Below are 72089 nucleotides of genomic sequence, written 5' to 3'. Positions count from 1 at the left end.
GTTAGCAATAATGCATCATAAATTTGAAAGCTGTTAAGAGAGTACACCTTAAATTTTTTCTCCTCCAAAAAGTAATGGTAGTTATGTCACATAATGGAGGTGGTAGCTAATGCTATGGTGGTAATCATTTTGAAACATAGAAGTGTATTCAATATGCTATATACCTTACACTTACACGGTGTAATATGTCAATTACATATCAATAAAAGTGGAAAATAATAAAATATAAAAGGAGTAAAAAAAACCCATTTCTCTCAGTAGTCAAGTCCACCTGAACTTTGTTCTTGTTTTTTAAGTGGCTAACAATCCTATCCCCCTTTCAAAATTAATAACATATTTCATTTTCAATGTTTTAATCCATTTCATTTAAAGGGCTAACTAAAGGAAGAGCTACAAATACATTCTCCCACCATTTTTATGATTACTTACGGTTGGTGTTTAAAGGCAAGCAGTGTATCTTCAGGCAAGGAAGTTGGGGGACCAGATCTAGATTTTTCTTAGAGACTTTTACCAGTCTTCCCCTTCAGTCTGTTTGAGCACCTTGACCCCTCATGGAGGTCCAATCATTGATCCCACCACAGAGGCATGTGGCCACATTCTTGGCAATGCTGTAGCCTGTATGTTGCTACAGATTTTTTACCCAATAATTCATTTACTGGTATCACCCTATCAGGGCCCTGACCAAAGAGTTTACTTTTGATAGCATTGACCACACCTAGGTACAGAGTCAGGGTTGGGTTTCTGTTCAAAGTGCAACATAAGGTGAATTCATTCCCAACTATGGGAGGAAATGACTGAATGAACACCATTCTATGAAAATCAGGCCACAGTGGGAGGACAGAGCACTCTCTCAAACTTAAATTACCATATGATCCAGCAATGCTACTAGTGGGTATTTATCCAAAGGAAACAAAACACTAACTCAAACAGCACGTTCATGTTCGTTGCAGCATTATTTAAAATAGCCAAGATACGGAAACAACCTAAGTGTTCATTGGTGGATGAATGGATAGAGAAAATGTGATACACACATACACACTGGACTATTATTCAGCCATAGAAAAGGGAAATACAGCCATTTGTGACAACATGGATGGACCTTGAGGTTATTATGCTAAGTGAAATAAAACAGAGAAAAACAAATACTATATCTCCCTTCTATGTAGAATCTTACAAAAAAAAAAAAAAAGGCAACCCAACAAACTGAACTCACAGATACAGAGAACAAACTAGTGGTTGCCAGGAGTGGCGCATGTGGATTGGGCAAAATGGGTGAAGGTGAAAGTGGTCAAAAGGCACAAACTTCTAGTTATAAAATACTTAAGTCCTGGAATGTCATGTACATCATGGTGACTATAGCTAATAATACTGTCCTGCATATAATTATGTGTGGTGATGGATGGTAACTAGATTTATTGTGATTATTTTCACAATATATATGTATATGGAATCATTATGTTGTACACCTGATACTAATACAATGTTGTATGTATATGTCTCAATTAAAGCAATTAAAGCAACTAACCAACCAAACTAAAGGGCCTGTGTCCTTAGTCTCAGAACAGGTGGAAGAGGTGTTGGGCCATACTTTCCATTGTATAGCCCCTAGCAGAGATGAGCAGAGGTTCAAGCAGAGGGTGACCGCTGGTGGGAGAGGTGGTTCACAGAATCCTGGGGGTCTGTGTCCAGGACAAACACACTCTGCTTGTTTCTCCCCTATCAAATTTACTATCTGGGCAGCAAGCAGAGTTATCTTCTCAAAAATCTTCATTGGCTTCACCCTATATAATACATATAGGGGTTACCAAACCTTTTCTGTAAAGGAGGAGGAAGTAATGCATATTTTAGGATTTGCTGATCATATGGTGGCAATTGCAACCACTCAGCTCTGCCATTGCAGTGTGAAAGCAATTATAGACAACATTCAACAGGCCATGGTTGTTCCAATAAAATTTTATTTAAAAAAACAGATGGTAAGCCATAGTTTGCTCAGTCTGGTATATAGAATAAAGAAAATTCTTGAATTTAGAATTAAAGCCACTTTTCATAACCTTCTACTACCTGTAGCTCTGGGTTCTTTGTTGCCATTCATCCTCACTACACAGTCGGCCAGCCATCACCTTCAAGGTGATATCACTGTTCTTTTTGGTTCCTTTATGTAACAGTTTTATTTGGATGTAACTCACATACCCCAAATACACCTATTTAATTTTTTAATGATTTTTTATTATATTATGTTAGTCACCATACAGTACATCCCCGGTTTCCGATGTAAGGCTCAATGATTCATTAGTTGTGTATAACACCCAGTGCACCATGCAGTACGTGCCCTCCTTACTACCCATCACCAGCCTATCCCATTCCCCCACACCCCTCCCCTCTGAGGTCCTCAGTTTGTTTCTCATAGTCCATAGTCTCTCATGTTTCATTCCCCCTTCTGATTACCCCCCCTTTCTTTATCCCTTTCTTCCCCTACCGATCATCCTAGTTCTTATGTTCCATAGATGAGAGAAATCATATGATAGTTGTCTTTCTCTGCTTGACTTATTTCACTTAGCATTATCTCTTCCAGTGCCGTCCATGTTGTAGCAAATGTTGAGAACTCGTTCTTTCTGATTGCTGAGTAATATTCCATTGTATATATGGACCACAACTTCTTAATCCAGTCATCTGTTGAAGGGCATCTCGGCTCCTTCCACGATTTAGCTATTGTGGACATTGCTGCTATGAACATTGGGGTGCATATGGCCCTTCTCTTCACTACGTCTGTACTTTGGGGTAAACACCCAGTAGTGCAATGGCTGGATCATAGGGTAGCTCAATTTTTAACTTTTTAAGGGACCTCCACACTGTTTTCCAGTAGCTTGTACCAACTTGCATTCCCACCAACAATGTAGGAGGGATCCCCTTTCTCCACATCCTCTCCCAACAATTGTTGTCTCTTGCCTTGTCTATTTTGCCATTCTAACTGGCGAAGGTGGTATCTCAGTGTGGTTTTGATTTGAATTTCCTTGATGGCTAATGATTTTGAACATTTTTTCATGTGTCTGTTAGCCATTTGTATGTCTTCATTGGAAAAGTGCCTGTTTATATCTTCTGCCCATTTTTTGATTTGTTTATTTGTTTCTCATGTATTGAGTTTGTGAAGTTCTTTGTAGATCTTGGATACCAGTCCTTTATCTGTAGTGTCATTTGCAAATATCTTCTCCCATTCGTGGGCTGCCTCTTAGTTTTTCTGACTGTTTCTTTGGCTGTGCCAGAAACTTTTTAATCTTGATGAAGTCCCATAAATTCATTTTATCTTTTGTTTCTCTTGCCTTTGGGGATGTGTCATGAAAAAGGTTGCTTTTGGTCGATGTCGTAGAGGTTGCTGCCTATGTTCTTTCTCTAGAATTTTGATGGATTCCTGTCTCACATTGAGGTCTTTCATCCATTTGGAGTTTATTTTTGTGTGGGTGTGAGATAGTGGTCAAGTTTCATTCTTTTTGCATGTAGCTGTCCAATTTTCCCAGCACCATTTATTGAAGAGACTGTCTTTTCCCACGGATGTTTTTCCTGCTTTATCAAATATTAGTTGCCCAAAGAGCTGAGGGTCCATTTCTGGGCTCTCTATTCTGTTCCATTGGTCTATGTGTCTGTTTTTGTGCCAGTACCATGCTGTCTTTGTGATCACAGCTTGTAGTACAGCTTGAAACTCGCATTGTGATGCCCCCAGCTTTGTTTTTCCTTTTCAACAGTTCCTTGAGATTCGGGGCCTTTTCTTTCCATACAATTTAAGGACTATTTGTTCCAGTTCTTTGGAAAATGTCCTCGGTATTTTGATCGGATAGCATTGAAAGTGTAGATTGCCTGGGTAGCATGGACATTTAACTATCATTCTTCCAATCTATGAGCATGGAATATCTTTCCATCTTTTTATGTCTTCCTCAATGTCTTCAAGAGTGATTTATAGTTTCTAGAATATAGGTCCTTTACGTCTCTGGTTAAGGAATTCCAAGGTAACGTATGGTTTTTGGTGCTATTGTAAATGGGATGGATTCCACTATTTCTCTTTCTTCGTTCTCGCTATACGTGTACAGAAATGCAACTGATTTCTGAGCATTGATTTTGTATCCCGCCACGTTACTGAATTGCTCTATAATTCTAATAGTTTGGGAGTGGCTTCTTTTGGGTTTTCCATATAGAGTATCATGTCATCTGCAAGAGAGACATTTTGACTCTTCTTTGCCGATTTGAATACCTTTTATCCCTTTGTCGTCTGATTGCTGTTGCAAGGACTTCTAGTACTATGTTGAATAATAGTGGCGGAGTGGGCACCTCCTTGTGTGTTTGATCTTAAGGGAAAGGCTTCCAGCTTTTCCCTCATTGAGAAATATTGCAGTAGGTTTTCATAGATGGCTTTTATGAGATTGAGAAATGTACCTTCTATTCCTACACTCTGAAGGGTTTTAATCAGGAAAGGATGCTGTATTTTGTCAAATGCTTTTTCGGCATCGATTGAGAGGATCATATGGTTCCTGAGTCTTTTCTGTTGGATATGATGTATCACACTGATTGATTTGCGAATATTGAACCACGCTGCATCCCAGAGAATCCCATTGATCGTGATGGATAATCCTTTTAATGTACTGTTGGATTCTATTAGCAAGTATCTTGTTGAGGATTTTGCGTCCATATTCATTGGGAAATCGGTCTGTAATTCTCCTTTTTGAGGGGTCTTTGCCTGGTTTGGGGATCAAGGTAATATTGGCATCATAGAATGAGTTTGGTAGCTTTCCTTCTGTTTCTATTTTTTGAAATAGCTTTAGGAGAATAGGTATTATTTCTTCTTTGAATGTTTGGTAGAATTCCCCAGGAAAACCGTCCGGCCTGGAGTTTTGTTATTTGGAAGGTTGTTTATCACTGACTCAATTTCTTCACCAATTTAATTGGCCTGTTTAAGGAATCATTTCTTCCAGTTTCAATCTTGGTAGTTTATAGGTTTCCAGGAAGGATTCCATCTCTTCCAGATTGCTTAGTTTATTGGCAATAGCTGTTGATAAAAATTTCTAATAATCCTTCCAATTTCAATGGTGTTTGTCGTGACTCCTCCTTTTTCATTCATAATTTTAATAATCTGGTCCTTTCTCTTTCTTTTTGGATAAGTCTTGCCAGTGGTCTGTCAATTTTATTGATTCTCTCAAAGAACAAGCTTCTAGTCCTGTTGATCTGCTCTACTGTACTTCTGGTTTCTGCTTGATTGATTTCAGCTCTAATTTTGGTCAACTGCTTCCTCGTGCGTGGATTAGGCCTGTCCCTCTGTTGCTGTTCCAGCTTCATGAGGTGAGAATATAAAAAATGCATTTTAGATTTTTCTATTCTTTTGAGTGAGGCTTGGATGGTATGTATTTCCCTCCTTAGGACTGCCTTTGCAGTATCCCAGTAGGTTTTGGACTGTTGTGTTTTCATTCTCATTGGTCTCCATAAATTGTTTAATTTGATTTTTGATTTCCTGGTTTATTGAGTCATTCCTGAGCAGGATGGTTCTTAGTCTCCAAGTGTTTGAGTTTCTTCCAAGTTTTTCCTTGTGGTTGAGTTCCAATTTCAGAGCATTGTGGTCTGAGAATATGCAGGGATACATAATTTTTGGTATCGGTTGAGGCCTGTTTGTGTCCCAGAACATGGTCTATTCTTGAGAATGTTCCATGGGCATTAGAATAGAATGAATATTCTTTGGTTCTGGGGTGTAGTGTTCTATATATATCTATGAGGTCCAACTCGTCAAGTATGGCATTCAAAGCCTTTGATTCTTTGCTTAGTTTTTGCCAGGGTGTTCTGTCTATTTCTGATAGTGGAGTGTTGATGTCCCCTACTATTAATGTATTTTTATTTATATGTCTCTTTATTCTGGTTAAGAGTTGGCTTGTGTATCTTGCTGCTCCCCTGTTGAGGGCATATATATTTATGTCATATCCACTTGTTGAATACTTCCCTTAAGAATAATGTAGTGCCCTTCTGCGTCTCTAACTATAGTCTGTAGTTTAAAATCCAGTTTATCTGATATGAGAATTGCTACCCCAGCTTTCTTTTGAGGTCCATTTGCGTGAAAGATGGTACTCCATCCCCTTACTTTCAGTTTGAATGCATCTTTGGGTTCGAAATGAGTCTCTTGTAGACAGCAAATGGATGGGTCATTTCTTTTTATCCAATCTGCAACCCTGTGGCATTTATGGGAGCATTTAAGCCATTAACATTAAGACTGAGTACTGAGAGATATGATTTTAATGATGCTATGTTGCCAGTAAAGTCTTTGTTTGTATTGGCTGTGACTTTCTGTTCTGTATCATTCTTGGGGCCTTTTTAATTTTATAGAACCCCCCATAATATCTCCTGTAGGGCTGGTTTCATGGTTATGAAATTGGTTAGTGACTGGTGATTCTGAAATGTCTTTATTTCTCCATCAATTCTGAATGACAGCCTTGCTGGATAAAGGATCCTTGGCTGCATGTTTTTCTCTGAAAGAGTTTAAGTATGCTCCCCCAACCCTTTCTCTCATCCCAGGTCTGTGTAGACAGGTCTGACGTAATTCTGGTGACTTTGCCTTTGTACATGAGAAATTTCTTTGCCCTGGCCGCTTACTGTATCCTTAGATCTAATATTTGCGACGTAATTCATGTACTCGGTGACGTGGCGTAGGTTTGTCGTGGGTTGAGCTTGGGAGGGGTCTCTCTGCCTCTTGGACATGAATGTTTGCTTCCCTATGCTAGATTAGGGAAATTTTCAGCCACAATTTGTTCGCTAAATATCTCTTCTAGACTCCTCTGTTTTTCTCCACCTCCTCAGGGATGCCGAAGGATTCTAACATTGGATCGTTTCATTGAGTCAGTAATCTCCCCGCAACCTGGACATTCGTAGGCGTGATTTTTTAAAGACCATCTTCTATTTTCTTATTTTTTCCTATTAACCCATCCTCCAATTCACTAACCCTTTCCTCTGCTTCGGTGACCCTGGCTGTCAGAGCTCTAGCTCTTGCCTGCATTTGGCTCATAGAATTTTTAATTTCGTCAGATTCGCTCTCATTTCTGTCCTTAGGGATTCTATATTCTCAGTAACCTTTCGTTAATAAGCTTTTTTTCAATTCTACTCATCATTTTGACTCATCGCTTACTCTGAATTCTTTCTGATACTTTCGGTTACATCCATAGTCCATTATTTCTGTGGTGAGGCGCCGTAGACTCACTGTCTTTTCTTGTTGGGGGGCTTCTCCTTCTTGTCATTCTGATGAGAGAGGTATGCGGGTTGTGCAGAGCCCAAATTATTGATACTGGGTCCCAGGCCGTGCCCTTGTTTTTATAGGATCTTAGGGAGTGGGCCTTCTTTAAAGATTTTATTTATTTATTTATGTGGCAGCCAACCAGTGAGAGATGGAACAGAAGCAGGGGAGGGGAGAGGAAGAAGCAGCCCCAGCGGAGGGAGCCCGCTGAGGGACTCCTTTCCGGAACGCTCGGCGATCATGCCTCAAGCCGAAGACAGGCACTCAATGACTGCGCCACCCAGGTGCCCCAGGTTGTGGGCTTCTTGATTTTTCAGCCTGCCTTCTGTGTTCTGGGGGAGGGGCCTGCCGCGCCGATACTCAGGCAACCCTGTTTGGGTAGAGTCTCCGTGTCCCCTGCGAGGGGGGATGGGGATGGGCACTCCCTGAGCCGGTATTTCCAGGCTTTTGTTCTCTGGCGGCTTTCCCTGGCGGTTTGCTGTGCCTCTTCTGAGAGTCAGAGCAGCAGCGGCCGAATTTCAGCCTCTGTCACAGAACAGAGGGATTGCGGCCCGTTCTCTACTAATGTTCTGGCCACTTTAACTCTGTTACTGTTGGTGCTGCTCAACCCTGCAGCGTCCCGGGATGTGCGCCCCACACCCGGCGTCCCAGCCCTCACTTCCAGGGCCAGTGCGTCTCTGTCCTTTGTGTTTCTAACGCTGCCAGCTGCCCCGCGCGCGCTCCAGAAGCTCCCGGTCTCAGTCTGGATCCAGTGAGTGCACCGGGATTCCAGTGTTCTGCGAGATGCCTGGTGGCGCGCGCTCCTGGCTCACCGTCTCAGTCTGTTGTTTTGCGGGTGCCGTCCTCGAGCCCCGCCTGCTCTCCCGTGCAAGTGGCTACCGCTTCCTGGCGCCCGAACACGGCGGCTCCCTCCCCCTTCCGTTTATCTTCCGATATCTGTGCACGGTTTCATGGCTCCCCGCTTCGTACCTCAATACTCAGTGGTGGAGATGTTCATTTGTAGAGATCCAGATGCATCTTCTTGCGTCTCAGGCTGGTTCCGTGGTTGTTTAGGCTGGTCTGGTACCTATCCAGCTCAACTCGGGGGACCGGCTGAAAAAGGTGTCTCCTACTCCTCCACCATCTTAACTCCTCTGTCCAGATTTTCCCCTTGTCTCTGTGACGTGCTACGAAACATCCACAGCAGGACAGGTCAAATTCACCTATTTAAAATGTAGAATTTAGGGGCTCTAGTGTCCACACATCTGTGCCACAATCAATTTTAGAGCATTTTCATCACCCCAAAGAGATCCTGTACCATTTAGATACCTCCTCCTCTTCTCCCAGCCACCCCAGTCATAGGAGACCACTGATATCCTTCTGTCTCTGAAAATATGTCTATTCTGGGCATTTAATACAAATGAAATCATACAATATGTGGGCTTTTATGACTGACTTCTTTCATAATATTTTTAATCTTATGATTTCAACTTCGTTATCTTTTCAAGGCTCGTCCAGGCTATAGCATGTGTAGGAACTTTATTCCTTTTATGGCTGAACGTTATTTCATGTATATACCACATTTTTTTTTTTACCTATTCAGCAGTTGATGGACTCGGGTTGTTTCCAATTTTTGACTCTTGTAAATAATGCTCCTATGAACATTCATGTACCAGGTCTTGTGTGAACAGATCCTTTTTGTTTCTTTTGGGTGTTTACATAAAAGTATATAAGTGGGGAGAAGATAATGTTAAATATTCAAATAAGGTATTTAAAAACAATAAAATAATAATTTTAAAATTTAAATTTCTAATATGGAAAATATTGCTAGATATAACTCCCAAAACGAAATCTATTTGGGGTTCTCAGTAACTTTTTTTACATTTAAATTCAATTTAGTTAAAACACAGTGTATTATTAGTTTCAGGAGTATAGTGATTCATCAGTTACATATAACATCCAGTGCTCATTACATCAAGCACCCTCTTTAATGCTCATCACCCATCCTCTAGCAACCCTAAGTTTGTTTCCTATATTTAAGATTCTCCTATGGTTTGCTTTCTTCTCTGTTTTTATCTTATTTTATTTTCCCTTCCCTTCCCCTATGTTCATCTGTTTTATTACTTAAATTCCACATATGAGTGAAGTCATATGGTATTTGTCTTTCTCTGACTGACCTATTTCGCTTAGCATAATACACTCTAGTTCCACCCATGTCATTGCAAATGGCAAGATTTCATTCTTTCTGATGACTGAGTAATATTCCATTATAGATATATCACGTCTTCTTTATCTATTCATCTGTCAATGGACATCTGGGCTTTTTCCATAGTTTGGCTACTGTGGACATTGCTGCTATAAACATTGGGGTGGGTGTGCCCCTTTGAATCCCTACATTTGTATCCTTTGGATAAATACTTAGTAGTGCAATTGCTGGGTCCTAGGGTAGGTCTATTTTTAACTTTTTGAGGAACTTCCATATCATTCTCCAGAGTGGCTCTACCAGTTTGCATTCCCACCAAGAGTGTAAGAGTGTTCCCTTTCCTCCACATCCTCACCAACATCTGTTGTTTCCTCAGTTGTTAATTTTAGCCTTTCTGACTGGTGTGAGATGGTATCTCACTGTGGTTTTGACTTGTATTTCCCTGATGCTCAGTGATGTTGGTATTTTTTCATGTGTCTGTTAGCCATTTGTATGTCTTCTTTGGAGAAATGTCTTTTCATGTCTTCTGCCCACTTCTTGAGTGGATTTTTTTGTTTTTTGGGTGTTGATAAGTTCTGATAAGTTTTGATAAGTTCTTTATAGATTTTGGATACTAGCTAGCCCTTTACCTGATGTCATTTGCAAATATCTTCTCCCATTCTGTAGGTTGACCTTTGGTTTGTTGATTGTTTCCTTTGTTATGCAAAAGCTTTTTATCCTGATGAAGTCCCAATAGTTCATTTTTGCTTTTATTTCCTTTGCCTCTGGAGACATGTCTAGCAAGAGGTTGCTACGGCAACTTAGAGGTTGCTGCCTGTATTCTCCTCTAGGATTTTGATGGATTTCTGTCTCACATTTAGATCACTCATCATTTTGAATTTATTTTTGTGTATGGTGTAAAAAAGTGGTCCAGTTTCATTGTCCTGCATGTGGCTGTCCAGTTTCCCCAGCACCATTTATTGAAGAGACTGTCCTTTTTCCATTGGATATTCTTTCCTGTTTTGTCAAAGATTAGTTGACTATAGAGTTGAGGGTCCATTTCTGGGTTCTTTATTGTGTTCCATTGATCTATGTTATCTGTTTTTGTGCCAGTGCCATACTGTCTTGAGGATTACAGCTTTGTAATAGAGCTTGAAGTCTGGTATTGTGATGCCAGCAGTTTTGGTTTTCTTTTTCAACATTTCTTTGGCTATTTGGGGTCTTTTCTGGTTCCATACACATTTTAGGATTATTTGTTACAGCTCTGTGAAAAATGCTGGTGTTATTTTGATAGGGATTGCACTGAATGTGTAGTATACTCTGGGAAGCATAGACATTTTAACAATATTTTTTCTTCCAATCCATGAGCATGGAATGTTTTTCCATTTCCTTGTGTCTTCCTCAATTTCTTTCTTTTTATTTTATATTAAATTAATTAATTAATTAATTTGAGAGAGAAAAAGAGAGAGGGAGAGCACAAGTAGGGAGAGGGGCAGAGAGAGAGGGAGAAGCAGGTTCCCTGCTGAGCCAGGAGCCCAATGTGGGGCTCAGTCCCAGGACCCTGGGATCATGACCTGAGCCAAAGGCAGACACTTAACCGATTGAGCCACCCAGGCACCCCACCTCAATTTCTTTCATAAGTGTTCTACAGTTTTCAGTGTGGCTTTGATTTGAATTTCCCTGATGGCTAATGATTTTGAACATTTTTTCATGTGTCTATTAGCCATTTGTATGTCTTCATTGGAAAAGTGTCTGTTTATATCTTCTGCCAATTTTATGATTTGTTTATTTGTTTCTTGTGTATTGAGTTTGAGAAGTTCTTTATAGATCTTGGATACCAGTCTTTTATCTGTAGTGTCATTTGCAAATATCTTCTCCTGTTCCGTGGGCCGCCTCTTAGTTTTTTTGACTGTTTCCTTGGCTGTGCAGAAGCTTTTTATCTTGATGAAGTCCCACAAGTTCATTTTATCTTTTGTTTCTCTTGCCTTTGGAGATGTGTCATGAAAAAGTTTGCTGTGGCCGATGTCGTAGAGGTTGCTGCCTGTGCTCTCCTCTAGGATTTTGATGGATTCCAAAACCACACTAAGATACCACCTTACACCAGTTAGAATGGCAAAAATTAACAAGGCAAGAAACAACAATTGTTGGAGAGGATGTGGAGAAAGGGGATCCCTCCTACATTGTTGGTGGGAATGCAAGTTGGTACAGCCACTCTGGAAAACAGTGTGGAGGTCCCTTAAAAAGTTAGAAATTGAGCTACCCTATGATCCAGCCATTGCACTACTGGGTATTTACCCCAAAGATACAGACGTACTGAAGAGAAGGGCCATATGCACCCCAATGTTCATTGCAGCATTGTCCACAATGGCTAAATCATGGAAGGAGCCGAGATGCCCTTCAACAGAAGACTGGATTAAGAAGTTGTGGTCCATATATACAATGCAATATTACTCAGCTATCAGAAAGAACGAGTTCTCAACATTTGCTGCAACATGGATGGCACTGGAGGAGATAATGCTAAGTGAAATAAGTCAAGTAGAGAAAGACAATTATCATATGGTTACTCTCATCTATGGAACATAAGAAGTAGGAAGATCAGTAGGAGAAGAAAGGGAAGAAGAAAGGTGGGGTAATCAGAAGGGGGAATGAAGCATGAGAGACTATGGACTCTGAGAAACAAACTGAGGGCTTCAGAGGGGAGGAGGGTGGGGGAACGGGATAGCCTGGTGATGGGTAGTAAGGAGCGCACGTATTGCATGGTGCACTGGGTGTTATACACAACTAATGAATCATCGAACTTTACTCAAAAACCAGGGATGTACTGTATGGTGACTAACATAATATAATAAAAAATTATAATTATAAAAAAAAGCAATCAAAAAAATAAATAAATATCATGCTTTTGTTGTCAACTATTTTTATATTGTGTCAAAATAAGAAATTCATATAAATAAAACATTTAACATCAAAAAAAAGTGTTCTATAGTTTTCAGAGTACAGATTCTTTACCTTTTTGGTTAGGTTTATTCCTACGTATCTTATGGAATTTGGTGCAATTGTAAATGGGATTAATTCCTTGATTTCTCTTTCTTCTGCCTCATTGTTAGTGTATAGAAATGCAACTGGCTTTTGTGCATTGATTTTATATTCTGTGACATTACTGAATTTCTGTATCATTTCTAGCAATGATACTCCAATTTTGGGTGGAGTGTTTTGGGTTTTCTACATACAGTATCATGTCATCTGTGAAGAGAAAGAGTTTGACTTCTTCTTTGCCCGTTTGGGAGCCTTTATTTCTTTTTGTTATCTGATTGCTGAGGCTAGGACTTCCCATACTATGTTGAACAACAGTGGTGATGTTGGACATCCCTGTCGTGTTCCTGACCTTAGGGGAATAGCTCTCAGTTTTTCCCCATTGAGAATGATATCAGCTCTATGTCTTTCATGTATGTCCTTTATGATGTTGAGGTATGTTCCCTCTATCCCTGCGTTGTGAAGGGTTTTTAACCAGAAAGGATGCTGTATTTTGTCAAATGCTTTTTCTGTATCTATTGAGAGAATCATATGGTTCTTATCCTTTTTTATTAATGTGGTATGTCATGTTGATTGATTTGTGGATGTTGAACTACCCCTGCAACCCAGGAATAAATCCCATTTGGTCATGGTGAATAATCCTTTTAAAGTACTATTGGATCCAATTAGGTAGTATCTTGTTGAGAATTTTTGTATCCATATTCGTCAGGAATATTGGTCTGTAATTCTTCTTAAAAAATTTTTTTTATTATGATATGTTAGTCACCATACAGTACATCATTAATTTTTGATGTAGTGTTCCATGATTCATTGTTTGCGTATAACACCCAGTGCTCCACGCAATATGTGCCCTCCTTCTATGAGAAACAAACTGAGGGCCTCAAATTAAAGCAAAAAAAAATAAAATAAAATAAAATAATGTGCCCTCCTTAATACCCTTCACTGGGCTAGCCCATCCCTATACCCCCTCCCCTCTGAAACCCTCAGTTTGTTTCCCAGAATCCATAGTCTCTCATGTTTCATCTCCCCCTCTGTTCCCCCCCTACATTTTTTTCCTTTTTAGTTGAGTCTTTGGTTTTGTGATCAAGGTAATGCCCAGCTCCTTTTGGTATAAGGTTAGGTGTAATGTGGGAACCACTGGTGTAGACCAAATGGGTAGAGAAATGGAAATATGCTGTGGTGGCTTTTTCAGGAAGGCGAAACTTAGAAAAGCTTCTTGAGGAAGGCCTGCATTGCTATATACTTCTCTCTTAGGGCCACCTTTGCTGCATCCCGAAGGTTTTGAACTGTAGTGTTTTCATTTTCATTTGCTTCCATGTATTTTTTAAATCTTCTTTAATTTCATGGTTGACCCATTCATTCTTTAGTAGGATATTCTTTAACCTCCATATATTTGTGGTCCTTCCAAGTTTTTTTCTTGTAGTTGACTTCAAGTTTCATAGCATTGTGGTCTGAAAGTGTGCATACTATGATCTCAATCCTTTTGTACCAGTTTTGTGATGATTTGTGACCCAGTATGTGATCTATTCAGAGAATGTTCCAAGTGCACTTGAAAAGAAGGTGTATTCTGCTGCTCTAGGATGAAATGCTCTGAATATATCTGTTAAGTTCACTTGATGGACCAGTGTGTTATTCAAAGCCTTGGTGATCTTCTGCTTAGATGATCTGTCCATTGCTGTGAGTGGGGTGTTAAAGTCCCCTACTATTATTGTATTATTATCAATAAGTTTAAGTTTGTTATTAATTGATTTTTATATTTGGCTGCTGTCAAATAAGGGGCATAAATATTTACAATTGTTAGATCTTCTTGTTGGATAGACCCCTTTATTATGATATAATGTCCTTCTTCATCTCTTATTATACAGTCTTTGGTTTAAAATCTAGTTTGTCTGATATAAGGATGGCTACTCCAGCTTTCTTTTGATTTCCATTGGCATGATAAATGGTTCTCCACCCCCTCACTTTCAATCTAGAGGTGTCTTTGAGTCTAAAATGAGTTTCTTGTAAGCAGCATATTGGGGTCTTGTTTCTTCTTCTTCTTCTTTTTTAATCCATTCTGATACCTTATGTCTTTTGATTGGAGAATTTAGTCCATTTACATTCAGAGTAATTGTTGAAAGATATGAATTTAGTGCCCTTGTATTACCTGTAAAGTCACTGTTCTTATAGTTTGTCTTTGTTCCTTTCTAGTCTTTGTTAGTTTTGGTCTCTCTTTTCACTCAAAGAGTCCCTTTCAATATTTGTGGCAGGGCTGGTTTAGTGTTCATGAATTCCTTTAGATTTTTTCTTGGAAACTTGTTATTTCTCCTTCTATTCTGAATGACAGGCTTGTTGGATAAAATATTCTTGGCTGCATATTTTTTCCCATTTAACATGTTGAATATATCATGCCTGTCCTTTCTGGCTTGCCCGATCTCTGTGGGCAGGTCTTCTGCCAGCCTTACATGTCTACGCCTGTAGGTTAAGGACCTCTTCTGCAGAGCTGCTTCACAATTTTGTTTATCTCTGTAATTTGCCATTTCACCTTAATATTTCATGGTGTTGACCTATTTTTGTTGATTGTTTTAAAAGATTTTATTTATTTATTTTGACAAAGAGAGAGCACACATGCGTGCAAGAGAGAACAAGTGGGGGGAACGGCAAAGGAAGAAGCAGACTCCCCATTGAGCAGGGAGCCCAATGTGGGGCTCGATCCCAGCAACCTGGGATCATGACCTGAGCCAAAGGCAGACACTTAATTCACTGAGCCACCAGGTGCCTCTATTTTTGTTGACTTTGATGGGAGTTCTCTGTGCCTCTTGGACTTGAATGTCCATTTCCTTCCCCAGATTAGGGAAGTTCTCAGGTAAATTTGTTCAAGTAAACCTTCAGCTCCCTTTTCCCACTCTTCTGCTTCCAGGACTCCTATAACACAGATATTATTTTGCTTTATAGAATTGCTGAGTTCCCTAAGTTTACTTTGTGATCTAATAGTTTTCTTTCCCTCGTCTTTTCAGCTTCATTATTTTTTTTATAATTTTATCTTCTATATCACTGATTCACTCTTCTGCTTAATTCATCCTCATATTATGGCCTGCCCTTGAGACTACATCTTGGTTATAGCATTTTAAATTTTGGCCTGACTAGATTTTGGTTGTTTTATCTCTACAGTAAGGGATTCTCTATTGTCTTCTATGCTTTTTTCAAGCCCAGGTAGTATCCTTATAATCGTTGTTTTAAATTCTATTTCAGACGTCTTACTTATATTCATATTGATCAAATCTCTGGCTGCGAGTACTACCTCCTGTTCTTTCTTTTGGGGTGAATCTCCCCATCTCATCATTTTGTCCAGAAAAGAAAAGAAGAAAGAAAAAGAACAACAACAACAAAAACTAGATCCTGGGTGTGTTTTGGTCGGCTTGTTAAAAGAAATTAGATCTAGAAAGAAAGAAAGAAAGAAAGAAAGAAAGAAGTATGTAAATAAAATAAGATACAATGAAAGGAAACAAAAAATAAAAAATATCTAAAGTATATATAAAAATAAAAATTAAAAAAGAATTGAAAAATAACTGAAAAATAATTAAAAATGAAGAATAAAAGTAGAGATAATGCTACATACTATTTGCCCCCAGAGCTGAAGCTTTACAACCTCTATGATCAGTAAACTTGGTGGGAGCGAGTTGTTTGTGCTGGTCTTCTGGGGGAGGGGCCTGTTAGATTGATTCTCAGGTGGACTTGCCCTAGTGGAAATGGGCCTCCAGGGCACAGAGGCAGGATTTAGTGTATGTGGCTCCAGATTCCACTAGGTGGCACTGTTTTGCTCCCTGAATGCTTTCAGCATTGACTGGGGGGATGAATTCAGCAGTGCCCCGCTTTCTAGCCCCAGAGCTGAAAATGTGTGCCCCGCCCCCCACTCCTCAGTGAGGCCTCACAGAAGAGCAATCAACCACTCTTGTCACCCCAGTTTCTGTCAGAATTCTGTGTTCAGCTTGGCTGTCTTTTTTTTTTTTTTTTATCTCAGGCGTGAGACTGAGTTTCAAAACTCCAGATTTTAAGGACTCACACGGTGCAGACCCATGCTGCTTCTCCTGGGGTGGGGGAAGGAGGAGGCATCTGGCCATGCTTCTGCCTTTTGCTGGACCCTTCCCAGGAAAACAGTGGCAGGACCATTCAGCAGTTCACAGTTCATGGCAACACAGAGCAGAAAGCCAGCACCTAGACTTCCTGTTTTCCGCGGGCTTCCCTGTTCCTATGCCTGGGAACAATGCCTCACTTAGGCATCACCCATTCTTCTTAAGACCCCAGGGATCCTCTGACTATGCTGTCACACCTGGAATTCCAACCCATTTAACACCTGAGCACCTTTAAGCAAGGCCCTTTCCACACTGTAGCAGACTTCTAAAAGTTCCAATTTTGCACTCAGCTCCTTATAGTTCTTTGCAGTAGCCTTCTTAAGCAGTCTCCCTCTCCTCCGCAGTATCCTCAGATATATCACTCTGGATTCAAGTCTCCATACCTCCTACCTTCCAAAAGGTGGTTGCTCTTCTATTTGTAGACTTGCAATATTTGTTTTCTCAGATCTCCAATTGATTTCTCAGGTTTTCAGAATGATTTGATAACTATCTAGTTGTATTCGAGGGATGAGACACACTTAGGGTCCTCCTCCTCCTCCTCCACCACTGTAACTCCTGCCCACCTGGAATCGGGTTCTCAATAATGTTTAAGAGCGTGTAGTGATCCTGAAATCAGAAAATGTGTGAACCACTGGTGTAGACCAAATGGGTAGAGAAATGGAACTATGCTATTGTATGTTTTTCAGTTTCTCATGACAGAGTGTGTGATTAGTTTGGTAGTCAGTGGATTACTGGGTTTAAGTAGGAAAATGACATAGGTGGAGCTGTTTTTTAAGAATAATATGAAATAGACCATAAAATAAGTTGGAGAAACCAGACTAAAGGCTGGAATTACAAGGCTGCTCTAAGGCAGGCAAGAGGTATGTGCTCCTGAAGCAGGAGTGAGAGTGGGAAAGAGAAGACCAGCAGAGGTGGACATTTCTGGAACCAGCATGTGACTACATGGGGATTGCTAGAGAGTCAGATATTAAGAATGCATGACTTCAGATGCTTATGATGGTTAATTTTATGTGTCAACTTGACTGAACCATAAAGTGCCCAGACATTTGGTCAAATATCATTCTGGGTGATTTTGTAGGGTGCTTTTTGGATGAGATTAACATTTAAGTTGACAGACTGAGTAAAGTAGATTGCCTTCCATCATGTGAGTGGGCCTTATCCAATTAGTCCAGGGCGGGAAGAAAGCAAAAGGCTGACTTCCCCTGATTAAGAAAGAATTCTTCTGCATGAGGGGGTTTGAATTGGGACACTGGCTCTGCAAGCCTCTGTAATTGCATGAGCCAATTCCATAATACATGTACCAGTTCTGTTTCTCTGGAGGATTCTGATTAATAAGATTTTGGTACAAAGAATAGTTCTGAAGGAATGGAATCTTTTTTTTTTTTTAAGAATTTATTTATTTAATTGAGAGGGACAGTGAGTGAGTATGAGAGAGCGCATGAGCAGGGGGAGGGGCAGAGAGAGAGGGGGAAGCACACTCCCTGCTGAGCAGGAAGCCTGACATGGGGCTCTATCCCAGGACTCTGGGATCATGACCTGAGCCAAAGGCAGACACTTAACTGACTGAGCCACCCAGGTGCCCCTGGAGAAATAGGTTCTTAACAATGAATTTTCCAAATTGGTTCTGGGAGTTTCTGGAATTGGCTTTCCAATCTGATAAGATTTTTTTAAAGATTTTATTTATTTATTTGACAGAGAGAGACACAGTGAGAGAGGGAACACAAGCAGGGGAGTGGGAGAGGAAGAAGCAGGCTTCCCGCTGAGCAGGGAGCCCGACTTGGGGCTCAATCCCAGGACCCTGGGATCATGATCTGAGCTGAAGGCAGATGCTTAATGACTGAGCCACCCAGGCACCCCCCCCAATCTGATAAGATTGAAAGACTAATGATCTCCAGTAGCGAAGAGAAGATTGACAGCCCATGGCAATATTTAGGGGTAGAGATATACAAAATATCACCACTGAATACTCCTAATCAAACACTTGGAAGAAACAAAGATCTGAGTGATCATGCATGTGGAAGTTCAAACAGTTGTCATTATAAACTGGTGAGTATAATGAGATTGGCTGGTTGCTTGCAATGTCACCAGACAAAGACATTGCTGGACGAAACAGGGAATGAAAATGAGAAGCTCAGGGGCCTGAATCCCAGCTCAAGTGCCACATACTTGACCTGAAAGCTTCTATGTCTTCCTTGAAAGAGACTTTCATCTCCTATAGCTGCAGGGCTAAAATGCTGAAAACCGAACCCAGAATCTCATCCTGCAAATTACTGGATTACAATGCAACCCAATGTAATTATTATGATGTAAATTGAATACCTAGCTTCATAGGGTTAAACACCCTACTGTTAAAGTGAGGGTATGGATGGGAAGGAATGGGACTCTGAAAGTTGGGAAGGGGATATGTGGGGAGACCTTGGTGGAGCTGGATACTTTGAGCCCTTAAATTCTGATGAATCTTCTTTCCCAGTTGAATGGTCTCTCTACTTCCATTTGAGGGGATTGACCCTGCATTGCTTAAGGAAACTGCACTGGCTTTTCCCGAGGCAGTTGTCTTGCAAGACACTGCCACTTCTCCTCAAGACCTACTCCAGCTCCCTCTGTGTTTCTAGATCTATGATTAGACTCAAGTCCCAGCACAGCCCTTAAGGTGAGGTACAGTGTGACCCATGAGGAGGTACGTTACACTCTCAAAGAAATACTTGAATTTTTTAATTTATAAAAACAGAAATGTGGGCAATATGTGTAGGAATGGATATAAGAGGGAGGGATAATGGTGGAAGGAACATAAAGTTTAATTAACCAAATTAATGCATGAGGGTCCTGATGAGGGAACACAAGGCCAGCTGAGGACAAACTGACACCCCGCAAACACCCCCCCCCCATGGGATGTACCTGACATTCCTCAGGCACTCCTGACTGCCCTAAAGGTCAAAGAAATAGTTAACCTATAGATACCACAATCCTGCAAGACTTAAGTCTCCCTCAGTTTACAAATGTCTTTAGCAGTTTACAGGAACAAAGCATTTCTATCAGTAACCTAGCTTCCGAAGGGAATGTAGATACAATTAAATGTCCTTATAATCTGCAGCCTCCAGGAAGTTCCTAAGTATCTTCATGTTAATGCCTTGCTAGAGCGAAAACAATGGCAAGGCCTCTGGTATCTTGTGAGTCTTCTTTTACATATGAAAGTATTTCCTCAACCTCCCTTTTTCCTTACCTCCCCCAACCCCACAGTATGTAACAGCCACCTCTCACAACCCGCTGCCCACGGGTCCTGTCCCCGTGCTTTAATAAACCACCATTTTGCACCAAAGACCCCTCAAGAATTCTTTCTTGGTCGTCGGCTCCGGACTCCACCCCACTGAACCTCACGTATATTCCACGACCTCATCAGTCCCACTAAGTAGAGATTCTGCATTTACTGCTGCAACTCTGGGGATTAGGGAGGGCTGCAACTGTCTGGGTGGTTGCCTGAAGCATGGCCAAGAGGTCATGAGGCCCACTCTGCGAGAATGAAAAATGCTGGGCCTGCATTGGTGTAATGTGTTAGAGCAGATTTATCATTTAGGACCTATTCAGTCACACTGGGAAGGTCCAGAAGGCATCCCTTCCACCACAACTGTGAGGAATAAATTCATGAAGAGAGACCTGGCATTAGAACTCTGTGACTGTAGGCCCCACATCGCTGTGGGAACTGTAGTCAGTGAACTGGGGAGCCTAATGCAAGGGAAATAGTTGGATTCTGGGGTGGTGGGGCCAAGTTGTGTCACTCAACCACCGGAGACAAGGTGGGTGTGGTGTTTACCAATCAATCTATCATAGCCACTAACTCAGGAAACAAATGGGTGAGCCCTAGTATACTGCTGCGGCCAACTGCTCTGACCTGGGGTATCCCGAGGGAGCTGGAGAAATGGAAAGCATAGCTCCTGGCTGGGTTTGCCAACAGTGTTACCGAACAAACTCAGATAAGCTTGTACCAAGAGAAGCCAATAACTCAGGAGATGAGCATTTGGAAAAGAGAAATGGAGAAATTTATTTTGGGTGCTAGCAGTTGGGGGAGGTGGCAGGCTGAAGTCTGAACAACCAACATCTCTAGCACTAAGATGGACTCCTAGAGATTGCACAGAGAATGCATGATCACCAGTGAGGGTTGGTATGTGTTCAGTACATGATCATGGGAAGGGAGGGGGACATGTCTGATGTAGTCTTCTTGGCATTCTGTTCCTATCAAGGCTTTTCTGGTCCAGTCATTGCAAAATGTCTTTGTCAATATCTGAAGAAAGAGTGATAAGAAATAAGCACAATGGGTTTCAGTTAGAGATGAAGTAAGTGGTCTTCTCTATTTCCTCTTTTAACTGTTGGGGGCTATAGTTGAGCAAGAGGTCTCACTGACACAGTTACTATAAAGGACAGCCGAGTCAAAGCAGTGCTCAGAATACTCTGATGTGTACAGACTTATGGCATTGGCTAGTTGATTGTGGTGTCCCTAGAAGTGAAACAGACGGGAAGCCTGCGAAATTCTCACTTGATCTGTATAAGCAGAAAAGTTCTAGGTGAAATGAACAAAGTCTAACCTCACTTGTCGGAACGGAAAGTCAAGACTCCTCAGTCCATTCTGAGACATGCATCAGTTTGCAGACCTAGAATCCCGTGGAATGAAGGAAGGCCAGGCCCCCTTGAGGAGAGACTCTGGTAACCTATCAAACATATACCATTCATCTTTCTCCTAGCCTTCCCCAAAGGGACCTACAGTTATGTATTTATCAGGGTAACCATGCACTGGGGAAAAGGAAATAATCAGACCTGTTAGGGACTATTGGACACTGTCCCTGAACTGACACTGGTTCCAGGAGACCCTAAATTTCACCACAGTCCTCCAGTCAGAGTAGGGGCTTATGGAAGTCAGGTGTGTGATGGAGTCTGCCTCGTATTTGTTCCACAGGTCCTCAAACCCATCCTATGGTTATTTTCCTAAACTCTGGAATGCACAATAGGCATACTCAGCAGCTGGCAGAATTCATCCTCATGTTCGTTCCCTGACCTATAGAATGAGGGCTATTGTGGTGGGAAAGGCCAAGTGGAAGTCACTAGAACTTCCTCCACCCAGGAAAATAGTAAACCTAAAGCAATACCACATTCCTAGAGACATTGCAGAGATTAATGCTATCATCAAGGACTAGAAGGATGCAAGGATGGAGATTCCCACCACATCCCCATTCAACTCTCCTATCTGGCCTGTGCTGAAGACAACTGAGCTTGGAGCATGCCAGTGGATTTCTGTAAGTTTAGCCAGGTATTAATTCTAATTGCAGCTGCTGTACCAGATGTGGTTTACTTGCTTGTGCAAATTAACACATTGCCTGGTATCTGATATGTGGCTATTGACCATGCAAATGCTTTTATCTCCATCCTTTATCTTCATAAAAACCACCAGAACATTTGCTTTCAGCTGGCCAGGCTGTCAATACACCTTCACTGTCTTACTTCTGGGGTGTATCAGCTCTCCAGACCTATGTCATTATTTGGTCCACAAGGACCTTGATCACCTTTCCCTTCCACGAGATATCACATTGATAAATTACACAGGTGATATTGTGCTGATTGGAACTATTGAGCAAGAACAGTTCCAAGAATAGAGCAAGAACTCCTCTAGACATATTGGTAGGACAGTTGCTTGTCAGAGCGTGGGAAATAAATCCAACAAAATTCAGTGGCTTTCTACGGCAGTGAAATTTCTAGGAGCCCAGTGGTGCAGGGCATGTTGAGAATTCCTTCTAAGGTGAAGTATAAGTTGTTGCCTCTGGCCCTTTCCACAACCAAAAAAGATGCCTAGTGTGCCTCTTTAGATTTGTAGGCAACATATTCCACATCTGGGTGTGTTACTCCAGCCCATTTACTGAGTGACCCAACAAAGCTGCGAGTTTGGAGTGGGGCCCAGAACAAAAGAAGGCTCTGCTATAGGTTCCAGGCTGCTGCACAAGCTGCTCTGCCACTGGGGCCATGTGATCTGACAGATCCAATGGTGCTTGGAGTGGCAGTGGCAGAGAAGGATGCTGTTTGGAGCATTTGATGGGTGAACTGCAGCCATTAGGATTTTGGAGCAAAGCCTTGCCAGTCAATCTCTCCAAATAATTACTCACTCATCTTTACTTTATTTTTAGAGGGGTTTGGGAGGGGCAGAGGGAGAGGGAGAGAGAGAATCTGAAGCAGGCTCCATGCCCAGCATGGAACCTGACTTCGGACAGTACTTGAAAGACAGGTAATGGTGCGAAAGCAAAAATTGATTTATTTGGGAAACTGGCAGCCTGGGAAGATGGTAGATTAACATCCCAAAGACTGTCTTCCCTGTGCAGGGGAACCAATGGAAAGCGTGAGAAATTGGGGAGAGGGCTACATGCAGGAGAAGTTGATGCTCAACAGTTAATCATTTGTGTTTGCAAGGCTTCCAGATTCCTCTGCTCTGCCAATAATCAAGGCTGGCAGGTGTCTCTCAGTAAAGGATACCCCAGCAGCTCAATGAGCTGTGTCCTAGCAAGGCACTCCAGACTCTTCCCTTGTACCAGGAATGCAGACTCTCCCAGATGTCTGTTACTGAAGACCCCCTGGTCATGGTGGCTGTTTTCAAGCGCAGTAAGGCCTTATCTTCTGGAAAGTCTGGTCCTTTGTTCCTCAAGGCCAGGGGTCTGTAGGATCTCAAGGGAAGTAGGTTAGTTTTGCTACAAACTATGGGATTTAGATCAGCAAGCAAGGAATGCATAGATTGAAGCAAATTAATGCTTAAAGGTGGTCGGAGTAATGTTACAATATTATTTGCCTTCCTTGGATGCAATGCTTCTGCCAAAACTATTATCCCTGGACTTACAGAGTGCCTTATCCATCACCAAGGTATTCCACACAGCATTGCTTCTGATCAAGGGAATCGTTTCATGGGAAGTGGAATAAATCAATTTTCTGGTCTTACTATTCCCACCATCTTGAAGCAGCTGGCTTGATAGAACTGTGGGATGGCATTTTGAAGACTCAGTTACAGCGCTGACTGGGTGGCAATACCTTTCAAGGCTGGGGCAGGATTCCTCAAGAGGCCGTACATTCTCTGATTCAGCATTCAATAGATGGTGCTGTTTCTCCCATAGCCAGGATTCATGGGTCCAGGAATCAGGGGGTGGAAATGGGAATAACGGCACCATTGTTACACCTAGAGATGCACTAGCAAAAGTTTTCTTCCTGTTCCTGTAAGCTTGTGTTCTATGGGTCTAGAGGACTTGGTTCCAATGGGAGGGATGATTCGCCATCCCTCACCATCACAAAAAATGATACCATTGAATGGGAAATTAAGATTGCTGCCAGGCTGTATTGGGTTCCTCATGTCTCTGAGTCGACAGGTAAAGAAAGTAGTTGCTTTGCTACCAAGGGGACTGTACTCCAAAATGAAGCTGAGGAAGAGTCTGGAACACGGCACATCCCTTAGAACATCTCTTACTACTACAATGCCCTGAGATTAAGGTCTTTGAAAAACTACAACAGTCTAGGCAGGACTGCTAATGGTCCATACCCTTCAGGAATGGAAGTTTGGGTCACCCTACAAGGAAAAGAACCACAACCTGTTGAAGAGCTTGCTGAGGGCAAAGGGAATACGGAGTGGAAGAAGGTAGACAGGAATACTAGCTACGGCCATATTACCAGTTACAGAATTGAGGATGGTAATTATCATGAGAATTTCCTCCTTATTTTGTTATGAATATATTCGTGTTTATGTACAAATATAATTATTTTCTTCCCTTTCCCATCCCCTTATCATGTAGTGTAAGATATATTGACTTTGCACCATATTATTTAAGTATTAACTTTGTATCACAGTATTTAAGTTATTGGATATCAAGGAGAAAAATGCCCAAGAAAATAGTGCTCTCATGAGCAGCAACTGGAAATCGGGAGCAGTCAATAGTTTATGAGGAAGAGGGAGCAAGGGAAGAGGAGGGGAATAAGATAGGTTTTAAACATTTCTAGGACTGAAGTGCCATAGGTACTGTAGGTGGGAATATCTACCCAGCAGTTGAAAATATAACAATCTTGGGGAGGGTTTGAGACTGGAGATTTAAATGTGCGAGCGAATCACACAGAGGCACCATTTGGGAGTTTTTGAAGGGAACAGATCTGAATTTTAAATTCACAGACGCTAGACTGGAAGGAGCATTGGATGTTTCTCTTGTTTCCACTCCTGACCCACATAGAACCATGTACTCTTTAGTCTCTCTCTTGCGATGAACCCCCAGTCTCCTAATAAGCAATATATGTACAGGGATTAGTTGACACAGGTGTAAGCATGCTCTCTCAAGTTTGAGCGAGAAGCATGAGTCAGGTGTCCGAGAAATGGAGGACTTGCACTTCTGTTGATTGCTGACTTCGATTTATGACACATTCCAGAAATAAAGCTGAAATCCAAGGTCTTTAATCACTCACCTTGCCAGGCTTGCTGTATGAAGCTTTGTGTGCAGATTGCTTTATGATTTCAAAGTATTTTTTTTCAGCTTTAGATCTTCTTTGACATAACTGCACACCAGCCTGAAGGCTATCTGTAACAGCAAATCTTTGGGAGATAGGAACATCTTGTTGGGGTTGGTGTGCCAGGCAAACACTATTATTTAATCTCATGGCGTGCAGGCATTAAGATATGCCCAAGCAATCAAATATACTTTAAAACAGTTTCAAATTTTTTTCTCTCTAGCTCTGTGTACCATGTATGTATGTATGTATCTATTTCAATAAGAGGGTCCATTATATAATTCAATGTTAAGTGGGAAAGTATAAAAGTTTTAAAAATTTCAGCTTTCTCTCAGAAATTAAGTACTTAAAAAGTATTTAATGTATACAGAAAATAAAGCAGCATTTTGTCCCTTTAGTTTAAGTGGTGCTCATCTCTTTGGGAATTTTGCCATCATCATACTTCAGGGTTCCGGTATTTCCCCCCAAATCCTTTCTGATGCTCACTCTCCCTCCACCTTCTGTCCCCTATGCTGGTCCCTGTGCTCCTTCAGCTTTGTGTCTCAGTTGTGACCCACACTTGGGCCCTCTCCAGGCCATCTTCTATCAGTCTCCCATTTCAGACTTAACTCTTGACTCTGTTCTCTTGATCACAGTAGGACTCTATAGTAGGGGGCATGCTTTCTAGGGACCTCCACTGGCTGGGACCCCATACCCTCTGCCCCATGGAAGGGGATTAGAGTATATGTCTCAGGTTCCAGGTGGTTTCCTCCTAAGTGGCTACACACCATGTGTAAGGGGGCAGGGTGTGGTGGGAAAGAAGGGGGACTTGCACCTGTAGCTGAAGGCCCTGCCAGCTTGGGTGGCCAAGACCAAGGCAGGGCTCATAATGCTGAACTGGCAGACCAATCCCACGTGTGCCCCTACTGCTATTCCTCACACTGAACAGCCCCTCCTCACATTGTGCTCACCTGACTACCCAGTTCCCAGCATCAGAATGAAGCGTTCCAGTTATGTAGAGCTCAAGGTTCTTGACAGTACTGCCCCAGGTGTGTGCTTTTCCCATGGGACTCAGAGGTGGGTTCCTCCTCACTAAAGTTCTCTGGAAATGGAGCAGTGCTTCTGGTGTCCTGCCCAGATTCCCTTGTATTGACACCTCCAGCCTCTGCCTCATGTTCCAGCTGTATGCTTCCTTCCTACAGGCCGGGCCTGCCTCCTTCAGAGAAGGACGTCTGCCCTTGGGCACTGGGGCAGCTTTGCTCAGAAGCTCTGAGAGCACAGGGGTCTGGTCACTGACATACCCCAGGGCAGCCACAGGGAGGGATGAGAGCAGGAAAGGAAAGCCCAGCTCCCTGCCCTGCCTCTAGGAGGGACTCTCCCAGGAGCCCCCTGAGAATGAGGCTGAGGCTGGGATTCTGCAGAATCCCTCCCCATCTTCCTTCCTCACTCTATGATGATTCTCTCCTGAAAACACTTTTGAAATGTTACTTGCACAGGAATCCTTATCCAGGGTCTGCTTCTGGAAACCAACCATAAACAGGGGTTGCCACGGGCTTCTGGAGAGCCCTGAGAACATTCTGCCTTGCAAGGTAGCCTGTGGTCCATTGCAACAGGAAATTGCAGCTTCCTGCTGCTTCTGGAAGTCCGGTGGTGACCTGACATTCCACACATCTTATCTCTGTGGGACCTGAGGGGGCAGTGCTGGGACATGTTTCATGCTAATGCCCTGGTCTCAGAGCACAGGGTGCTGGGAAGGACACTTGAACTTAAATTTGGGTGTCACAGTCAATCCTGTGCATACAGCCTCATGTGGGAAGCTTGCCCAGCCTGCCTTTCTGCATCCCCTCTCTCTTCCCTGCTCTGCATTGTTGATCCTGGTGATGGTCAGGGATGTTCTCCACCTTCCTGGAGCTCAGGGAGGAGCCAGTGGCTTCCTGGTTAAGGCCATGATGGATTATGAAGTTTTAAGCACAGTGTGGACCAAGCCCTAGCCAGTCAGTCCAGCTTTTCCTTCCAAACTTTGGACCTGAGCCTGACCCCACCAATGACTGCTCCTCGGGGAACTGGTTACCCATAAGACCCTGACAATGCAGGGTTTCACTGGGGTGACCTAATGCATGGAGAGCTATCCATTAGTCACTCGCAGCCCTTCCTGGTCCTTGTCTTCTTCTGACTGGGGACCCTGTTCCCACTACTGCCTGAAATCTGTTCCCTGTACTTACTTTACAATCCCTGCTAGCCAGGTCCACATCCACCACAGGTCCTGGCTCTGTGCATCTGCTTACTCCTAGAACCCGAAACACGTGTACTGCTTCTCAGAGGTACATCCAGATGGGATTGGTGGAGCAGACCCCACCTCAGGACCTGGACATCCCTACTAACCTGGGCCCTGACTGGGCCTACATGGCTGGAAGTACCACCCATACAAGTCTCAAATGGAGGTAACCCCCCCACCCCAAGTGCACACACTCTGCTGTTCTTTGGGCAGCAGAGGCAGAAGCTCTGGCGATATCTAGATTTCTGGGGCTTCAGAGTGATCCCACCCAGGACCTCTGCTGTCAGGTTCCAAATGTGGGAACCTGAGTCTTCGCAAATATGGATCTGGAGGATGCCTCCAGACTCATTCATATAAGGTCCTGGTCCAGCTAAAGCAGACCCAGAAACTCAGCTGAGAGACTGGACAGAAGATATTTCAGGCTGTGCGGGACCCTTCTTTGTTGATGTTGTTTTTGCAATCCTTTTAAAATAAGAAAACCCTCTTAGCTCCCGGGCATACCAAATGAATATGAATTTGGCCCAGGGGTCATAGATTACCAACCCCCCCCTCCCTTGATCTTAGACTGACAACCTAGAAGGATGAGGAAAGGGGAAGGCACTGACATTGAGAGGATGGGTGCTTTTCCGAGTAAAAGTAAACCTCTCAGAAGAAAACAGGTCATCAAATTTTACCAGCATAAACTTGAATTCCTCCAAACCAAAAAAAAAAAAAAAAAGTAGATACCAGAAAAGTTTAAGAATTTTTGAGTCCTTTCTCCATCATTTTTCATCAGCATTTCACATATTTGAATTCAGAATATTCCAGCTTATATGGACTAAATTTGCCACAGATGTTTTGAAGTTCCATTACCAGCAAACCCTGCACAGGCTTATTATGAATGAGATGGGGAACGGACAGAAGATATGTAGATGCAGGATGGGGAATGAGATCCTGTCCCCCGAAGGCAGGCAATGGACAGGGGAACCGGTAGAATACCTAAGAGCAAAAGAAGGGCCCAGGAGCCTGGGACAACAGATGGTTCTGAAGGGCAGATGGGCCTGGCAGGCTACACTCAGCTTTGGGAAGGGTCAGTTTCTGCCCAGGGCTACCTCTTGCATACAGACTTTTCCATGACAATGACACTCTGATCCAGGGCCCTCCCAGGGAAGAACTGCCTTTCTAAAGCATATTTCCACCAAGTCTTGTTATTTTTCTTTTTCTAAACATGCCAGTTAGGAAGGTTTTGAGATTTGTTAAATAATCGGACAGGATTCCTGGAATGTGACACCAATCTGAGTGTCCAGAGGAACAGGGTCAGGGCCGGCCGCCGCCCAGCAGGAGGTGTGGGCCATGGGCAGGGCTCCATGGGGAAAGGTGGCTGGCAGGGGTGGGGACCCAAGTCCACCAGCAATGTGGGCACCCACCGGCCTGTGGATTCTTAGTCTCATTCCAAGTGAGGTCATTGGATGGTGTGACCTTCTCCGATTTCTCATTCTGAAGTTTCAGGATCCCAAGGTCAGTCCCATTTCCCACAGCTGTGTATTTCTCTCCTAAATGCATGGCTTCAAAGTCCCTTAACCATGATCATTTACAATGTGATCTCGCATGCCTGTAGTATATAGAGGAGTGTGTGTGTGTAAATGTGTAACATATGATTAGAATAAAAATTATTTTAAATGTATCCATGTGGTTTACTTTATCCCGTCTTTCCTCAGAGCAGCTCAGCACAAATCCTGTATTAGATTATTTGTCATTCTGGTTAATGATTTTCATGCTTACCTTAGAAAGCAGAATGAAAACAGGCCTTCTTTTGTGTCTGGGTGGGGTTGCTATTTTCCTCTATCTTATGATTCAGTGGCACTGGAAAGCACCACTCCCACAAGCCGCACCTTCCTGACATTCTTTTAAAATAATACACTGCTCTTCTCACTACTTGTGTAAATGAAGCTAGACACTTTCTTGAGACAGGTTTTAATAAAAAAAAAGAAGCAGAATATGATTACATGTGTAGCTGAATAATTTGGCAATCCTGACGATTTTGCTAAGAGCTTCTTTTTAAGAAGCATGAAGTGTGATCCTTCCAGAGATGTGCTAGTTAAGATTTTCTTAAAGTGCATGTGGTGCTGGTATTTTATTTTATTTGGGAGAGGGGAGACTAATTTAAGGATTTTTTCCCCCTTTCTAAGAAGCCCATCTAAAATATAAATTGTTTTCTGCCTTCCAGCCTTCTGTTGGCCTCAGAGGTGAACTGTTTCCCTGCTCTGGCCTTTCTCTTTGGTCTTGAGACCGGATCCAGCTTGAGATCGCCTGAATCACGCACAGCTCACTAGCACCATCTGTGACTCATAACCTAATACTTCCGCGAGCTGGGCCATCCTGTGTGTCTCACTCTTAATGGTTAAGGTTAAACCCTGGTTTACACATTCTCCATAGTGTTCACTTTTCCTCTGCTCCTTGTTCACTTTCTCTTATGCTGAATTTCTACTTTTATTTATTTCTCTCTTCATGAATTCTGCATCTGGTAAGCCAGGCTATTATGAGCTAGTGATGGGGTTATGTCATGTGTCTTTTGCATCCCACCATCCCTTCACATAGTCATACCAGGAACCCCACAGCACTGGAGGGAACAAGGGGGGGGGCATCAGTATCAACTTGAAACTTACAAAATTAGCTGGATGTCTCAAATAAAAGGGACAAAGACAAAAAAACCCCCCCAAAGACCCTGGCCAGAATTCTTATTTGCAGAAGACAAGGACTTTTTAATATTTAAGGGGATGATAAAAAGTATTCTGGATTCCTTGGTTTATATTTCTGCTCTTGAATTTACTACCATATAAGATACTGTGTAGTGGCCGGAGATTGTAATCTTTCTTTCCCCTACATCACTGCATGGTGCCTAGATTAGTGTTACACAAGAGATAGGTGTCTATGTGAATGATCATGTAATTTAATTTTAAAATTCTACCTAGGATTTGATTTCATCAAACTTCTACTCAGGAAGTGATTATACTTGGATGAAGTATATCATAGTGGCATAGAATCTATGGATAGTGTAGGAAAGGTCAGGATTAGAGGACAGGTGTGGTAGTTTTAAGAATCCTTGATTATGAGGCTCAAATGTCTAAAATCTAGGAAGGAGGTCCTGACGGGTAGGTTACTCTGTTGCCCTCAGATCTCTGTGCGGAAGGTCAGGGTGCTCCCTGCCATCTTCTTCTGGTAGTCCTTGTCAAATTCTTCATTCTGGGCCACAGTGAAATAGTTCTTCCAATCCCCAGGCATTCCTGAAACAAGGCAAAGTCTCAGAGGTTGCCACAGGAGTACAGAGAGGAGGGAGCATGCATCTTTGGAGCCAGCACAAGAATGGGGGGAGGGGAAGAGCAAGTTTACCTCTGAAAAATTATGCAGTAGTGTCATTGACAGGATTTAATAATGGGGTATGAAACATTACTGGAAAATCTAAGTGGATCGTGGGTACTACAGAGTCCAATCTGGCTTTTGAGAATATAAATCTTATATACCTTTCCTCATAAAAGGGGAGATAGATTGGTCCATGAGGACAGTAGGCCAAGTGCTGTAGTTGGCCATTGGGTTTTGCTTCATTACATCGAAGGAGGTGTGATAGATGATTTTATTCAGGACTTCTTCCGGCATTTCTTTCTCTAGGAACTTCAATATCTTCTGAATTTCCCGCTTTGGGTCCTACATGTAGAACAGTTATACAAAGCAAATAAATTTGGGCTTTCTATTAGGGATGACATTCTGTTTGGACAAACAGTATTTGGGAGGAATGAGTTAAGCGGTCAGTTCAAATATATTCAGCAAGTATCCCTTAGGTGATGACTTTGTGAAGGCACTGTACCATTTCAGGTGCTGTCATGACACAGAGATGAGAGCTGTTCCTGCCCTCAGGAGGCTCACCCTGCAATAGGGGGATAAATGTAGACATAACTAACTGTAAAACCTCACCCAGAAAACATGCTGCTCGCACACAGAGAGTGTCATGAGATTTGTTGAAAGGAACAATTATGTCTCCTGGTAGAGATCAGGAGAGGTTGTATAGAGGGGGGAAAATTTTGCAGGTGAAGCACAGTATGACATACTCTAGTATTTGAACTACAAAAAATGGCAAAAGAGCCTGTGAGTTTAATAGAAAGTCAGTAAGGGGATGAATACAAGGGATCTCAAGTTGATCCAGAAATGCAAATTCTTGTGCACTGGTTATTTCTGATCAAAGAGTTGTAGAAAAGGAGCTATAGCTTTTTTTTTTAAAGATTTATTTATTCACTTGAGAGAGAGAGAGAGGGCAGGGGGAAGGTCAGAGGGGGAGAAACCTCAAGCAGAGACCTTCTGAGCACGGAGCAGGACACAGGGCTCTTTCCCATGACTCATGAGATCATGACCTGAGCTGAAACCAAGAGTTGGACACTCAACTGACTGAGCCACCCAGGTGCCCCAGGGAGCTATAGTTTTTTATTGGATTTCTCAGCGTTGGCATAATAAGCAGTTTGTAATTCTAGGATACTAATCCCCAGGGTCATGAGAGTGAATTTGTCATGCTTCTCATACACAGTGACTTGAAAAGGAGAAATCTGTCCTCTGTCACAGTATGTGGGACCAATTCTGCTAAAGTTTATATGGATTAAATTTTGTGATGTGGGTCTGGGGTGTGGAACAGGGAGAAGGAAACTGTCCCTGAGCATTCACTGAACACAACTAGGCACTTTAAAAATGTGACCTCATAAATCCTTATAATAATTTCGTGAGATACAAAATGAGATAACACCCATTTTGTAAGTGAAGACACATGGTTCATGAGTGTCAGGATTAATTCAACTATAAAGACATGTGATATTTCCTGAGAGGGAAGGATCTTCTGGAAATTGTGAACTGAAGCAAAGAAAATTAAGAAGAGCAGAAAAGTAGTTAGAACTTTTGAGGATAAAACTGAGTTGAAAAGAGTGTCATGGAGAGAAAGGACTTGCACCAAAGGCTCTTCTGTGGGCAAGCCCAAATTCCAGGGTCCCAAATGTGGTTTGGTGCACTGGAGAACATGCTGGGTCTGATGAGGATTGCACTGCCTCTCACCTCCTTCATGTCCTCATAGAAGAGGTAGAGAATACGGTGCTGGTCTTTCGCGTCCCACCATCCCTTCACATGGTCATACCAGGAACCCCACAGCACTGGAATGAACAGGGGAGGGGGGCATCAATATCAACTTGAAACTTACAAAATGAGCATGGATGTCTCAAATAAAAGGGACAAAAACAAAGAAGAAAAAGACCCTGGCCAGAATTCTTATTTGCAGAAGACGGGGACTTTTTAATGTTTAAGGAGATGATAAAAAGTATTTTGGATTCCTTGGTTTATATTTCTGCTCTTGAATTTACTACCATATAAGATACTGTGTACTGACCAGGAATCATAATTTTTCTTTCTCCAACATCACTGCATGGTGCCTAGATTAGTGTTATGCAATAAATACTGTCTCCTACTGGGCTGATTTTCATTCTGAAAAATCTATAATTACCAGGTATTTGGGCACCTTACTCTCTGTAATGGTGACTGGGAGGAAGGGAGGTGCACTGGGTGTCTTTTCTTGGCCCTGACAAATCCATTCTGCACCCTCCTCCACCCTGCAAGTTTGACCTCTATGGCCTGTGTCAGTGGGCTCCTTTGCACTCAGGCTTTCACCTGGGATTTGCTAGCAAAAGGCACTGAAAGGCTTTTGGAGGCAGGATGAGAGTGAGAAGGGTGTGTTTATTTCCCTGATGTCCTTCCTGTTGGCTCACTGTGGTGGACTCTTTCNNNTACTGAAGGTCTCAGTTCCTGTTAAGGGGCCTTGTCCTTTCATTAGGTGGCAATGTCTCCCTGCTGGTGTTCACCCCAAAACACTGCACTATCACGGGTTGGTTTCTTTAAACTCTGCCTGTAGCTTTCCTTTTACTCACCTTTTCCAGCTTTGAATGCCTCAATATACTCCTCCCATGTACCAGGGTCAGGCATCATTTTAGTCATTCTTGAGAAATGGTAGTAGGACACCAGAAGGTCCTTTGGATTTCTAGCCACATAGATAATCTGAAATCAACCAGCAAGGGAATTGAGACAGACAGCAAACAAAACAGAGAAATATTACTTCTCAGTGCAGAGGACCATGTTATTAGAAGAATCTTAGACTATCCTATTTGAGTAACTGAACATGCATGCATTTTCTGTGAGCAGGGTGACCACATCTTCCAGTTTGCCCAGACAGAATTCTAATGTATATCTGTGGACTTAGATAATGATTAGGAGCATGCCCCTCCTCTCAAAAGTATCCTGTTTTGCAAGATAAATACTACAGTCGCCCTAACTATGATATTTCTGAAGGCTAACGAGGCCACTGTGGTCTTTTCCATTGTGTGAAAGGTAGGTCCTCCTCGGCTTGCACTAAGCAAGGACTCTAACTAGGTTCTTGCACAGGAAGTAGCTAAAGCAGTCAGCTGTCTAGTCTAGTGTCTTCTGTACATGATGAACTGCAGTCTTACAGATGAATGATCACTTTTACTTTTCTTGTGGTAAGATTGTAGGACCTTTGAGGGCAGTGCTAAGTCTCCCTTTGGAACTGCTTATGATGGTTCTTCTCATTGGAAAAGCAGGGTTGTGGTGTGGCTGGGGGGAGCTGACCTCTTGTCTTCTTGTCCTGTGGTTCCATGCCCACCTGTGCTGCCGTGTGCATTCTCAGCAAAGCCAGGGAGGAGGAGCACATTAATGGTTTCTCAAGCATTTTCCCATGTCTCGCTTAACAGAATTTCTGTGTCCAACAGAACGATTTACCCAGTGACATTTCCCTCTCAGGCAATTGTCCCAGGCCCTTGTTTTCCCTACTGCCTTTCCATAGATTGCTGTCTTATAGGAACATGGATCAGGCCTGTTTCTCTGCCCCTTTTCCTATTGCTCGATTTTTCTCTGATATTTATGAGAGCATGTAGGGAAACAAAAACTGACACAACTGCACCATCTTGTCCTAATGTAAATGTATTTCTTTTTTTTTTAATTTATTTGAGAGAGAGAGAGCAGAAGCAGGGGGAGGAAGAGGCAGAGGGAGAAGCAGACTCCCCACTAAGCAGGGAGGAGGTGTGGGGCTTGATCCCAGGACCTGAGATCATGACCTGACCTGAAGGTGGATGCTTAACTGACTGAGCCACCCAGGTGCCCCTGTATATGTATTGCTTAATGTTTGTGTTAATTATTGCTTTTTTTAAGCCTAATTGTGAAGGGACAGTCTGGGCTAGACAGGGAGCATATTCAGTGTGCTTGTGGTGGGCTTCAGATGACTGGGTGTGACTTAATGTCCAATACGTTTTCTGCTGATCCATCTGTGTGAGTCCCCTATGGCTGCTATAATAAATTCCCACAGATGAAGTGGCTTAAAAAAATAAGAAATTTATTCTCTTATGGTTCTGGAGGCTAGCTTTCAGTAGGCTCAGGTCAAGCTGTTGGCAGGGCTGGTCCCTTTGGTGATGTTAGGGGAGAATCCCTTCCCTTGTTGTTGCTAGTATCTGGAAGCCACCTGTATTCCTTGGCTCTTGATCCAATCCCTGGCTTCACTTGTCACATCTCCTACTTCTTCCTCTGAACTTCTTGCCTCCCTCTTATAAGGATCCTTGTGATGATATTTAGGGTCCACCTAGATAATCCAGGATAATCTTCCATCTCAAGATCCCCAACTTAATTACATCTGCAAAGCCCATTTTACTGTATAGGATACCATTCAGTTTCTGCTGATTAGGACATGGATATCTTTAGGGGATGGTTATTTAGCTCACCACTGCATCATAAAATGAAAATCTTGGGCTAAGCTCTCTAAGGTCACTTCCTACTCAAATAATCCACAATTCTGAGGAGATAAAGGGAGGCGCTGTCATTGAGATTTTTACATTTTTAGAAAGTCTGATTTTACAAAAAGAAGGTACTAATATGATGATTGACAAGATGTTATTGTGTCTTCTGACATTGAGTCTACAATATCATTTGGAAATAATATTTCTTCTTGAGCAATAGTCACATATAAGTGAAGTTACCTATCTGTGTGTATAAAGCAGGAAGTTTTCACAAGTCAAGGTGACCTGGATGTAATCTCAGGGAAGCAGATCAAGAATGGGATAGCATTTTGATCTACGGAATCCTATTCAGTTGTATTGTACCTTGTTTGGAGATGGGCAAGATGAAGAGCTGGTGACTCAGAGAAGCCCAGAAAAAAGAGAGTAAAAAACAATCACTTGCACTGTGTATCTGAACACTGCATGGAGCTGAGAGTGTTTTGGCTAACAGACTTGACCCTTATGGTTTCCTTGGTAAGGGTTCAGTGTGGGTTTCTAAAGTAGCTTGCTCACAGAGATAAGACATGCTGGTCTAGCTGATACAGGCATTTGATTCTGCTGGATGGATACAGTTTTCATGGCAAATTTATAAATTATAAATTTATTTGACTTATGTTCCATAAGTCATTGATTTTAAGACTCACTGATGAAGCAGATATCAAAAAGAAACACTAGTATATATGATGTATATTACATATTGAACCTGAATTTGGAAGTGTCAAAATAAATGAAAATTTTTGAAAATGGAGCACATAGAGGTGTAACAGTTCCTGGGAGCTTGCTCCATGAGATATCCTCTAAGGGTGGCTAATATAGTATCATCCTCCTTTGTCTTTCTCTACCTTTCTTTCCACAGGTTTTCCCTAAACAAATCCCTTTTATGTCTTCCTTGGCCTTGGCTTTTGCTTCTTAGATGATCTGAACCAAGATAATAGCCTTTTTCAGAAAAGATGTGCTTTGTTCCGTGACTGTCTTTGGCTATGGCTTAATTGGCAACCAACCAGAATGATTTAATCTCAAAAGTTCCTGGTATGTACCCACAAATAATGTTTTGAAGGAAGGCTGGATCCGTGATGGAGTATGTGGGAATGTGGGAGTAATGCCACCATCTGCCCTATAGCTCCATTGGATATTTATCTTTCAACATCTTTGATTGTTTCTACTTAGATGGAGACATTGTCTGTCCACACTGACCAAAACTGGGTTTGTAAAGTTGGTTTTCCTTACCTTTGAATTTTCTTTCCAGAAAGAAGGTGGCAACAACTGAACAGGCAGGTGAGTCTTCATAGTTCTAGGAGAAGGCATTTTGTTGGCTAGATCCAGACCTGGGAAAGAAGGCCACACATTTAGCTGAACACTTCTCATCAGCTCCATGAATTCAATATTATAGTTTCATCAAATATCTGAAATGAGGTTTACCAAATAGCTGGCTCTGCCTAAAATTATGGTTTTACATGTCTAAATACTTCCCTCCTAATGACACCTTTACTATCCATTCAGTTAGAGGAAAGCACTAATAAAATAGTGGCAACCACTGAGGCAACAGTCCTCTACTTATTTGCTGGGTATTGGTTATACTTGTGTGGGAAGATGAAGATGCTTTGGGAGGTATGAGGTTGGTGCAACTATGACCCCAACGAGCACTTGGATATTTTGTCCTTTGGGGTTTTCTATTATTGCAATGGGGAGTAGATTAAGGCAGCTGGACAAGAACTGGCATCCTTTTTAAGGGAGGTGGGTCATTCGCCAGCTCTGCAAGGTTAGCAGTCCCACGTAAATAGCTTCAGACTTCTTTTAACCTTTACTTTCCAGGCCAAGAACTGCAACAGCCACCAGTCACACACCAGCACTGGGTTCTGTGCTGGGGTGTATTTTCAGATGAAAAATGGAACCTTACAGTGGTCAAGTAATTTCTCCAAGTTAGTAAATGTGACAGCAAGGACTGGAAATCAGTTAGTCTGTGGTATGGAAAGCCATAGAGGGTGAGGACCAAGAGACTTTGTGGAAAGCAGCAGACAAGGAACAACTGGATAAATCACAGATAAAATCCTTCGTGGAAATAGAACATCCAATGCTGAGTGTTGAAATACCAAATACCGGAGCACGTGGATGGCTCAGGCAGTTAAGCGTCTGCTTTCAGCTTAGCTCATGATCCCAGGGTCCTGGGATTGATCCCCACGTACAGCTCCCTGCTCTGTGGGGTGTCTGCTTCTCTCTCTCCCTTTGCCCCTCTGCCTCCCCCTGCTTGTGCTCACTCTTGCTCTCTCTTGCTCAAATAAATAAATAAAATCTTAAAAAAAAAAACCACAACCAAATACAGACTGGGATTTGGCCACACACATTATCAAACTCAGAGGTGGGGGCTTGCAAGTGAGGCAGAGTAGCAACCTTGGTTGGAGAAGCACAGCTTCAGGTGGAGAATCAAATATATAGAGAAGGGGAGGCACCCCCTAGAAACCCAGCAGTGATGGGAAAGAAGGAAGTAAGAGGAAGAAAATTAATATTCCTGCAGAAAGAAAAGAAATAGCCTGCTAATTCCTCCTACCCCCCAACCACCAATACCCCCTAGAAACCCAACAGTGATGGGAAAGAAGGAAGTAAGAGGAAGAAAATTAATATTCCTGCAGAAAGAAAAGAAATAGCCTGCTAATTCCTCCTACCCCCCAACCACCAATACCACCTATAAACAAAACTGCACAGTGGAGGACAGACTGGACAGAAAAGGGTGATTTCAAACTAGGAACTATGGCAATGAAATGAATACAAACAGAAAAAAGCACGTCTCATGAATATAAAACTGCTATAAAAACCAGAAAAGGCAAATCAAGGCCTTTAACCTGATGAAAATTGTAGCCCTAAATGCAACTACAAACCTAAACAAAATTGTAACATGACACTCCAAACTTAATTAAATATTCAAAACAAACATTTGGAAATACAAACAAGTAACTCAGAAATACAAATATTAGGAACCAAAATAACCCCCCCCCTCCACACACATACAAAAGAGGAACGGGACAAATGAAAAAGATTTGATGGAACTCAGGAGAGAAATAGAAGACACAGTAGCTTAAGAAGTGAAGATTAAATCATAAGGTTGACAGCGAAGGATAGGTTTGAAAGAAAATTTAATAAAAGGAGTTGAAGAAAAGCAAGAGATAGCCAAGCAATGGGCAGTGAGGAAATAAAGAAGTAAAAAGGGTCAGAGAGAAGGTGTCTGAGCTGGAAGACAGGTGCAGTGGCTCTAATGTGGGCATAAACTTGAGAAGAAAATGAAAACAGTGAAATAGAACTAATATTTAAATCTGCAATCTGAACAAACTTTCTGGAAAAGAAGACTTGAATTTGCCTCTGTTGAGATTTTATCTTAACTAGTCCATAGTATTGCTATCTCGTCATCCTTTCTGTGTGACCAAGTGTCCTGCAGGGGCCTTGAACTGACCCTGCCCCTCCTGCAGGTCATGCACCAGCTGCACAACAGCCTGCAGAGATTCCCCAGTGGCCCTGGGATCAACAGTCTCCCCCACATCCCAAGGCCTTCCCCTGGAGCCCTCCCTTAGATAAGAACCCTGCAGAGCTTACCAAAACACTGCTCCTTTTGGTTTGAATTAACCAATCCGGTCTTAGTCAAGAAACCCCCAAAATTTCCCCCTGTAGACCCTAGTAAGGGTATGTGCCCCAGGTCCTCTCTCTCTGCCTGCACCCTGTCTCGACCTTCCTGTTTGGTCCCTTGAGTCATGCCCTGTACTTCCTCTAAGACCTGGGAGTAGTAAACCTCTCTATTTCAATTCCCTGTGGTTTTTTTCTTAAACTGAGGTTCACCAGCCCACAAAGTCACAATTGGCGTCACAAGCAGGATGGATTGAATCAGTTTGCCTTTGATAATGAGGAATGCATGTTAGCTGCAAATAGCTTATTTTTTTAATAATAATTTTTTATTATGTTATGTTAGTCACCATACAGTATATCCTTAGTTTTTGATGTAATGTTCCATGATTCATTATTTGCATATAACACCCAGTACAATATGCAATATGTGCCCTCCTTAATACCCATCATCAGCCTATCCCAATCCTCCACCCCTGTCCCGTCTGAAGCCCTCAGTTTGTTTCCCAGAGTCCACAGTCTTTCATGGTTCATTCCCCCTTCTGTTTATCCCCCTTCATTCTTCCCTTCCTTCTCCTACCAATCTTACTATTTCTTATGGTCCATAAATGAGTGAAACCATATGATAATTGTCTTTCTCTGCTTGACTTATTTCACTTAGCATAATCTCCTCCAGTCCCACTCGTGTTGCTGCAAATGTTGGGTAATCATTCTTTCTGATGGCTGAGTAATATTCCATTGTATATATGGACCATGTCTTCTTAATCCAGTCATCTGTTAAAGGGCATCTCGGCTCCATCCACAATTTGGCTATTGTGGACAATGCTGTGAACATTGGGGTGCATATGGCCCTTCTCTTCACTACGTCTGTATCTTTGGGGTAAATACCCAGTAGTGCAATGGCTGGATCACAGGGTAGCTCAATGTTTAACTTTTTAAGGGACCCCCCACACTGTTTTCCAAAGTGGCTGTACCAACTTGCATTTCCACCAACAGTGTAGGAGGGATCCCCTTTCTCCACATCCTCTCCAACAATTGTTGTCTCTTGCCTTGTCAATTTTTGCCATTCTAACTGGCATTAGGTGGTATGTCAGTGTGGTTTTGATTTGAATTTCCCTGATGGCTAATGATTTTGAACATTTTTTCATGTGTCTGTTAGCCATTTGTATGTCTTCATTGGAAAAGTGTCTGTTCATATCTTCTGCCCATTTTTTGAATTGATTATTTGTTTCTTGTGTATTGAGTTTACGAATCTTTGTAGATCTTGGATACTAGACTTTTATCTGTAGTGTCATTTGTAAATATCTTCTCCCATTCCGTGGGCTGCCTCTTAGTTTTTTTGACTGTTTCCTTGGCTGTGCAGAAGCTTTTTACCTTGATGAAGTCCCACAAGTTCATTTTTTCTTTTGTTTCTCTTGCCTTTGCAGATATGTCATGAAAAAGTTGCTGTGGCTGATGTGAAAGAGGATGCAGCCTATGTTTTCCTCTATGATTTTGATGGATTCCTGCCTCACATCGAGGTCTTTCATCTATTTCGAGCTTATCTTTGTGTATGATGTGAGATAGTGGTCAAGTTTCATTCTTAAGAAATTGATTATTTATTTATTTATTTATTTATTTATTTATTTTAATGATTTTTTTATTATATTGTGTTAGTCACCATACAGTACATTCCCGGTTTCTGATGTAAGGCTCGATGATTCTGTGTGCCTATAACATCAGTGCACCATGCATACATGCTCCTTACTACCCATACCAGTCTATCCCATTCCCCACCCTCCCTCTGAAGCGCTCAGTTTGTTTCTCAGAGTCCATAGTCTCTCATGCTTCATCTTCCTTTGATTACCCCTTTCTCTTTATCCCTTTCTTCCCTCTGATCATCCTAGTTCTTCATGTTCCTTGTAGATGAGAGAAATCATATGATAGCATGTCTTTCTCTGATTGACCTTATTTCACTTAGCATTATCTCTTCCAGTGCCATCGTGTTGCAGCAAATGTTGAGAATTCGCTTCTTTCTGATGGCTGAGTAATATTCCATTGTATATATGGATCTCACAATTCTTAATCCAGCTCATCTTGAGCTCGGGCATCTTGGTCTTCACGATATAGGCTATTGTGGACAATGCTGCTATGAAGAAAAAGTGGGTGTGCTTGCCTTCTCTTCACCACGTCTGCTTATCTTTAGGATAAATCAGCCATAGTGCAATGGCTGGATCATAGGGTACTCACATCTTTTAACCTTTTAAGGGACCTCCACACTGTTTTCCAGAGTGGCTGTACCAATTCAGTTCTTCCCACCAACAATGTAGGAGGGATCCCTTTCTCCACATCCTTCCAACAATTGTTGTTTTGCCTTGTCAATTTTTGCCATTCTAATCATGCGAAGGTGAAGATCCGTAGTGTGTTTTGATTTGAATCTTCCCGATGCAATGATTTGTGAATTTTCATGTCTGTTAACCATTTGTATGTCTTATTGGAAAAGTGTCTGTTCATATCTTCTACCCATTTTTGATTTGTTTGTTTCTCATGTACTGAGTTTGAGAAGTTCTTTGTAGATCTTGGATACCAGTCCTTTATCTGTAGTATCATTGTAAATATCTTCTCCCATCTTAGGGCTATTTGCCTTAGTTTTTTTGACTGTTTCCTTGGCCGTGCGGTAGCTTTTTTATCTTGATGGAAGTCCCACAACTTCATTTCTATCTTTGTTTCTCTTGCCTGTTGGGGATGTCATGAAAAAGGTTGCTTTGGTTGATGTCATAGAGGTTCAGCCTATGTTCTTCTGTGTGATTTTGATGATTCCTGTCTCACATCGAGGTCTTTCATCCATTTGGTTTATCTTGTGTATGGTGTGATAGTGGTCAAGTTTCATTCTTTTGCAATGTAGCTGTCCAATTTTCCCAGCACCATTTATTGAAGAGACTGTCTTTTTTCCTCAACGGATGTTTTTCCTGCTTTCATCAAATATTAGTTACCCAAAGAGCTGAGGGTCCATTTCTGGGTTCTCTTATTCTGTTCCATTGGTCTATGTGTCTGTTTTGTGCCAGTACCATGCTGTCTTTGTGATCACAGCTTTGTAGTACAGCGTCGAAATCCGGCATTGGTGATGCCTCCAGCTTGGTTTCCTTTTCAACAGTTCCTCTTCGGAGACATGTCGGCCTTTCTCGGGTTTACCATACAAATTTGAGGACTATGTTGTTCCAGTTCTTTGAAAAATGTCCTCAGTATTTTGATCGGGATAGCATTGAAAGTGTAGATGTGCTCTGGGTAGCATGGACATTTAACTATGTAATTCTTCCATCCATGAGCATCGGAATATCTTTCCATCTTTTTTTATGTCTTCCTCAATGCCTTTCAAAGAGTGATTTATAGTTTCTAGAATATAGTCCTTACGTCTCTGTTAGTTAATTCCAAGGTAGGGTATGTTTTTTGGTGCTATTTCAAATGGGGATGGATTCCCTAATTTCTCTTTCTTGGTCTCCTATTACAGCTAGAAATGCATCTGATCTGAGCATTGATTTTTGTATCCCTCCACATTACTGAATTGCTCTATAACTTCTAATAGTTTGGGAGGGATTCTTCTTGGGTTCCATATACAGTATCATGTCATCTGTGAAGAGAGATATTTGATTTCTTTTTCTTTGCGATTTGGATACCCCTTTGATCCTTTTATTGTTCATGATTGCCGTTGCAAGGACTTTTGTACTATGTTGAATAATAGTGCGCAGTGGGCATCCTTGTCATGTTCCTGGATCTTAAGTGGGAAAGGCTTCCAAAGCTTCCCCATTGAGAATAATATTTTGCAGTGGTAGTTTTTCACATAGATGGGTTTTTATGAGATTAGAGGAAAAAATGTCCTGCTATCCCTACACCTGAAGGGTTTTAATCAGGAAAGATGTATCGTTGTCAAATGCTTTTTCTGCATCTATTGAGAGAATCGTAGATTTTGAATTTTTCTTTCTGGATAAAATTCCTATTGAATGATTTTGTAGATTGTTGAACCACCCTTGCATCCCAGGGGATAATCCCACTTTGATCGTGATGGATAATCCTTTAATGTATCTGTTGGATTCTATTAGCAATATCGTTGAGATTTAAATTGCCCAATTCCATTAGGAAATTGGCCTGTCATTCTCCCCCTTTGGATGGGTCTTTTGCCTGGTTTGGGGACTCAAGGTAATATTAGCGTCATCGAATGAGTATTGGTAGCTTTCCTTCTGTTTCTATTTTTGAAATAGCTTTTAGAGGCTAATAGGTATTATTTCTTCTTTGAATGTTGAGCTGCAGAATTCCCAGGAAACCTGTCCGGCTTTGGAGTTTTGTTTTTTGGAGGGTTGTTTATCACTGTTTCAATCTCTTCATAATTAATTTCCCTGTTTAAAAAATCAATTTCTTCCTGTTTCAGTCTTGGTAGTTTATAGGTTTCCAGGAAGTCCTCCATCTCTTTCAGATGGCTTAATTTATTGGCATAAAGCTGTTGATAAAAGTTTCTAATAATCCTTCCAGTTTCATTGTTGTTGGTTGTGACCTCTCCTTTTTCATTCATAATTTTATTAATTTGGGTCCTTTCTCTATTCTTTTGGATAAGTCTTGCCAGTGGTCTGTCAATTTTATTAATTCTCTCAGAGAACCTGCTTCTAGTTCTGTTGATCTGCTCTACTGTACTCCTGGTTTCTAATTCATTGATCTCTGCTCTAATCTTGGTCAACTGCTTCCTCGTGCATGGATTAGGCCTGTCCCTCTGTTGCTGTTCCAGCTTCTTGAGGTGAGAATATAAAAACTGCATGAGATACTATGGACTCTTAGAAACAAACTGAGGGCTTCAGAGGGGAGGAGGGTGGGGGAACAGGATAGGCTGGTGATGGGTAGTAAGGAGGACACATATTGCACGGTGCACTGGGTGTTATACGCAACTAATGAATCATAGAACTTTACATAAAAAACCAGGGATGTACTGTATGGTGACTAACATAATATGATTAAAAAAAACATTAAAAAAAAGAAGAGAGATTTGAAAGTCTTATTTCCCAGTTGAAGTGAGTACATTGACCTTTACCTCTTTTCCAGTGTCCTTTGGAAATATTTTCCAGAAGCCTGATTGTAGAAACAATTCTCTTTTCAAATGCAAACTGACCTAGCACAGTGGTCATTGGTCTTAGTTACAGACTCGTGGGTTTTAGTTGGGCAAACTTACCTGAGTTGAGGGGTGGGGGTAGAGCCCACTCAATGAAAGGATGCCGGTCAAAGGTGCTGGCCCTCTGGCACTTCTGCACATCTCCATCATTTTGGATCATGTCCACAATCTCTTGTGTCCAGGTTGTGCCTAGAGCATTAGTTGTTGTCAATTCCATCCACTCACTGCACACTTTAATTAATTTCCTAATTATTTATGTATTCGGTAAAACTCACATACACTGAGTGTTAAGTGAAATCAGCTCACTTATCACCTCCTCTTTAATCCCCCATGCCTCATATAGGGCTTTGCACCTAGTAAATGTAGTTTGAGTGAATGTGTATTGAATCAAATGAACATAGGGAGATATAAAGTTGAATTAACCACTGTCCCTGTCCTAGCAAGTTTACAATCTTTTTGTAGGAGTTAAGTTAGGACAGAGACTACCTCTTGCCTAACTTATATCCATTCTTTCCTTCTTTCTCAAATTAATAGATCCTTATTTTTAGCTGGGCATATAGCTACTTGCCTCAAAGGTAATATTTTCCAGTCTTTCTTGCATGATGTGGTCGTGCCATCTGGGAAGTTGTCTTTCAAAGGAAGGAACATGACCTTATTCCTCCCTTCCTACATTCTTGCTGCTTTTTGGAATGTGTGCAGAAAGTTAGAAAGAGTCGGGGTCTTCAATGATCAATGCAGCCACGATTTTAGCCCTGACTACTAATCTCCAGACTTCTTTTTCCTTTGGGTGTTCTGACACTTGTAGCCAAATTGAATCCTAATGGACACTGAAGAGGAGTGCAAATAGACATATAGGTTGATAAAGAGCTAGACTGTGCTCACTGTCCACCAGATATCCGTTTTCCTTTTTCCACCAAAAGTATTTGGTGTCTCTCTGACTCTTAGCCAAACCTGCTGCTCACAGATATATATGACATATACACAGATAACTAGAAGATTAACAGTATACAGTAAGAGCTAAAAAGGATGCGTAAAGGGCTACAGGAGTTCAGAGGAAGAGGGCCAACTTACTGTGGAAGGGGTCAGTAAGGCTCAGTTCAGATGGTAGCTTTGGAGTGAAGAGTTGGAGCAGGACTGGAATGTTCATCTGCATTAAGAAGCCAGGGCATCCCAGGCTCCCAGGTTGGGGGCCTCAGGAGCCAGGATCAAGACAGTCACATTTCCGAATTGGAAAGTGTAAGTGGGCTCACAGGGGGTAAGAGGTGGTGGGTAGGGGAGGGAATAAGGCTGGAGACTCGGGGACCGTCCTGAGGGGACTTGGGATTGACTGTATAATTTCAAAGGTGAGCTGAAAAAAAAACTCCTGCTCTGAGGTAAAATGCAAATTCAAGTTCAGTTCTGGGCAGGAGACGTGTCCAGTGCAACCCAGATAGGAAAGGAGATTCTTGAGGAATTGAGCCCTGCTGACAGGAAGCCTCTGCCCTAGTTTTAAGTAATGCTGAGTCGTGAGAACAGAGCGAGGCTAAGGTGGGACTTCCCAGCCACAGAGGACAGAAACAGTCCAAGGAAAGTTCCAAGAACTGTGGTGAACAGACTCTTTTCTGAAATCTTTCTAGTTATGAATACCGAAAGTTTCTCTTGTGGGTTAAATGGCCACTGAGAGACCTTCCCAAACTGCTTACAGCTTCAAGTTCATCACCTTGATGTTACAAATGCAGGTAATTCAGGGGGATTGTCATTCTATGGCCTCCCCAGTTAGGATGTTCTCTGTTCCTCCACCCCTGCACAAGCCTCGCAACACCTTGTCTTTGCAGACCCTCACTTTTGTTACAGTCTCCTCTTCATTTTATAAGATCCTGGTAAGTGTCACCTCCCCTTTCCCAGATCCTTCCCACTGTACTTGTGTGGGTGTTGGACCCAAAGCTATTAGAATATTTCATATTGGGGTGAAAGTCCTCATTTCCACATTGGTGTCCCCCCTATTAAGAGATGTTTCTTATGGGCAAGGAATGTGTCACTTTCCGGATTACTTACTGGATGGGAACCAGGAGTGGCCGGGTTGTCAAGATTACTGTGAGAATTTCTGTATAATTTCTCAGACTCTGCTTTTAAATAATCTTGTAATTCATTTGGTCCTTTGAGGATCTGGGATTCTACCTAAGTTAACAGGAGGACCTTGGATCCTGGGGGATTGGAGCTCAGAAGCAAGTCTGGTTTCATTTCTCTCAGGGGCAGCCCTGGTGAAAATCTGCATTTTTAAAATAGGGAGGCCCCTCGAGTCATCACAACTCTTCTACAGCTGGCTTCCCCACCACCAGTTTCCTAAACCTACCTGCCTTTGCATAGGATGCAATGAGGAGATCATCAGGTTTTGCTTGGAAATTCCAGATGTTGTCCCAGTTATCACATATTATCTTGGTCAGAAGGACTCCATCCACTTCCCTGGTTTCTGGTTGTATGTATTTTCCCACCAGCTGGAGATCTTTTATTTCTTCCGGGGACATCTTTCTATGTAGGCTTACCAGACAGATGCTTAAAAGAAAGGTATGCTTGTGTCAATGCTCAAAACAGTCATTCCTGTTAAGAAAAACATTCTTTGAGAAAGTTAGGAGAGGTATAGTGGGCATTCATTACTATGCTTAATGTTAATTTAAGTGAGAGAAGTCAAAACAGGGGGAGTCAGAAGCATTTTCAATAGCTTCGTTTCAGGGTGTCAAGATGGTAAAGACACAATCACATTTCAGAAGAAAGCACATTGGGAGATGTGCTAGACCAGATAGGTCTTGATGGGCTTATTAGAGATGGCCTGAGGCCTGAGTGACAGGAGGGGACCAGGTCAGAAGACCGCTAAGCTCACAGGCCCTTGTCGTTTGGCAATAAGAGGGCCAGAATGGAATCAGCACTTAGGCTGGCCATCTACAAATCAGCATTGAGGGATGCTGTGGGTGGGTTGGTGAAATCACATCTGACCTACACAGTTCTAGAGCTGACATGAGTCACAGAGCAGGTGGGGCAGAAATAAACTCATATTAGGGTTCCCTTTCCACACAATGGCCATCAAAACATTTCAGTGTGTCAGGTCTGGATTATATGAGTCTCTTTGTGCATCCATAGCTCCAGGCGTCACTCCCTGTCCCAAATCTCTGGCTGAAGTGTAATATATGCCTGCTGAGGCGGTAACCCCAATTTGCTTGGGGGAGTAACCCACCCCCACTGGCATGGGGTGCCATAGCTGTTTCCTTTGCAGATAACTTTATTTCAGTTTCTTGAAATCTTACATTTATTATAGAAATGTAGCACTCTAAATCCAACCACAGCATTACTAGTTTTAAGAGTAATCTTGGCACATTTAGTAAGTACTTTTTATGTAGAAGCAACTTGGACATATTGGAATATCCAAGAGATGAGCCTTGCAATGAGAAGTCAATGTGTTATTGAGTATTTTCATATGCAGACTTGGGATTTTAGGTTGAAAGGTTAGATAGTTTTACTTAGCTTACAAATGTTTAAGAGAATTTAAGAATCAATTTATAAGCTTAATTTTACTAGATTTGTGAGATTTAATGAAGTAATTAGAATTTCTTTCTCTTTTTGTTATTATCAGACAACTGAGATCCTTAAAGAGAGGAAATGCAATTTAAAATATTTAGGGGAGTATGGTGACTAACATAATATAAAAAAAATGAAAAAAAATATTTAGGGGAATTTTATTAACTAGGTTGAAGAAGCCTTTGTAAGTGGAAAACATTTACCCATATGCTCCTGGTACTCTGCGGTCTAATGTGGGGTGCAAGACTCTTGTTTTAATCTTAATTCTGAGTTTTGCTTTCCTGTCTGTAGAATGAAGGGGGTCAGTCTGTAACTCTAAGTTGCCTCTGACTTAAGTGCATATCTAACTGAACATTTTCCTTAGCCAAAAGTCAAATAAAACATTGACCACTCCATTCACGGGAAGTTTTTGCTTTCTGAGACCTCTTCATTTTGAATAATTTCTATTGTTACCTCTCCAAGTTTACTAATCTTTTCTTCAACAGTGTCCAGTCTGTTGTTTATCCTGTTCAGAGTGTTGTTCATATTTGATATTGTTTCTTTTTTTCATTTCTAGGAGTTTAATTGGGTCTTTTTTATATCTTACATACCTCTTCCATCATGCTTACACTTTACCTTTTTGAAGATATGGAGTATTTTTATAATAGTTGTTTTATTTTATTATTTTTTGGGGTAGATATTTTTAAAATTAATTTTATGTAACCAAAACAGTTCACCAATTTCTCTAATACCTTCTCCTCAACTGTGACAACCACCAATCTGTTCTCTGTATTTAGGAGACTAGTTTTTAAAATACATTTTTTTTCTAGATTCCACATATAAGAGAGATCATATAGTATTTGTCTTTCTTTTCTTTTTTAATAATTTTTAAATTATATTATGTTAGTCACCATACAGTACATCCCTAGTTTTTGATGTAAAGTTCCATGATTCATTACTTGTGTATAACACCCAGTGCACCATGCAATACGTGCCCTCCTTTATACCCAAAGTATTTGTCTTTCTCTGTCGAATTTATTTCAGTTAGCATAATGCCCTTGAAGTCCATTCATGTTGCTGCAAATGACAAGTTTTCATTCTTTTTTTTTTTAAGTACTCTCTACTGAGAGATGTAGGGCTAGAACTCATAACCCTAAGATCAAGAGTCACATACTTTACAGACTGAGCCAGCCAGGTGCCCCTCATTCTTATTTTATGTCTGAATAATATTCCATTGTGTGTGTGTGTGTGTGTGTGTGTGTGTGTGTGTGTGTATCACAAATCCCTTATTCATTTCTTCATTGAAGAACACTTAGGTTGTTTCCATATCTTGGCTATTGTAAGTAATGCTCCAGTGAACATGGGGGTACATGTATTTTTTTGAATTAGTGTTTTCATTTTCTTCATTAAATACACAAAAGTGGAATTGCTGGATCATACAGTAGCTTGATTTTTAATATTTTGAGAAATCTCTATACTGTTTTCCACAATGGCTGCACCAAATCACCTTCCCATTAGCAGTGTGCAGTCTCCCTTTCCTCTATATCCTCACCATCACTTGCTGTTTGTTACCATTATTAAGCAGGTGAGCGTCCTTCACTTTAAGTCTGGGAGTGATCTGCTGTCTCTGTGCTGGGCCCCAGGGTGGGTTAGTCTGAGCACATGAGCCCCATAAGAGCTGTTTCTCAGTTTGCTATATAGTCTTGTGGGTCTTGGGATACGAGCTTCCTTGGTTTTTAAAGTTAGATGTTTTGGAGACTCATTTCCCAGGTGTACACCTTAAAACTTGGGGTCTCCAATGTGGGTGTGAACACTTTTCTCCTCAGGGAGAAGCTCTGGGTTTTGAGTTCCCTTCCAGTTATGAGTTGTGGTGCCTAAGATAGGATTTATGGTGAGATTGTGTCCCAGCCTGTCTTACGCACTTCGACGTGGTCTTCTCATTTGCCCAATGTGTAGCTGTCACTCAGCCAGGCTTTAGGTTTTTATAGAGGAAATTGTTCCACTTGTAGCTGTGGACTCATTAAGTTCATGAGAGGAGATGAGTTTGCGATCTTTCTACACTGCCATCTTGAACCAGAACTCAGTCTTTGGTGGGGAAGCTAGGCATGTGTGGGGAGGGTATATACGGGGAATCTCTGTACCATCCTCTCCACTTTGCTGTGAACCTAAAACAACCTTAGAAAATAAATTCTATTTAAAAATTAAAATGAGTTTTCCATTCTTCCTTGTGATATATCTATTAATGTTTCATATAAAAATATTTCCTCTCCACCCAAATGTTCAAGTAAACTTGATGCTTCAGAGATATATTGTTTGTTTCAGGCACATGCTGGCCCACTGCACATATTTTTTACAGCATTTGTGGTGTTATTTAAAAACAAAATGGGGCGCCTGGGTAGCGCAGTCATTAAAGCATCTGCCTTCGGTTCAGGGCGTGATCCCGGCGTTCGGGGATCGAGTCCCACATCGGGCTCCTCTGCTGGGAGCCTGCTTCTTCCTCTCTCACTCGCCTGCTGTGTTCCCTCTCTCGCTGGCTGTCTCTCTGTCACATAAATAAATAAAATCTTTAATAAATAAATAAATAAATAAATAAATAAATAAATAAATAAATAAACAAACAAACAGGTTATGAGTATTGCAGGATGGCTTTAAGGACCATGGAGACATAGTCTTAACATCAAGAAGTGACTCCAATGGTGGGAAATCCAGACAGGCCAGTGGAAGAGACTTTGGCAAGTGTTTGCTGCCATAGCTGTTGGTGCTACCTCTTCCTCCTAAACAGAATGTATGTTCTGCTTGAGTTGTTTTAGAAATTGTTCTAGGTTTGGGTAGAAGTTTGAGATGTTAAAAAATGACATTTTTTCCAAGTGTAGAGAAATATGATTCTACCAGTGATTCTAAAGATGGCCTCAAGGAAGAGAGAATCTTGTCCCCCATGAGATCCCTTTCATGTGCCATCATTCTGTCTCTCCACTGTGTCCTCTGCTGTACCAACACTGGACTTATTTTCATTTCCTGAGCAGTCTTCAACTTTTCATAACACTGCTGTTGGTTATCTATGTGCCTGCCCCTGGCTCATGAATATTCAACTTATTCTTCTTAGACACTAAAATGTAACTTCACTGTGGTTTGACCATGTATCATTACTATACAGTACATCATCCTGATACATGTCTATTTTACTTTACACGTGTTCTTGCAGGGAAGGAATTAGGTTATTCATGTATCTCCAACGGAAAAAATAGATGTTATCTGTTTCAAGACACATAGCATGGAGTATATAAAGAGCTGATCCTTTAAATTTGGAAAGCGTATACCTGTTATTCATCTCCTTTGTGTCAATCCGCACTTCTTTGTAGCATTTTGTGAATGGAATTAGGTAGATCCCTGAGACAAGAAATATGACACTAGTCCCCACCACTTCTCCCCAAGGAGACCAGTGTAACTCTTGCAACCCAAGCCTGACACCTCCAGTGTAGTACTGGGGGCTGGAGAGCTGCCATTCAATGCTATTGCCAGGGATTATCATGACATCCATGGGTGTGCTCAGAGGGATACATTTCATTCACCTTGACCTCTAAACAGGAAGCAGTCCTTTCACTAACTTCATCTGCAATCCCACAGCACTGGAGAGATGGAGCGGCCTCCACATGTCCACATCCTAATCCCTGGAAACTGTGCATATGCCACCTTACATGGAAAAAGGGACTTTGCAGTGTGATTAAGTTAAGACTCTTGAGGTGGGGAGATTATCCCAGATGATTCAAGTGGACCTGATATAGTCACAAGATCCTTATATGAAGGAGACTGGAGATTCAGACTCACAAAAAGTACTGTGATGATGGAAGCAGAGGTCATCAAAAACAAAGAAAGACTGGGAGATTGTTCGAGAATAAAGGAGGCTAAAGAGACATGCCCAGATGCTTTGATTGAAACTTGATTAGATCTCAGTTTTAAAAAGCTTTTAACAAGATATTCTTGGGACAGTTGGGGAACTTTGACTAAGGACTGTTTAATGGTATTATGTTCATGCAGAAGAGCACTTGAATGCAGCTGCCCCTGGCCCAGAGCTTATGCTAAGGATATAATAGGAAAACATGTTTGTGACCTTGCTGGCTTTAGCATAAATGTCAGAGACCAGCGGCCAGGGACACCTGGCTTATACAGCAGTTGGGAACGCCCAGCTCGCTCAGGGTGGAACGCTGCCCTCAGACAATGAGTGGCCAGGAGCCCCTGGTCAGTTAAAGGGCAGAGCGCTGCCCCCCCAAAAAACTTGATTGCTCTTGACAATAGCCTGCGGGGTCCATAGAAACATGTTTAAGAATAGGCCTCACTTGCTAAACGTTACATCATCTAATCCTTCGACCTTCCCTGTGATGTACTACTATTCACTAGGATGTAATATGGATCATTCCCTTGATTGTCTTTGATTGTTTATTGCCAATAAATACACAAGGTTGCAGCTGTTCGGGCGATCGCACTCTTGGCGGTGGCACACCTGGTGGTCATCCCCTGCACCCATGCTCTCTTTGGCAAACTAAACTGTCTGTGCTTCATCCTTCTACTGAATCAATGCCACGGCTCCATGGGCGGTGTCGTGGCAAGTAGCACCTGAACAGGGACAGGAACAGGGACCCGAGCAGGGACCTGGAACAGAGACTTGAAACTACAGTGGAGAAGGAGCCCTGACGGATAAAGAAGCAAGGCCTTGGACATTCCCCGACGGTGAGTCAGGGAACTTTCAGCAGGGTATGGGTAATTCTCAGAGCACAGATAATTATCGCCCTCACGTCTGTCTTTTGAAGCAACTCCTAAGAGCAGGAGGAGTTAAGGTTAGCAAGGGCAAACTTCTGGACTTATTAAAAGTCATAGAAGAATACTGTTCATGGTTTCCCACTCTGGGGACCTTAGATCTGCAAGCATGGGAAAAATGAGTTTAAGCAACAGCACGCTTGAAGAAAGCCAATTCTCATCACTATTTGGCCTACGTGTTCTCTGATTTAGTCTATCCTGGAACCCCTTTAAACTCCGGACTCAGAGAGTGATACTGAACTTGAGAGTCCTAATGTCAAAGATGAATCCTCAACAGGACCTGAACACGCTGTCCCAGAAGGAGGAAAAGTAAAACCTGTTCCCCCTCCTCCTCCTTCCATAGAAATGGATGGCTTTCCACCACCACCTTTGCTTACAAAGAGGAATAGTGGTTTCCTCTCACAAAAACAGGCAATGGCTCCAGTATTAAGGAGCAATATCAGTCATAGCTTTCGGCAGTTCAAAAAGACTTGCTCCTGGCCAACCAGCAAGGAGATTTAGATGCTCTACAATTTGTGTTCCCAGTAACTATAAGGGAACATTTGCCTCCTGGGGTAGATCCTGGAAGGAATATATGAAGCCACGCATGAACCATTTCCCTTTAAAGTTCTCAAAGACTTAAAACAGTTCAAAACTATGGTACAGGGCACCTGGGTGGCGCAGTCGTTAAGCGTCTGCCTTCGGCTCAGGGTGTGATCCCAGCGTTCTGGGATCGAGTCCCACATCAGGCTCCTCCGCTAGGAGCCTGCTTCTTCCTCTCCCACTCCCCCTGCTTGTGTTCCCTCTCTTGCTGGCTGTCTCTCTCTGTCAAATAAATAAATAAAATCTTAAAAAAAAAAAACAAACTATGGTACTAATTCGCCCTTCACTATGGGCCTTATTCAGGGCGTTGCAGAAGGCAAGTGATTAATTCCCACGACTGGTCTTTGTTAGTGAAGACTGTCCTGTCCCCTAGGGAATTCTTACAATTTCCTACATGGTGGCAAGACCGTGCAGAAACTGCTGCAAATTATAATCGAGCTCATAACATCCCTATCTCTCTAGAACAATTGATGGGGATGGGACCTTGGAGTCAAGTGCAGAAACAAGTGCAGATGACTGTAGAACAGCTTCGCAGATGTTGCCTACGTGCTTGGGAAAAAATTGAGTCTAAATCTACAGTTAATGCTTCTTCTCAAAAGATTATTCAAGGTGCTAGGGAGTCTTATACTGTATTTGTAGGAAGATTACAGGAAGCTATTAAAAGACAGATCAATAATGTAGAAGCTACTGACACTTTATTAGAATTATTGCCCTATGAAAATGCAAACATCGATTGTAAGAAAGTTATCACTCCTTTTAAAGGAAAAGGCACTCTTGCTGATGACATCAAATTGTGCCAAGGTGTAGGCACTGAGACCTACAAAGCTGACTTGCTAGCTCAGGCCATGGCAGCCTTAACAACAAATACTTTCAAGGAACAATTCTTCAATTGTGGAAGAAATGGGCATACTCGACCCCAATGCCGTCTTAAAAATAGAAATATGATGGGAAAAAACAATCAAAATAATTTCCCTCGTCTTTGTCCCCTATGGAAAAAGGGGAATCATTGGGCCAGTCGGTGCCACTCTAGAGTTCACAAAGATGGTACTGCTCTACAGGGAAACGGGTTATGGGGCAAGCCCTCAGCCCCGAACCAAAAGGGGGCACCCCCTCAACCTCAGTCTCAGACAATTTTAGATTTGTTACATGCCGCGCCGGGGAGCGCTGGACTTGATGACCTGTGTAGAGAAAACTTTTTATTGCTCCCAAATCAGACTCCTCAGAAGTATCCTACAGCCTGTTTTGGCCCTTTGCCAAATGATACTGCAGGACTGATTTTAGGAGGATCTAGTTTGACTAAAGAAGGTGTTTTAGTTCTTACAGGAATCATTGACTCGGATTATACTGGAGAAATCATGGTCTTAATGTCTTTAAATACCGCATATACATTTTTAAAGGGAGACTGAATAGTGCAGTTACTATTGCTGCCATATATTAAGGGAAAATTTAAAAATCAGTCATGTGGTGACGCGGGCTTTGGAAGTACTGGTCAGCCAGAGTGTATCTGATGAAATATTTTTCAAAGAAAAACTGACTTGCTATATAAAGATACAGGGAAAGTCTTTTCAGGGACATATTGATACTGGAGCAGATGTGTCCATTATTGGAACTAATAGTCAGCCTAGAAATGGCCTCAGGGCCCATGGCAATAACTATTTCAAGTTTAGGACAAGCAGAAAATGTAGACCGAAGTCTTCATATTCTCCCACAGGAGGGGCCTGAGGGACAAAAAGGATATACTCAGCCATATATAATAGACAATTTCATCAATCTATGGGGTTGAGATTTACTCCAACAATGGGAAATGTATATAATGATACTATCTCCTACAAAAGAGATGGACGCCAATCTGCCTTTTTCATAGGGGCTACTGCTCGGCCTCCAGTGGGTCTTCCAGAGCCAATCCCACTGACGTGGAAGGATGAATGCCCCATTTGGATCGAGCAGTGGCCATTAAACAAAGAAAAATTAGAAGCTCTGCAAAGTTTGGTTCAAGAGCAGCTTCAAAAAGGACATATAGAGGAATCCTTTAGTCCTTGGAATTCGCCAGTTTTCGTAATAAAAAGAAAACTGGAAAATGGCGTTTACTTACTGATTTAAGAGCAGTTAATGCAGCAATTCAACCTGTGGGACCATTCCAGCCAGGACTCCCTTCCCCCAATATGGTACCTCTTAATTGGCCTCTTATTATTATTGATTTACAGTACTGCTTCTATACAATTCCACTTGCACAACAAGATTGTCCCCGCTTTGCTTTCACTATACCTAGTGTTAATTTTACAGAACCTTCCAGGCTCTTTCAGTGGAAGGTGCTCCCACAGGGAATCCTTAATAGTCCTACCATATGTCAAAGTTATGTGGCCCGAATTGAACCAATTTGGGACCAATATCCACAAACTTATTTAATCCATTATATGGATGACATTTTATGTGCAGCAAAAACGGAAGAAGAATTAGCTATTGTTTTCAGTTCCTCAAATATCAATTTGATCTTCATAAACTTTTCGTTGCTCCTGAAAAAATGCAGACCTCAACCCCTTATTCTTACTTAGGTTATAATGGATTGTACCACAATACGTACCCAAAAGGTACAAATTCGGCAAGATGCCAGTAAAACTTTAAAGGATATGCAAAAATTATTAGGAGACATTAACTGGATTATAGACCCAAGATAGGCATTCCTACCTATGCGTTACAAAATCTCTTTGAATTATTAAAAGGTGATGCGGACTTAAACAGCCCCCAGAGGCTCAATGAAGCAGCCATTTCAGAATTGTGATTTGTAGAAGAACAAATTCATAAAATGCAAACTCAAAGGGTTATACCAAATATGCCTTTAACATTACTTCTTTTTCATACACCCCATTCACCTACTGGTCTCTTAATTCAACATGAAGCCCTTGTGGAATGGCTATTTTTACCAAACCATACCACAAGAACACTAACGGTTTACTTGGATCATGTTAGAACTCTCTTGCAGATGGCATGGAAACATGCTCAACAATTAACTGGCTTGGATCCTTTGACAATCGTTCTTACTAAGGCACAGATCGAAACAGCTCTGCAAACTAATCTCTCTTGGCAAACTGCGCTTAGTTAATTTGTGGTAAATTTATCCTCCCACTCCCCTTCTACTCATTTATTGTCTTTTCTAAAGAGAACTTCCTTTATATTACCCAAAGTCACAGCCTCTTCACCTTTACCTAAAGCTTTGACTTTTTTCACAGACGGATCTGCAAGAGGAAAAGCCTGTTACCATGGGCCTCGAACTAAAATAATTGAGACCCCTCATCTATCTGCTCAGAGGTCTGAATTAATGGCTGTTATTACTCTTTTTCAGGACGTCTCCAATCCCTTTAATTTACTTTCTGATTCTTTATACACAGTCTAGTAGTTAGCCACATCGAGACGGCCTCCATTTCAACATCGGATACCCAGCTTATGACCTTTTTTCAACAGTTGCAGCAACTTATACGTTCCCGTGTTTCGCCATTTTATATTACTCGTATTCGCATTCATAATAATTCTCCAGGTCCGCTCTCTGATGGAAATGCCACTGCTGACGCTCTTTTATATCCGGCATTTCAATATGCCTCCCACTTCCATACACTGACTCACGTTAATGCTAGAGGGTTACGACATCGTTTCCCATTTACGTGGGAACAACCTAAAACCATTATAGGTTTTAAAACCTGTCTGGCCTGTGCCACATTAAATGCACAATCTCAGACAACTGGGGTTAATCCCCGTGGTTTACAAGCCAATGAAATTTGGCAGATGGATGTCACCCATTATTCTCCATTTGGTAAATCATCTTTCATTCATGTCACCATCGATACATTCTCCCGATTTATTTGGGCTACTGCTCAAACTGGAGAATCAGCCTCTCATGTCATCTGACATTTAACCAGCGCTTTTGCTGTTATGGGACTTCCTAAAAGTATCCAAACAGATAATGCTCCTGCTTATGCCTCTGCCAAACTACAACAATTTTTTGGTGCCTGGAATATATCACACACCAGAGGCATCCCATATAATCCCCAAGGACCGGGTATTGTGGAAAGAGCCAACCAACTCCTCAAATTATAATTACAAAAACAAAAAGGGGGAGTACACGTAACCCCACGGAAATGTTGGCAAAAACCTTATTTACTTTAAATTTTTTGAATCGAGATGCGAATGACTCTACTGCAGTTGACAGACATTTCTTAACTCTCACCTGGAAGCACGTTCTCGGTCCCCTGCTGTCTGGTGGAAGGACGTACAATCTAATCAGTGGTTTCCTGGCCTTTTAATTACTTAGGGAAAAGGCTATGCTTGTGTGATGCCGGACGATGCTATCAAGCCTGTTTGGGTCCCCTCTCGTTTATTAAAGGTTCAGCATGAGCAAGCAGAGGAGATTTGCGTTCAATCCAGTTCCCCCGATAATCAATTTCAGGGGCCTTACCCTACAGGCCACCAAGATCACGGTGCCAGGAACCGAGATGGCGAAGATACCCACATGGGGTCAGATCAAGAAGCTGATCCAGAAAGCAGAAGTGCTGTGTCATCAACAGCACACCTTTACCCCCAGCAATATGGCTGGTGCTATGATGGCTTTATTGACGGTAGCCATTTAAGTATCCCACTGTGTCACATGGCACCAGCCACCAATTTTACTTACTGCACCTATGTATCCAATCTCTCTCTTATCAGGCCAATTGAATGGAATGATGATGCCTTCCCTGTATACATTACTGGATCTAAATGGATCCCAGGGACAGCAGACCCTAGGCTCCCGATTTTCCCTAAAGAAGGACAAGAAATTAGTATCACATTGGGCTTTAATATGAGACCTGTATGTATTGGCCATTATGAAAAGTGCTTAAGACCATTAAACCAAGGATAGCTGGTGACCTCTCCTGGAAACGTTAATTCCTCCAGAATGCAACATTATTTATTTATTTATTTATTTATTTATTTATTTATTTATTTATTTATTTTTAAAGATTTTATTTATTTGACAGAGAGAGACAGCCAGCGAGAGAGGGAACACAAGCAGGGGGAGTGGGAGAGGAAGAAGCAGGCTCCTAGTGGATCACGCCCTGAGCCGAAGGCAGACGCTTAACGACTGCGCCACCCAGATACCCCCTGAATGCAACTTTATTTGATATCTACTGTGGGCTTTGCCTACAATTTTACTGAAGAAAACATTGAAATCTCACCAATACCTAAATGTAAAATGGCCAGCGTGTGGTCAGATAAAGGGATTCAACCCAATTGGGAGAAAGTTTGAAGACATCTATCTAATCATTATGGTAACAATTTAACTCTTGATATTAAACAGCTACAAGCTACCATTCAAGGCATCACTCATGCCGATTTACAAAATGTACCAGGCTTAAGCTTGGCGGAAAATATTGATGGGATGCTGTCCCCCTCAAATCTTTTCCAGTGGTTTAACAATAACGGTACTAGCCTTCTAAGAGCTCTACTATTACTTTTTATCTCATTGTTTGTAATATGCTTAGTCCTCAGATGCGAAAGAAAAGCTTTCCGATGAGTGATGGAAAGTGAAGTGGCCAAGTCCTCCTTCCTGCTTCTGCAAAAAGAAAAAGAGGGAAATGCAGCAGCCCCTGGCCAAGAGCTTATGCTAAGGATATAATAGGAAAACATGTTTGTGACCTTGGGGCTGTAGCATAAATGTCAGAGCCCCGCGGCTGGGAACGCAGGGCTTGCCCAGTGGCCGGGAACGCCTGGCTTACACAGCAGTTGGGAACGCCCAGCTCGCTCAGGGTGGAACGCTGTCCTCAGATAACCAGCGGCCAGGAACGCCTGGTATGCTAAAGAGCAGAACGCTGCCCCAACCGAAACTTGAATGCTCTTGACGCTAGCCCATGGGGTCCATAGAAACATGTTTAAGAATAGGCCTCACTTGCTGAACGTTACATCGTCTAATCCCGTGACCCTCCCCGTGATGTACTACTATTCAGTAGGATGTACTATAGATCATCCCCTTGATTGTCTTTGATTGTTTATTGCCAATAAATATGCGAGGTTGCAGCTGTTCAGGGCGATGGCACTCTTGGCGGTGGCACACGTGGCGGTCATCCCCTGCACCCATGCTCTCTTTGGAAAGCTAACTTGTCCGTGCCTCGTCCTTCTCTGGAATCATCGCTGCGGCTCTGCGGGCAGTGTCGCGGCACTTGAGTAACTCTGGCTGATTGAGTCTAATCACTGTATTGTGAGTCAATATTCAATGAACTCTGCTCATTTATTCACTTCTTGGCTCATGTGTGTTATTTGTGTTATGAAGAGTCTTCAATAGCTTTACTCTATTCCGTCTGATTCAACATTTATGGAATATAACAGCCACTAAGATTATAAAGTTTGGCAATTTCTTCTTGTATTTCTCTCAATCTTTACTCTTTATACTTTGAATCTGCTAATAAGTGCATAGTAGTTCAAAAGTTTAACCTTCTGAGTAAATTTTTCCTTTTATTATGAAATGCCACCTTTATCTCTGATAATTGCTTTTTTCTTAAAGTTTTGTGTGTCTGATAACAATGGCCACAATAGTAGCCACTCTTTAGATAGTATTTTCCAGGTATACATTTTCCTAGCCTTTTATTTTCAACTTTACTCATTTTATTGTTTTCTGGTTTTTTTCTGCTACCAAGAAATCTTGGTATTTTAAATAGTTCTTTTTTTTTTTCTCCTAACACGTCTTTCTTCCCTACTTTGTAAAATAGCATTTTATCTGGTGTTCTCAAATTTCTGGGACAATATCTAAACTTACACTTATTCTTATTTATCTTTCCTGGAAGTTGTACTTTTTGATATCAGGGATTTGTAAGTTTCATAGATTTTGGAACATTTTCAGCTCTTCATATATTGTCTTTCTCCCACTCTTTTTGATCTTACCTTGTGGAACTAACTGGCTTTATGTCTGACTTTCTGATTCTGTCTTCATATCTCTTAGCCTCTCCTTCACATTTTCCTTTGCTTGCTTCTCTGGCTCCAGTCTATGTGATTTCCCCAGCCCTACCTTTTATTTTATGAATTCCCTTTTCAGTTAGTGAGCAGCAGTGTGCCATCCTGCCAGCAGCCCCACAGTTATCAAGGATGGCTTGCTGAGCTAGTGGTAGTACATATGGCCTTGCAGAGCAGGTTGCCCATGACAGGACTCTTCTCTAGGGTTTTTCTGGCTCATGAGCAGTTGCTCACAGTCTCTGGTTCGGTCAGACCAATGGCAGCTGGACAATTTTCATATTAAAGGCCCTCGTATTTGGTGTGCCTTAATTTGGGGGGACATTGCCCAGGAACCAGTCACAATGAAGGTTACTCACATGAAGGTTTTAGCACATATTACCATACCAGAGGCTGTACTTAAGCACATGGTGGATGCCTTTCCCCTAATCCAGGTCACCAGCCATTTGGAGCTCTCAACTTCTGACTGTACCAATAGCTCTGCAGGCTCCACCCTCCACTACAAAACTACAGTTTACCAACCCCCCACACCCTCATCCGCTGTCAATCCGGGATCCTCAGCTCCACCATTCCAGCCTGTCATAGTTACCACTCCCATATTCCTTATTGCTCCCATGTCTCTGCAGGTCATGGGGGAGCTGCTGCCACACTAGTCTGGGCCCACTGCAGGGCACTATACTTATGGCAGCTGCTGCAAAATGCATTGTTTTGAATTACAAATTGCACTCCTAAACCAAACACTGGAAACTGTCTGGTCATGCTTCCATTCGGGGAGGGGACCACCCTTTCAGTTTGATTTCATAGGACCACTGCCTTTGTGGCACTACCTGCTTCACTATTATATGGATGTTTTTACCAGACTACTGCTTGCTATACCCACCAGGAACTTCTCTGCAGAGCAGATAATCTTGCTTTTCTAAGTATGTCCTACCTCCATTCAGCTGTCCTGACACCATTCACTCAGATCAAGGATCTCATCTTACTGCCCATATAACACAGCCCTGGGCTCTCCTGTAGGCCATCCAATGGAACTTTTACCTTCCATACTACCACATACCTGTGGCATTACTGAATGCCTCCATGGTCTTTTAAAATCTTTGCTCCTTAAGTTACAGGGCAGTACATGGACTCCTAAATGGAATTCCTTGCTGCAGTGACACTTCAAAGTCTCAGCCACATGGCCACCACTCTCCTTACAACAACTGGGCTTGTTTGGCTGTGCTGCCTGATTATTATCAGAAGGGAATCTGTTGCCTTCATCTTATGGGAGGACATTATTTACAAGTTTCCCAACAAATTTGAGTCCCCTTACTGACATAAAATGTCAATCATGGGGTGCCTGGGTGGCCCAGTTGCTTAAGCGTCTGACTCTTGATTTAGGCTCAGGTCATGATCACAGGGTCATTAAGATCGCGCCCTGCATCAGGCTCCAAGCTCAGCATGGAGTCTGTTTGAGATTCTCTCTCCCTCTTCCCCTCCCCTGCTTGTATGTGCTCTCTCTCTCTCAAAACAAATAAACAAATAAAATAGTAAAATAAAATAAAATAAAATGTCCATCATCTCTCCTTCCAATACTCATTGGTGACCCAGTGGCAGATGCATGGTTAGCGATGACTCCCTAGTTGTAGACAGTCTTGGCCCATGAGAAAAAGGAAGACCACTCTGCTGCTGGATCCCACCTACTCACTTGATATGCAAATTCCAGCGGAAATTCTGAAGTTTAGTGGCCTTAGTGGATGGCTCATTTCTCCTAACCACACCTCCCCACAGGAAGTGGAGGCAATTGCACCTGGGCCCACCAAAGGAAGAGTGTGGATCCCTAAAAGGGGGAAAGAGGCCCTCAGGTTGGCTAATACCAGCAGCATTAGAAAATGATGGCACAGTGCAACAGTCACAACAGCTGGCCCTACCCCACTTTGGAGGAGACCACCAGTGGGCTGCTGACACACAACAGCTCCATAGTAAATCTCCACATGGGGCAGTCAGTGCACAGGAACAAAACTATAAAATGCAGATGTTTGCTGCTACTGGCCTTTTCTGTTCCTCGTGTGCCTTGTCATCTGAGTCATGGGGTTTCTCCTGGGCCCCAGAGAGGCAATACTAGAAAATTGCTGAAATCGCACAGCCACTCACCTGCAATTGCATCAGGGTGGGGGGCAGGTAATGTTGGAAGTCAGCCCTCCAAGGGCTGAGCCTGAGATGACAACAGATGGGGATACTAGATGGTGATTCAAACACTCTCTCTTAAATGGAAACAATGGCACAAATGCTTAAAGGCCACCAGTCCTGCCCAAACAGTCACCAGCATCCGGACCTCCCAGAACAGGCCATTACAGTGCCCTAATTTCAATCCTAACTGGCTGACAGGTTTACGCAGTTCAGACCCATCTCTGGTACTACTGAGCCACACAATTAAACTGCTGGGAACATATCACTAAATTTTCTTTAAACTAAGGCTATACATGTGCCTCCAATGGATCTGTTCAATGATGGGGACTCATGCCTTGGAGGAGATCACTGCCCAGTCATTGCTGAGGTGTGTCTCCTGGGACCCCCAAAATTTACTGAGAATTTGTGATACCAGTGCAAGCAAACCTAATCAGGGCATCTTAAATCCATGAGACCCTGTTAGACCTCTTGGCCCCTTACTTGCCCTCCTGAGTGGCTCTCTGGGAGAGTCACCCTATTCTAGGATGGTTCCCTTACCTGTAGCTATGCTGGAGATGACAATGCTCAGGCCCATAATGACATGACAATCTGAGACATGACCATGTCGACAGTGTGGGACACGAGGATTCAAGACATGGTAGTGCCCTCACCCATGACACCCTGGGACATAGCCTCATCCTGAATGCTGCCCCTGTGACCTTCCCCTGTAGCAGAGATGACACCCAGGAATAGAGGCTGTTGATGATGGTGAACACTCCCCAGACTTGGTTGTGAACTGAGTGCTAATTTATCAGAATTCCCTGCTGGTGGCACTTTGCAGAGTTAGCTATGTTTATCCCAGGCCCCCTTGCTTGCTGCTTGACTGTGAGGCAGGCTGCTCTCTGCTGCGACTTTAAGCTTTGGAAAGCTTTGGAAAGCCAAGGTATGTGTCTAGTCTTACAACGTTCTGGGGCCCCTTTAAACATTTCACTCAATTGCTGGCTCTCACCGCATCTGTTAGATTGGTCCACATCATGCATCCTACCAGGGGTTCGTGAATTTAATTACTGTTGAGAAGACCCTTCCCTGGTTACAGATGCCACCACCACCATGGCACCTCTATTTCAGGAACAAAGCTACAGGGTCATGTTCCTACAGCCCCCCAAGGGGACCTTCCCCACAGTCACTGCTCTGGGCTCCATAATCTTCCTGTTAATCCGTCTAATAGTCTTGTTGGTCAGTCCATTCCTTAGTGAGTTCTTAGTACAGATGGTTTTAGATAACCATTTCGCTTTAGATTACTTAATTGGCCCAGCAAGGAGGTGTATGTGCCATAAAGGCCACCACCTGCTGCATATGTATTACTGATTCTGGACAAATTCAGACAATCCAACAGGTATAAATATTCCGCAATCTCATCCTAGTTATCAAATACCTACCTTAACCTTATCCAAGGGCTTTGATTTATTTTCTTGGCTGGACTCCAATAAATGAAGGGAATGGTTTGTCAGGATTTCAAATTGTGGTTTAATGATATGATTGATTGACATTTACGCTTTGCTCACGTGTTTCATACACTGGAGGACCAATCCCTGTTGGCAGCTTTTAATACCTCTGCTGCCCAGACAGTGCCCATGCTTTTCCCTAAAGACTAATGCTTCAGCATCGCTGGGTCAGTTGTGATGACAAAACAGCTATTTCGAGTTGCTGTGCAGGCATTTTATAGTGTGACAATCCTGCTCACCCCCAGGGTCTGGAATTCAGATAAGGACCTGAGTTTAGGATGCCCACAATAAGTTCCTGCTTCATTTTCCCCCAGGACGTCTTCTAAAATAACTACTTAGAGTTAAGCCCACAAAGAGTCAGTGACCTCCATCCCAAACCCTTTGTAAATAAGAGGTGCTTGCTACCCTGATCTTGATCTGCTTGCTGGTGACCTGAGACCAGAAGACTGCCCTTCCTCTGGCTCATTGCGTCACCTCCCTTCTGGGATTGCTACATCATAAATCTTGTGGCTTTACTTCCGTTGTGTGGGTCTACTGAAACTGCATTTTTAATCAAAATGACTCCAGGGTTTTCACTTCCCCAAAGTGGGAGCTCGGATGTTGAGGAAGATACCCGCTGCCCCTGTGTGGGTGGCTCATGCCTCCTCATTCAGCAGGTCACAGTTCAGTACAATTGCCCCGGCTTCTCAGCACAATTCACCATCAGTAACACTTTATATGTGGGACTTCTTTAGGTCTATTTTGAAAGTAGGCTCCTCCTGAAAACATTTTTGTTTGCTCTGCTGGGCTGTGTGGCTGCTTTTTAAGGATTTCAGCTGATCTTCTTTATGGAAGAATGCAGCTAATGAATGTAAAAGGAATGATAGATATAAAGACAGCACCAGTAGATGCTAAACACCCTTGCATACAATGTTGAGAGAAATGGGATATTCACACAGTTTCAAAATATCCACTCACAGCAGATTACAGAGGAGAAAATGTGCCTTCTAATGCTCATCTTTCCCAAGTGTAAATTAGCATCCCTGATAGCAGGATGACCTGCATTATATGCCAGCTGTGAGGCAGCGAGATATCAGATGCACGACGTGGGACATTTTCTGGTAATAATGTTTAACCTGCATTTAATCATGAAGAAATAATTGGATACAAACACAATGTGAGATGTTCTGTGAGACAACTGGCCTGAATTTTTCAAAAGAATCAACATTAGGGAAATACACAACAAAAGAAAACAAAATGGTTTGGGCAGGGGGCACTGTTGCATATTATCACAGATGAAAGAGACATAACAAAATGCAATGCAAGGAACTTAACTGAATTCTGAATGGAAAAAAAAGCAGCTTTAGAGGACATTATTGGGACAGTTGGGGAAATTTGCATAGACTGTATGTTTAGTAGTATTATGAGAAGAGAGGAGAATGTCCTTACTTTTAGGAAATATCAGCTGAAGTATGTAGGGGGTGAAGTGCCACAGTGACCTCAACTTTCATTCTGATGTTTCTTTAAAATAGTATAAATTTATTTGTATATATGGGTATGGGTACCTATACATATACATATATGTAGAGAGGAGGGAGAGGGGAACAGGTGCAGCAAAATCTTATTAGTTGGTGAATCTAGGTGAATGTTTACAGTTATTCTCTGCACTATTTTTAAAATGTCTATGTAGTTTCAAAATTTTTAAAGAAAAATATAAGAGAAAAACAAAAGTCTCATTTGTTTTTCTGACACCTAGATAGTATGAGTGTGGGCTTCTAACACAGATGACAACCAGCTTGTGGTTTTTCATGAGCAGGGAGATTTCTCCTCTTCCTTCCCAATCCCCAAGCCAAGACTGGGGAGTTCTCTTGTTGCACCTTTTCTCAGGGTGGGCTTTTCCTGGAGTTCTGCCTCTTATCAGACTCCCTACCTTGTGTGGTGCTGGGCTTTCTTTCCTAGCCCCCCCTCCACGCCTTGGCTGTCAGAATCAGAGTCAGAATCAGAGCTCAATGTCAGATACCCTCCCCCCAACCCACCCCTATCCTCCTGGGAACTTTCATGGTTATGGATTTTCCTCACAGGTTTGCTGGTTCAACAATACTTTTTAAAAGATATATTAAAAAAAAAACTTTGTCTAGCTTTTTAAAAAGAAGTTCTGCCACTATAGGCTTGTTCCAGGTATTTTCTTCTCTAGACATACAATTCTCTCTTTGGCTATGCCTAATCTATACTTTAAAGTATTGATGGCTTTCTATTTCTATATTTCTATATTACCTGAAGTTCTAAGAAGTCTTCAGATGCTGTTTGTCCTTTCCGCTCATTCTTTTTGAATGAGTTTTTAATTTTGGGTTGTGAATTGATTTTCTGTGGGGACACATGTCAGAGCCTTCTGTGGTCTGGTCGAGGTTTTGGGATGTGCCCCTGCCAGGTGGCCCAGGGGTATTACTGATTTGTGATTTATCTTTATATTTATTGTGTTGAGGGTTCCTGGGCCAGGTGGGTTGTATAATTTGATCTGTAGCACAGACCCATGCTTACAAATTCTAAGAGAATACTTCTTTTTCATCCACAACCCAGAATGACATAGTTGTTTCCTGACTATCTCCTGGTACAGAGACCAGTTTTCTCAGAGCACTTTGAAGAATCCAAGTTCACAATACAGCTGTATCTCAGGTTCCCTGAGCTCTCCACTCCTGACCCTCGTAGGCATTAACACGGAGATGGGCATTTTACCCACCACACCCAGAGCCAGTGCCCTGGTATACCAAACCTTTTTTCCAGGTACCTTCAAATGTCCTTTTCATCCTCCATGCTCAGCTCTACATTTAAAAGAACGTTTGTTGTATGTAACAGAATTTTTTGCTGTTTGCATGGGCAGGATTTTCAAGTAATCTTGTCTGTTTTGTTACTGGAATAGGAAGTTCCTTAATCTATTATTTTTGGCTTAAGTAAAAAAAACATTACTCTGTAAACCAGCAGAAAGGACCTTCCTGAGTACATGTTTAAACTTTTTAAGCTTCTTACATTGAGTCAAAAAATAAATGTTTATTTAAAAACCAAATTATTTCTTAAATTAAAAGATCATCTAAACATATTAAGTTTGGTGAAAATTTCCATGACATAGGAAAACAGTGATACCTAAGAAAACTTTGCCCTGGAAATCTATTAACAAACTCATTTCAGCTTCCCAGTCACAGGAAACACATTCTATTCATCTCGGTGCCTCAGTGCTGGTCTGATAACTGACACAGGGTGGGGGCCTGATTTTTGTTATTGTCATTGAATGACTTTGAACTTGTTTATCTACTCACCAAAATAGGAAGACGCATCTTTTTATTCTTGAATCACAGCTTGCCTTCTGCCCAATCCTAACCCCAACTGTACATCATCATTGCTGCTACTTACAAACAAAGCCCCAGCCTGTGGATCTCCTTGTGGGAAAATGGAATTGGCATGTGGCCAGCTCTCCTGTACCCTGTGAAGGTGGGAGTTTCATCCTGGCTCCCAGGGGAGTTTCAGGTCCCCTGGCTACAAACTTGATCACAGCTAAGCCAGTGGAGGCATGTGTGAGACAGGACTTGCCCAGGACACTAGCCCAGGGGAGCTCCCCAAAGACGCTTAGTTCTGGTCCCCTGTCCTGGTGGAATGTGAATGTATCCCTTTGGGCCAGAGATGTATCTTGCTTCCCCACCCATCTATTTACTGTATTTCCATGCAACTTTGTTGGGCTCCAAGTTAAGGTGAAGGGCCCAGGAGACCACACTGCCCTGTAGAGCAGCCTTCAGGAGGTGACTGGGGGGTAGGTCCCTCCAGGACACTACCTCCAGGACACTACCAGGACAGTGCACACTTGAGGGAAAGGGCTCAGCTCTGGAAGGTGACAGGGCAGTTTGCTGACTTGACCGTGCTGGCCACACAGGGATTGTCTCCAAGTTCTGGAATCTTGGGGTGGCGGTGGGAGGCTTCAGTCACAGGTCCACTGAGATAAAGGGGGAAGCTTTCAGAGAACCTCTGAGCCTGGTTTATGCAAGATGTAGGTTATGCAAGATGCCCTGCACTACCTCAGACTCTTCAGCTTCACACTCGTGTTTCTCTTGTGGGTTTGGAAGATCACGACAACCTGGGCTGAGGCTCCAAGATGCCTGGGACCCTCCTCCTGCCCGTTGCCCTTTCACTACCCTGGTAACAAACTTTGCCAGAACTTCTGTGATTCCAGAAGGTCCAGGCTAAGCTGTGGTTGCCTAGCCTGAATTTTCTTTTCTGAAAATGGTAAGTTAGGAGGAGGGAATCCTTTCTGCAGTCACAGAAAAGCAAAGAAATCCTGTGATCAGCCCTGCAGGCTGTTTACCTAGGATTCTGAATCTGCTGTCACTTTGCCCTTTGATTTTTTTCAAAACAACTTTCAGTGAATAGGCTTAGTGGTGATACCCTTGGCAAAGAACCTGAGACCCAACTGTCCTTGGTTGGCCTGACCCCTGTTTTAGGATGGCTGCAGTTATCTGACAGACACAGATCGAGAGCCTTACTCCATGGAGGTGGACCAGCAGTGTCTCCCATCTGTGGAGGGGGAAGGACCTGGCAATAGTGTGCTCATGGGGACTTTAACTTAACTCTGAGGAAAGAGTTATACTTTAATCCAATAAGGCCACCATAGGACAGAGGCCTTGGGAAATTTGGGACTGGGGGCAGAAAAGTATTTTTTTTCCCCTTCAGATCTTTGAAAAACATGTCTTTCCTTATGAGCTGGAGAAAACGATACACTTTCTCCCATCTTTTTTTTAATAATAATATTTTTTATTATGTTAGTTACTATACAGTACATCCCTAGTTTTTTATGTAAAGTTCCATGATTCATTACTTGCGTATAACACCCAGTGCACCATGCAATACGTGCCCTCCTTATTACCCATCACCGGTCTATCCCATTCCGCCACCTCCCTCCCCTCCGAAGCCTCAGTTTGTTTCCCAGAGTCCATAGTCTCTCATGGTTCATTCCCCCTTCTGTTTACCCCCCCCTCCTGCTTTCTTGTTTCCTTTCTTCTCCTACCGATCTTCCTACTTCTTATGTTCCATAAATGAATGACCTTGCTCTCTATTCTCTTAGAAGGAGAGCTAATCTGGTGATTCCATATAAGGACTTTCAGGCAGTACTCACAAGATTCCAGATGAGTGGTTTTATGAGACCTTGATCTTTGCTTTCTATTTGTTGACATTCGATGACTCTGTTTTCTTTAGGTTTTTCCTCCAGGATTCTTTGTGATTCTGAAGCCTCAGACGTGAGCCACAGATTAGGAAAGCTGGTGGAGCAGAACTTAATTGATCCTGTCCCTTCGTTCCCTTGATATAGGACCTGCTTAAAGCAGGTTAAGGATCAGGGTACTTATACGTGCTTGACAGTGGAAAGAGGAGGTGAAGGAAATAGCCAATGAAAGCCCTAATGATTATCTCCAGCAGATCTCACTAACAACACAGACAGATCTTTGGTTCCAAACTGTTTTTGCTTCATGGCTGCCTATTTTTCTGATGCTGGCAAACTATTTGGGAATTGCAAATTTGACATTGTAAGGAGTAATCATCTGGCATGCACAGTGTCACTTTCCCTCCTGTACCTGTAGTGTACTTTGATAACTGATGGGGAAATTCTTTCCAATGAACCCAGATGTGTCCTCAGAATCCTCCTTAAACAATTTTCCAGAGAGTCACTTCCAATTGATAGTAGTTGACTAAAAGATGAAACCTGTTTGCCATTCCTGTTTTATGGTGTACATAACACTCTGATAGAATATAAGTCAAGGTTAAAAATGCAATGGATTTTCTTTTGGAATTCCATTTATTGATAATTGCAAACTAAGCATTTTTATTTTGGTTTGCTTGTTTAATTGAACTACCTGGGTGTCTCACATAATTCTATCATCATAAAATGCCCTTGTGGACACACTGTGTGGTCATATTGCACATTTTCTAAAATCTGTTTGTTTCTATTTATTTCACAAAGTGATAGCTACATTTGCTTATGATTTTATTCCACTCACAGTTTAAACTGCATTTTTTCCTGATTTTTTTTCTGATATTTTCAAAACTTACATGTTAATATTTGCCCACTTATGGAAATGACCGTGCAAAGAAACAAGAGCCCCCAAATGAATTAAATCAAACAATAAGCAGCTAACACTTATTAAAGGCTAATATATATTGGACTCAATTTATAAGTGCTTTACTTGTATTACTATAATTTTAAAGTTCTGATCATAGTCATGCCAGAGAGATACTATCATTTTTCCTATTTTACAGATAAGGAATCTAAGTCCGAGAGAGCTTAAGTAACCCCCTACCCCTCGAGTTCCCACAGTGGAAAGAGAGATTGCAAGTGTAAAGGTGATTAGTGCAGTTCAATGCCAGGATGCTCACTTTGAACGGACAGAATCAGATTTATTAGGTCTACTGGATTCTCCATATTTTGAAGCAATGACTTTAGATTATGAAATTAGATTAGATGATGAAATTAGAGTAGTAACGATTTGTTTAAGTCTAAATAAACCATACTTTAACATTCTATTTGTTAAAATGATCATCTTACCTACTGAGTTTACTCAGTATATATATATAGATATATATATATATATATATATATATATATATAAATAAATGCATATATACTCAGTATATATATATATATAAAATGCATACACACCTTTTAAAAACCTTTTAATATATATATATATATATATATATATATATATAAACTCAGTAGGTAAGATGATATATTATATATATATAAATGCATATTACTACCTTTAAAAAACCTATTAAGCTAAGTGTTTACTAAAGACCCTTGCTGTGAACTACAAAACTAAATTCTAAAATACTAAGTGTTTGATTTCAGCTTATGAAATCTGTTTGTTTCTGTTTGTTTCAGGGAGAAAAGAGTGAGATGGGAGAAACAGTATACTTCTCATTACAAGGACTGGGAATTTCTGAAAATTTTATGTTCTGGATTTTTAATGACATTGTTAATATTCATCAACTCTTTAGGCCCACACCCAGAACTTAAGTCACAGTTATTTGAATGATGTGTTTAATTGTGAATCACAAATAAAATTTCAAATATTTGCTTCTGTTACCCATGTAGAAATGCCTCAGGACTTCTAACTGAACTAACCAATGGGGAGGATGACAGAATCCTAAGGGGGAAATGACCAAAGGAGGCTGGACTGCTGTTCACATCTGGACCATGATAATTTAAATGGTAAGTGGGTTTGTGGGTGCCATGGAAAGAAATACAGAGTAAGGCACTTAGATAGTTCAGAACTGCATAACTATGGGATTTTTTGCCTGAACTCTATAGGCAGATAGATGGTCCTTATTTGTCTATCCATTGTCTAACAGAACTGAGGAACTTCCATGTGCTAGGCACCTCCTGAGTGCTGGTGTGGTGGTATGAAGATTCACATCTGGTACAGGGAGACAGATAACAAAGTGATATACAAGATTGTAGCAGGTGCTATGCTATGAAGAAATTAAGAAAGCTAGTGATGGAGAGCAATGGGGTCATGGCCAAGAAGCCGAGAGTTATGGAAGCGCTCACAGAGGTGGTAGAATTCAAGTCTGAAGGAGGCCAGGCTGGCAAACAGCCTTGACAAGAGAATACCAGGTCAACAAAGCTGCAAGTCCTAAGACTCAGGGCTTAACTGTTCCTGAGCCAATAGAAGGCCTGAGCCTCCAGTGTACTGACCAGGGGCAAGATCAGAAAGGTGGATGGGGATCATGTAAAGTAGACTTTGGGACTGAAAGCGAGTGTGGGTTTTATTCTAAATTAAGAGGGCCCCTTTGAGAGGTTTGAGTCTCTTGTTTATTTTTTTAAGATTTTATTTATTTATTTATTTATTTATTTATTTATTTATTTATTTGACAGAGAGAGAGACAACCAGTGAGAGAGGGAACACAAGCAGGGGGAGTGGGAGAGGAAGAAGAAGACTCCTAGCAGAGGAGCCTGATGTGGGGCTCCATCCCAGAACACCGGGATCACGCCCTGGACTGAAGGCAGATGCTTAACGACTGAGCCACCCAGGCACCCCATGAGTCTCTTGTTTAAAATCGGGGCTGTGATTTATGCCAGACAGGGAGCATGCTGGCTGCTGTTGGAAAATGGTTGATAGGGGACAAGAATGCTAACAGAAAGAGCATCTCAGAAACTCTTCTGCAGTCAAATAATACTCTTTGGAATTTGTTAAGCCTTGGAGTAATGCTACAAAGGCTTTCACTTTATAGACTCATTCTGGGGGACAAGTTTTGGCAACAGTTATGGGAACATGTACTCTGGCTAATGCTATTACAGACCAGTGGTGTCCGTGGGGAAAGAACCAGTAACAGATCCCAGCTGCCTTACCTGTTGGCTCCTTTCCAGTGAATACACCTGTTGGGATGTATTGACTTACCATTTGGACACCTGCAGGGATCATTAATTTCTCTCCACAATACAAGTGTTTTCACAGAAAGTCAGAGTCACTACTCAGTTACTTGCAGAACTTCATATGATTTCATCATTGGTGGAAGTAAGCTCAATCATATGCAACAACAAAAGGATTAAATGATTATTTACCTCATCATGAGGAAATAGAGAGCATGTGGGAGCCTGTGAACACATATATGGGCTGTGGGGAGGGGGCTGCTG

At 42.0% G+C, this 72089-nt stretch overlaps 1 protein-coding gene and 1 pseudogene across 1 annotated transcript; one reads left to right on the top strand and one right to left on the bottom strand.

Annotated features, from left to right (window-relative positions):
• The first annotated feature begins 21183 nt into the window (after positions 1-21183).
• LOC121101075 lies at positions 21184-24057 on the top strand (annotated as a pseudogene).
• A 5254-nt stretch (positions 24058-29311) lies between these two features.
• On the bottom strand, positions 29312-46399 carry LOC103670621 (sulfotransferase 1C1). Its single transcript, XM_040622914.1, has 7 exons — positions 46228-46399; positions 43956-44084; positions 36386-36483; positions 33248-33374; positions 32385-32479; positions 30818-30998; positions 29312-30580 (listed from the first exon to the last, which is right to left on the bottom strand). Exons 1-7 carry the CDS (start codon positions 46397-46399, stop codon positions 30468-30470), a joined length of 915 nt encoding a protein of 304 aa, XP_040478848.1. The 3' UTR covers positions 29312-30467.
• Between the last annotated feature and the right edge of the window lie 25690 nt (positions 46400-72089).

This window comes from Ursus maritimus, unplaced genomic scaffold (genome assembly GCF_017311325.1).
Source record: "Ursus maritimus isolate PB19 unplaced genomic scaffold, ASM1731132v1 scaffold_6, whole genome shotgun sequence".
NCBI classification, from domain to species: Eukaryota; Metazoa; Chordata; class Mammalia; order Carnivora; family Ursidae; genus Ursus; species Ursus maritimus.
This window is presented reverse-complemented; position numbering and strand designations above follow the sequence as displayed.

What these genes read in the sequence shown, in the direction of transcription:
- LOC103670621 (XM_040622914.1), bottom strand. Translation starts at nt 46,399, where the DNA reads ATGTCCCCGGAAGAAATAAAAGATCTCCAGCTGGTGGGAAAATACATA. An exon ending in TGCATCCTATGCAAAGGCAG is followed by an intron (nt 44,085 to 46,227) that starts GTAGGTTTAGGA and finishes CTAATGCTCTAG; the next exon opens with GCACAACCTGGACACAAGAG. An exon ending in TCTGGAAAGAAAATTCAAAG is followed by an intron (nt 33,375 to 36,385) that starts GTAAGGAAAACC and finishes GGTTGATTTCAG; the next exon opens with ATTATCTATGTGGCTAGAAA.